Raw genomic sequence first — 72,089 nt, forward strand, 5'->3', positions numbered from 1 at the left:
ATCAACACTCACTAATGTTAAAAGCTTTTCACAGCTTGGAAATCTTCACCAGCAAATGTAATCAGCCTAAATGGTCAATAAGCTGCTTCCACAGAAACAGGAACAAAGTGTGTTGATTCCACTTGTTGTAGTGTTGTTTTGCTTTTTACCAAGTAATGCATACAAAATACACCAACTACCACACAGCCATCATGACTTATACATGTAAATACAAAAAAGTGATAATATGTTTTGATATAAGTGAATATGAATCTGAAGCCAATCAATTCAATATGACTTGATTCACTTGATTTTAGGGTATGTAACTTATTCTAATGAATAAAAATGACATGTGTAGATTGATGTGTACAGTTTGCTATGCATTTGATGTGCTCATAACATTTCCTCTAAAGCCACAAGCCTATTACTTAGATGTTCCTTGGTGACGTACCTTCAGAAACCACAAGTTTGACACCACTTAAGAGTCTTTTTAGAGACAATGTGGGAATACCCAAATATCACAGATTACAAGCACTGCAGATTCTTTACAGTTTGTGGAAATTCTTCTTCTGCATAAGGATTTTTATATTGTTATGTATTAAATGGTAGTTTCACTGTCAGAAAATATTTTGTATGAATATATAAACGGCTGGTCTGTCAGTTTTAGGTTGACTCAGAGTTTTTGTGTGTGCATGTGTGCATGTGCGTGTGTGTGTGTCCATGTGTGTGTGTTCTTGTAAATTCATACATTCTTGGTTTACAACATAACAAACTGATACATTTTGCAAAACAAGAAAATGAAGAGAAAACACTTTAAATTATCTGTAAATCTTGGATTTATAAAATACCCTTGTAACCCTTGTACAAATATCAGACATTTGTTGTACTTCATGCAACTCAATTATACTTTTTCACAGCCCATAAAACAAATTCAGTGTAATATGGTGGCTCAGTGGATAAGGCCATGAGTTGCTGCTCAGACATTTGGTGTTAAAGGTGCCCTTCCACACAAAACCGTTTTTACTTGTATATTTTGATATGTGTTAGGTCCATATGTGTTTGTGTTGTGTCGGGATTGTGAAAATGAACTGCTACCTCCCCTGTCAGTTCTAGCCACTTAAAAGAAATAAGCGGAGAAATCAGGTCAATTAGAAAAGCTGCTCAGAGTGACGTAGAAATAATCAAGCTCATTACTATTCATGAGCTCTCCCACTTGAGACCGCGCCCACAGAATTCGTGTACAGTAGCTCAGTGAGTTTCCTATACAGCAAGGATGGCTGAACGTCAATATACCTGAAGAAGCCATTCTGCCAAAATTCCAGGTGATTGTAAACAAAGTTCCTCTATCCTAGGCTGCTTATTGCGCTGGGTGAATGAATAGTCATGCTCTCATATCCGAGCAGTTAGCCAATCGGAGCCAAGCAGCATAGCTCATTGAATATTAAAGAGAACTGGTGCAAATCGAGCTGAGTCTTCCTGCAGGCTTTCTATACCACACTAGAATGGCTTGAAACAAGTTAACCAAGGCATTTTTTCCACAAAAATGCTAGAGAGTCCATGGTAAATGTCAGACATTACCACAAAAGTAATGAAATACGTTTGGCAGGGCATCTTTAAAACCCCAGTACAAGTTTCCACTGTGGGGCCTTTAGAAAAGGCCCTTAAAGTAACCCCTTCTGAGCCAAACTATGATACGTGCTTTTGTGAAATTTTATTTTACAAACAGGACCACAAATTTTAATTTGAATCATTTAAACAGGTAAACATGTTAACTTCAACCAACAAGACCAGGTGATCAGATCTGAATAGAATAAGGGTAATTTAGCGGTCATCACTGATGCTCAAATTTTTGAGTATCTGTATATTACCAGCACCAACCTTCAGGCCTTGAAAACCCGGTCCACTCATTGGAATAATCACTGGAAATATTTTGCGTCGTATTGTAGTATACACATGGCTTCATTGTCCATAAACCTGGAAGTGTTCCATGTGATCCAGAAACGCATTTATGGCATTTGGCAGATGCCCTTATCCAGTGCGATGTAAAGTGCTTTGAAGTCTCTGTCAATAAATACATTAAAACTGGAACATTAGTTTACAAACTTAGGATACCTAATCAGGATCAACCTAAAACTCTGTTCAGGGTTTTTTTTAAGTATAAGCACAAAGCGAATAGGCAAAATAAGTGCTAGTTTAAGTGTTTCAGGAAGATGTACACAGATGTTTGAACATAGCCAGTGACTAAACTGTTCAGACATCTACTGCACGTTCATTCCCGACTTCGGTGCCAGAACAGAGAAGAGTCTTTCTTTATCTCTACCACTTACCCTGAGAAATGGTGGGACCAGTTAAATATTGCTAATAGATCAAAGAGAGCATACAGTAGTGCAGCACAGAGAGTGACAGGAACTTTGTGGTAAGAGGGCAGCAGAGGGGTGGTATGTGAAAACTTAGGCAGTTTAAAAACAAGCCATGCAGCTGTAATTTGGATAATTTTCAAAAGAAGGATTGTGATCAATGGTAGACCTGCCAGCAGTGAGTTGCAGTAGTCCAGTCTTGAAATGACAAGAGACTGAACAAGTACCTGAGCAGCCTGTGTGGATAACAATGGCTGAATCCTTCTGATATTGTAGAGAAGAAGTCGAGATGAGCGTATCATATTAGCAACATACCATGAAAAACACTGTTGATTGTCCATGGTTACACGAAGGTTATGAGGTGCCGCTGAAAGGAAGATCAGATCCCTCTGGTGGCTCAAAGGGGAAATAGCAGATGAAGCTCAAATACCCATTTTGAAATAACAATTACATCTTAAAATGAGCATCCATTACACTTTTTGCTTAAAATTCTGCATTTCTGTCAGTAGTTTGTTTACATGGGCCCAGTAATCCCTTTCCATAATTTATAAAATTGTTTCCTAACAATCTTAAAAGTCATTGTTTCCTTTAACACCATAGAAAAAGTAACAGGGGCACGATGGCTTAGTGGTTGGCACGTTCGCCTCACACCTACAGGGTTGGAGGTTCGATTCCCGCCTCTGCCTTGTGTGTGTGGACTTTGCATGTTCTCCCCATGCCTCTGGGGTGTCCTCCAGGTATCCCACATGCATGGTAGGTTGATTGGCATCTCTGGAAAATTGTTCATAGTGTGTGAGTGAATGAGAGTGTGTGTGTGTGTGTGTGTGTGGCCTGCGATGGGTTTTCACTCCGTCCTGGGTGTATCCTGCCTTGATGACGCCTGAGATAGGCACAGGCTCCCCGTGACCCGAGAAGTTCGAATAAGCGGAAGAAAGTGAATGAATGAATGAATGCGCCTTTGAACACGATATTTGCGGTTTGCCACGTCACTGAGTTATTTAGATCCTCTACTGCAGAGAGATTTAATACAGTCTTCCAGAATTATCATCCATGATTGGATTGCCATTTGACCCAACAGTGACTGATTATTTAGAGACAGTGTTTTGCTACACCCTTGATATTATAGCTCCATTTAAAAGGAAAATAATTAGAGAGAAATAACTAGCACCCTGGTACAACGACAACAATCGAACTTTAAAACAATCTGCTAGGAAATTAGAACGTAAATGGCGTCAAACTAAATTAACAATATTTTGATAAGCATGGAAGTAAATCCTTCATAACTCCAAAAATTCTCTTAGTGCTGCTAGATTGGTGTATTTCTCCAGCCTTTTTGAAGATAAAAAAAATAATCCTAAATTTTTATTTAATACTGTAACAAAATTAACTAGGAATAAAAACACTGTCGAAAAGCACATACCATCTATTTGTATTGGTTAAAGGCCTCTGATCAGGGTTGTGTCTCTGTGCTAGATCTTAGGGCAGTTTTTGATGACATTGACCATGTTATTCTTCTTGATAGGCTAGAACATGTTGTTGATGTTAAAGGGACAGCCCTCTCCTGGATCGGGTCTTATTTGACAGATCGATATCAGTTCGTAGATCTAAATGGTGACCACTATAACAAACTAAGGTAATGTTCGGTGTTCTGCAAGGTTCTGTTTTAGGCCCATTGCTTTTCTTGCTATATATGCTACCCATTTGTTTAGTCTAGCTTTTTATGAATAGCTTTCATGGGCATAGAGTGTTTGGTGAACTGGGATGTCTGTATGCTGTTGTAGAAAGGACATTATTTACATTTACACTATTTACTGTACAGTGTCACTCAAATGAGGATGAGTTCCCTTCTGAGCCTGGTTCCTCTCAAGGTTCTTCCTCATATCATCTCAGGGAGTTTTTCCTTGCTGCTGTCGCCTCCGGTTTGCTCATTAGGAATGGGGGTAGATATATAGTATCATAAATTTTAAGTTAATCTTTTTAAAATTAACTTAATTGCATATATTCATTTATTTATTTTTATTCATATTTTTTCTTCTTATTATGATTATATATTTTTTCTTTTTCTCTCTCTTCTGTTTCCATACTTCTGTAAAGCTGCTTTGAGACAATGGGAAATTGTTAAAAGCGCTATACAAATAAATTTAATTGAATTGAAATTGAAAAATATAAACCTTGTCATAGGGGTGCTACAGCAGCACTTCAACATCAGCAACATAAAGGAAATGATTGTGGACATGCACAATGATTGAGTTGTCCTGCCATGAAAGAGTCACTCACTCAGTAGTGAAAAGCACAGCATAGACAGAAATGATTACTCAACTATGCTAAAAGCATACATTTTCAGGCCCACAGTTGAACCCCACTTGGTAGTAGCTAAGAACTGAGTGTTGTACAGAGCAATAACTCAAGCTATCACCCATGCAGTTCGACCATTAGATTATGAAATATTATACTCAGTACAACTGAAGAGACAGTAGGAGATGAAAGGAGTCCATGATCAGCTTTAAAAGACAGGGTACCCGTACCTCTGTCCATAGCGACAAGCTGTAAAACAGAAATGAGATTTATTAATTGATTTCTTAAATGCACCTGTGCACAAAGCAAAGCCAAAGTTGGTATAAAAGAATTTCCTTAACAGAACCTTGACCTCAACCACACTGAACCTTTAGGAACTGGAACACAGTGGACTTTACACCAGACCTCCCCACCTGACATAATTGCCTGATCTAACTAATGTTTATATGGCGGAATAAATTCATATCCCCATAGCCACACTCCAAAATCCAAAAAAGCCTTCCCAGAAGAGAGGAGGTTATTATAACAGAAAAAGGACTAAATGTTTCAATCTTGAAAGGGATGTTCAACAAGGACTTATGGGTGTAATTCAGACATCCACATACGTTTGGCCATTGAGAATTTAAAGCCTGAATGTGCATCTGGGAATATGGAGGAATGTACTGACTCACACCCAATCCCCAAATCATGTCCCTGTCTAGGGTCAATAGTACAGTTCAATACAATCCTACAGTAGATTGTTATGAGACACTGGCATGTACGGGATGTTGTGAGACACTGTCATGTACGGGATGGAGTTACAGGAATCTTCCTACACCCTGATACTGGTTCTCAGCAAATAAATAATAAAAAATTTAAAGGTACACCACAACCAATTATTAACTTATCCGTCAGTAGACAGACAGACATAGATAATACAAAGAAAAGGAAAATAGGGAAAGAAAAGAGAAACATAAGGTAAATAAACAAAGGAAAATTGATGTAAAAATACAAAAGATTAAAGAGTTGGTTGAAGAGTTGAAAGATTTGAATATGAATGTTTAGAAGAAGACAATGAGGGATCAGACGCTGTACCTAGACAGCTGGAAGAAGATTCCAAAAGAAAAGAAGATAATAATGCATTGTTTTATTTTCAGACGTTCAAGAGAACTCTGAATTGCTTTTCTTATATTCATGTATTCTCCTGTAATAGAATTGATAAGATTAATATTGCTTATTTTGACTGTAAACTTAGATGAAAAGCTGTTTCTTGTAGTGAAAGCTTATAAAGCCTACTGTGTATTCGCTGGGAGTATTCTGTACACGAAGTGTTTTAACGCTTGCTGTCGAATTCCATGGCGAGGGAAAGCTTCGGTCATATATAATCACAGGAAGTTATCTGCAACCATATAGCCATATATAGAAGTGTTAACCTTTAGAATAGAGAAAAAAGACATTAGTAGCCCACAGACTCACCAATGAGATACAGTATGTTTGGGAGATGAGAAATGGTTGGGGGACAAGGGGACCAAACCCAACAGCCAAATCCAACTGGCAACAGTAATGATACAGAATAAAAGCCCGCCTTAAATTACATTGTGTGTGCATTCTATTGTAGACAGCCTCAGTGCATGTTATACTCTGTTTGCATCATAGAACAAACGCAAGTTTACACTTGGAGAGTGTTTCTTGGTTTGTTATAATCTTTGCATCTTAATTACTTTTACTTATTCTAATACTGTTTGATTATTTGAAGGATTTTTTATTTGTAATTTTCTTTTTCTTTATATAGTACATACATCTGTATTACACTACTTTTAATTAAAAAAAGGCCTCCCATTGTGAGGATCCTGAAAAGACAAAAAGGTCTAAGTCTGCCTCCTTCATTTAAAGATTCAAACAATAGATTAGGTAGAAGAACTTGAAAAGGATCCTTTGTTAGAAGACCGAGAGACTTTGAAGGACACCTGAATTCAAGGCTAGACCAACTTTGATAGTTGATCTTGTGTTTTCAACACTAACCCGTGCAAACTAGGACACATCCTTTAGTGGGAGAGTGGAATGGTTTCCTACGCAATCCCAAAACATGTGTCACTAAGGAACATGTACGTCAGTATAATTACATCAAGATAAAAATGATAAATTGACATTTAGGGTTGTTTGACATTGAAAAAACCATGATAAAATACTCTAATGTTTTATGTGTAGTAGATGTCCTTATATATACAGTGCCGCTTGAAAATTTGTGAACCCTTATATTTCTATTTCCCATAAAATTTCTATATGTCTGCATAAATATGACCCAAAAGAAGACAAAGTAAACCCAATCAAACAGATCAAATATATTATACTTCTTCATTTTTTCATTCAGGAATGTGAACCTCTAGGTTAAGTACTTAATTTCAAGGTCAAATTTATAGTCTGATTTTAGTCAATGAGATGACAATCATGTCTCCATGAGTGTTCTATTTTATTTAAAGAACAGAGATACATCAAAGTCTGATGTTCATGATGTGTTTGTGGAAGGGGGTCATTACAAAAACAATGAGTTATTGTTGCTCATCAGGCTGGAAAAGGTTACAAAATCCTCTCTAAAGAGTTCTAAAAATTATAGTCAGATAGATTCTCTACGGGGGGCACGGTGGCTTAGTGGGTAGCACGTTCGCCTCACACCTCCAGGGTCGGGGTTCGATTCCCGCCTCCGCCTTGTGTGTGCGGAGTTTGCATGTTCTCCCCGTGCCTCGGGGGTTTCCTCCGGGTACTCCGGTTTCCTCCCCCGGTCCAAAGACATGCATGGTAGGTTGATTGGCATCTCTGGAAAAATTGTCCGTAGTGTGTGATTGCGTGAGTGAATGAGAGTGTGTGTGCCCTGCGATGGGTTGGCACTCCGTCCAGGGTGTATCCTGCCATGACGCCTGAGATAGGCACAGGCTCCCCGTGACCCGAGAAGTTCGGATAAAGCGGTAGAAAATGAATGAAAAATGAATAGATTCTCTACTAATTTTCTGGAGGAAATTTAAAACCATTGGTACATTCCCAACAATGATCACTCCAAAAGCAAGACATGTAATAGTCTGTTAGGTCAGAAAGGAAAATAGGGTACTTCTAAGCAACTAACTGTCTCTTTTACTTTGTCTTATGTTAATGTTATGAGTTGCTATTAGGAAAAAGCCATTACTCTCCAAAAATATTGCTGCCCATGAAGTTTGCTAAAGATCATGTGGACAAGCCAGAGGACTATTGGAAAAATAATTTGTGGAGGAATAAGACCAAAATAAATCTTTTTGTTTTTAAATGAGGAGCATTATTTTTGGAGAAAGGAAAGCACTGAATTCCAGAATAAAAATCTTATATCTTCTGTGAAACATGGTAGCTTGCCATCATTGATGGAACAATGAATTCAGAATTATCCCAGTGAACTGTAAAAGAAAATGGAAAGACATCTGTCCATAAACTAACTCACAAGAAAAATGGTTCATACACAAGATGTTCAATGGCAAACTTCAGATGGGCCTGTACATGTGCCTTCTTGAGCAGAGGAAAATTGGTGTCCCTTGAAAGTTTGTGAACCCTTTTTAAATGTCTATATTTCTGCATATCATCAGATTTTCACAAAAGAAATAACAAAGTGAACACAATCAAACAAATGAGCCAACAATATTATTCTTCATTTAATTATTAAGAAAAATGATTCAACATTACATATCTGTGACCTGCAAAAGTATCTGAACGTTAGTTCTCAGTATCTGTTGTGATTCCTTGTGCAGCAATAACTGCAAGTAAAGATTTCTGAAACTTTTGATCAGTCCTGAACAACAGCTTAAAATTTTTTTATTCCATTCCTCAGTACAGAAGAGCTTCAGCACTCAGATTTTAGTGGGTGTCCTCATATGAACTGCTTGCTTCAGATGCTTCCACATTTCTTTCCACTTTTCTTTTGGATTAAGGTCAGGAATTTAACTTGGGCATTCCAACACATTATCTTTGTTTCACTTTAATCATTTTTTTTGGTAGACAGACTTGGGTGCTTGTGATCATTGTCTTGGTGTATGACCCATTTTTTCTTGAGATGTCCAGCCATGTTCCATCAATGATGGCAAGCTGTCCTAGCCCAGATGCACAATACAACCACTACCATGATTCACAGATGATATAGGTTTCTTATGCTGGAATTCAGTATTTTATTTTCTCCAAATATAAAACATCTTTAGCAAACTCCATGGGCAGCAATGTTCTTTTTGAAGGCTTTAACCTTGCAAATCTGCCTTGCACACCAAGGTTGTTCAGTGTACACCTGATGGCAGACTCACAAATATTATCATTAGCCAAAGTAAAAGAGAGCTTTAGTTGCTTAGAAGCTACACCGTGTTCCTTTCTGTCCCAAACAGTCTATTACATGTCTTGCTTTTAGAGGTATTTTGTTGGATGACCACTTCTGGGGAGGAACGAATGGTCTTATATTTCCTCTAATTCTATAGAATCTGTCTGACTATATAGATTTATAGTTCAAATTCTTTAAAGAGGAGTTTGTAACCTTTTATGACCTGATGAGCAACAATAACTCTTTTTTCTGAAGTCCTCAGTATTCTTCCTTGTTTTTGCCATGATCAATTTACACAAATACACATTATGAACATCAGAATTTGATATAACACACAAACACTTGATTGTCATCCCATTGATTGAAAACAGATATACTCTAATTTGACATTGAAATGAAATACTAATCCTAATATCTAATCACAGATATCTGGAATATTGGAACATTTTGCTGAATAAAAAATTAATGAGTATAATGTATTTCTCTGATTTATTTGATTAGGTTCACTTTGTCTGCTTTGATGATGTATTGGGTCATATATATATATATATATATATATATATATATATATATATATATATATATATATATATATATATATATATATATATATATATATACTCTGTTATGTATTCAAAATAGTTAAATAGTTTTAGTATTAGAAATAGTACTTAAATAGTATTAGAAATGTTTTGAAATGTGGCAACGTAAATAAATAAATGATTACTTTAACAAAAGAGAATTTCTTCTACTAGAAAAAAAAAAATCAATGTCTTATATGTTGTGTCAATGTTGTATTGATTGATAGACCTTTCAAAACACTTCTCTGAGAATGGTGGAATGGAAAAGACATGTCTAAGGGCTATAATCTGTAGTTAACCTCAACCCACACCTTCTCACAGAGCAGTCTCACCCCCTCCACCCCGCTTCGTGATGTTTTTGCAGCTTCTTTGTTGCAGTAGATCAAACCACAAACAGTAAGAGATTGTGACTAGAAAGAACAATGTTTTGACATATGTACTCTCTCTTTCTCTCTCTTTCATAATTTCATTAGAGTGGGTGAATAACATGGTTTTAATCCCACCGAAGCTAGACTTTCAGTCAGTGGGGACATACCCCAATTCAGCTTATATTTTATGACTAGACAAATCTCCACATTTACTGTATATACCACACATTTAACATCACCGATTTCACACTAAGATTTGGTTAACGATTACATGAAATTTTAATATATGTATAAATCAATAGCTCAACATGATTTGTATAGAATTTAGGTATATGTCTGTATTGTTTTAAGCATATCCTGTATATTGATAAGTATAAGTATCAAAAATATATAGCTATGTTGATACATAAATATACATTAACATCACTAGCTTTGATAAAATAAAAGAAAAAAAAACTTTTTCCTAAAGCAACATTTCTGATACAATCATATTATGAGACTAATTCTTTGAAACAGCAGGAAACAAAATCATGAACAGGTCCAAAACAGCAGGAAACACTGACACAATTTTGGAGACTAAACTACAGGAAGTGCTGACTGTGCTTGATAATCACATGCTATGTGATGCTTTAATGTCAAATAACAAAACACTTTTCTTCGTGTCTTCTTGATGTTTTTGTGGTCTACTTTTGAATGAACTCTAATAACACTAGACAGAATAAAACTTCAGCGATTAATATCTATTAATACGGCTATTAACATTTCACTGCCATTAACTAGATATTCCCAATCATATTTTTTCTTACTGTGGTAATATAATCTGCCTGTTTCATATTAATGACTTTTTACCCTTTTTGATGCATACACTATTTTATAATCAATTATATATTATATATTAGGTACTGACACACTGTCCTCATATACAGTAGAGACGATTTGTTAAAGAAACAAAAGATGCACACAAGAAACAGCAAATGTCTGTTGAATGCACAGTTGGTGTACTATTAGTTTAATATTTTGTCCTTTGCTTATGCAGAAGCTTTCTATATTTCTGGAGTTGGCTACTGATTTATTGCCTCTTATGCCAGTAATTATAGTAAAATTGATATATTAGTATAATTCTTGCCAACTACATCAACATCCTCTCAAAGCCTACCTCTAATGATGTAAGGATTAAACATCTTAATTTGGACAAAATAATGGGTTCTTAAACATAAAAAGGGAAAATTACATTCAGCATTTTGCTTTGTACACTTTATCAGCTTCCGGGTTTGTTGAGGATTTGGCTTTGGTGATGTTGGCTGCTTCAATAGAAGACCAGAAGAAGAACAACCATTCATATCTGAACATTTAAATGAGACAGTATGTGTGGCTGGAAAAATTACGAGCACAAAACCCACGATTAACTACCTTTCTGTAGTTATGAAAGAGGGAAGTAATTAAAAGAAAAAAAATCTCACTGTAGGAGGGGATAATACCTGAATTAATAGAGCATTGAGCCTCCCACTGTTGCTTAGAACTCATATTTCTGCAGGGAAGTTGAGTTTGAAATATGTTTTTGCAGACATTGACTGATTTATAGAGATTCCTTTCAAGTTCTATGTTTCACAGGTCAAGTGGCTTTCTTAAGAAACCCACTTATTAAGGGTTATGAACTTTGTTATTAATGCAATATTTTCACAAACCTATAGCACTTTAGAACGAAGTCATTCAGACTTTTGTTTTATATTCATTTTTCACAAGATTCCTAAATTCACTGCAAACACATTTTACAGATACCTACAAACTGCTCAACAGCTCCCCTTTCTAAATTTATAATCCAAAATTGCATTTTAAATTGACTCATAATAGTTGCAGTAGGGAGAGTCTTAAGTTTGACTCTTAACAGCTAACAGCAAACCTTTGAGAGTTGCCTTTTTGAACATTCTTTAGACAGTAAAACAAAAACATATAGACAACATAAGGACAATGATTGCTTAGCACACACACACACACACACACACACACACACACACACACACACACACACACACACACACACACACACACACACACACACACACACACACACACACACACGCGTACATAATATGTAATACACAGGTCATGTTTTAATGGATTTTAATAAGAAATACTAAATAAACATATGATTCCGTTCTGTAGTTAAACTGTAAAACAATGTACATATGATGTCAAAGAAATGACAAGTAATATCATACAACATAATCCCATATGAAACCATACAACATATTTTGAACTGTGCAAATACTTGAATAACTGTCTCCAAATAACAAAAGAATGTTTTAAACCTATTTAAATTCTAAAACATTTCTTCATATCGACTATGCAATCCACTTTTACTAACATCCGCAAAACAAAACAGAATAGAATAGAATTAAATAGAATAGAATAGAAAAAAAGCATTCTCAGTTTGTCCTTAGCCCACTTGTTATCCAAGTTTGCTATCTCAGGAGTGTGTGAGTCATCACAAGGCACAGAAACAATTGTGTGGTAAAATAGCAGAGCATTCTGGAAACACCAGTAAAAGGTCATAGCTTCACAGTAACGTTTTCAGCAGCTACAGACTAGTTTCAGAGATGGTTCTAACAGACAACATATTCCTACACAACTTAATGTTCTATGCATTTCTAGTTCGATTTATACATAAACGTTATAAAAGAAACAAACTTTATAAAAGAAAAATAAACATTGTATACAAAATATATATGTATATATAAATCACTTAATTACTAATACGTAAATTGTAGTACTGTAAAAGTACAACATATAATCAGAATGTTTCAGCCTTACTGCTATGTTCAAGACAGACATTTAAATGATGTGGGGGAAAATCACCACCCTCCATGATAATTAAGTTTCTTTAAATGATGCATGTAATACATACCACTCAGTTTCAGTTACTAATATTCACTGTAGACTGAATGTACCAGAGCTATTGCAATGTAAAGTGCAGCTAAAACACTGTGGGTCTCAATGGTATATAATACCTACTGGCATTTTTCAGTCATAGCACTGTTAAAGTCTGGCATGTGAAGTGAAGGATTAGACAGCAGGAATAAATTTCTCCCCCGATTCCTCAATCGGCTTTCCACACTCGCTACCTGGTGATACACAGAGAGACCGTGGGGGACTGATACACACAAAATACATCCCATCTTCAGTCAAGCTCAGTGATTCCCTACCTTGTCGTACTATGTCAATCTTTTTCTTCGAACACCCGGTGAGCTTTAGTATGAGGATTAGAAGCAGAAAAGCTGCTGGAGACGCCAGCCCTGGAATTCAAAATTTGTTTTACCATCAAAAGTCACTATAAAAGATTTAGCATGTCAACACATACATATCTATCAAGGTTGTTAAGTAATGTTATAGCAGTTTAGATATCAGTGAAGGTTACAGATGGCATGCGCCCTCCTGTCATGGAGCCCAGGAATGGAGGTTGCGGGGGTAGAAGTAGTAGAGTAATTTCTGCTGGTGGTTGGAGCTGTGGTTGGTGTGCTGTTGTATGTCTGAGAAAAAGACAGCGTGGAGGAAGGAGCTGCTTCATTTACAGAACTGACGTCAGAAGTGGTAGTTCCTGGAATTATCAGAACGTGTCTAAAAAGAAACCGCAAAGTTATAAATGAACACGTACTTCATTTTTCATAATGAAAAACTGCACAATGCTAAAAATTTTTAGTCCTGTACATTTTGCTTTGTATAACATCAGTGATCTCTTAACAAGACTTACCGTGGCTGACACTTAGAGTTACTTGTATTAGTGAAGGTTTTAGGTGGACATTTCTCACAGATAGGAAACCCATTTTCTTTAAAACAAGCAAACAAACAAAAACTTCAGCAGAATGAAAACACAAAGTAAAAAAGTAAATATATATTACCGGATATTACAAGCATATTATTACCTGAAATTATTATCCCTGAACCAATTGGGCAATAGCATCTTTTCAGTGTTTTGTCATAAGGAATAAAACCACTACGGCAATGACATTTAGTATTACTTGTTGATGTGCAGGCCAAAATCTTATAACTGTGCAAGCCTTTAGAATAAAAAGGACAATAAAGAAAAGTAAATACAACAGAGATCCAAAGCATACAAACAATATTGTGCTATTATACAACTTATTATTATTATTATTATTATTATTATTATTATTATTATTATTATTATTATTATTATTATTCACAGAGTAGTGATTATAAACCGACAAGACATTTTCAGTGCACCTGATATGAGCAAACACTTGTAACAGAAACATACACCTGACTGTAAGTTATACATTAATGTAGATTTGTTAATTACAGGCGGTTGTAGTTATTTCATAAAAGCCATGTGACCCATCTGAGAAAAATAAAGGTGGCTCTCGCTTGATTGTAAATGAAATTACCTACCACAAGGTTCACAGTTTTGACACTCTATACTCGAACTTTTTTTAGGGTTGTATTGATTATCCGGACAGGGTTCACATTTGGTCTTCGAGTGTGTAGCCCTCTCACCTGTATCACACACATATACACATCACGCTCAGTCAGTTCAAAAACATGAGTAACATCAGAGGTAATAATATTTATCTAAAATCAGACCAAAGATTTACCTGGTTTACAAACGATTTCAGAGGCAACATGATCTTGATAAATTGTTACCAAAGACAGGAAGCTCCAGATGAAGAAAGAGCTTTGACAGTGCATGGCAGTGCTGATTAAGAGATGTGATGTGTGTAACTAAAGGTGTGCTGCTTTGTTCAGAAAGAAACAGTGAATCAGATGTTGAGGCAGGATGAAATATCCTGTCACTTGCTAGATCAAAGATTCCATCCCACCCACAGTGAATCTATATTTAATAATGAAACAATTACATTTCGTTCCTGTGTTTAGGAATTAAATAATGACATTCATTTTTTTAAAAAGTGAGTTTAATGTCACCCAATGAGATTCATTTTAAAACTGAAATATTGTTTCTAAAATTAGCTCCAAGATGAAATAGTGGAAAGCGTAGGCTAATGAACTTTTAGATATCATAGACAGAGACATAATAATCTTATTTCTTATATCTTATAATATCATATTTAGTCTCTGAGATTTAGAAAAAGTAATTTAACCCAATTCTTGTTTTATAATTCCATCTACTGCAAAGTCACGTTTCCTGATTATAATACTTTTATTCTAATTTTACAAGAAGCCGCACAGGTCTTGGTTGAATCCTTATTCATTTCAAACATTCATTTCTAGTGTCTAAAATCATACTTCTAAGAAAATGGTTGCAGTGACTGTTTGAATTGTTTGGACTCAAAGTAAATGTCGTTTCACAATTACAGTCCTTTCTCAGATATCACCGTTATTTCTCATTAGGGCTGTTTTAAAATCTGCACAAATGAAAAGACCCTCTAGCTAAAAACATAATAACCAGTTATTCATAGGCATATTTAAAAACTAACTACAAATACACACAGGTTGTTTTGATGAATCATGAACAACATCAGTATTCTGCTTTTTAACACATTTGTAAGATTTATACAACAAACTAATTTTATATCAATCTGCTTGTGCTAATGAAATGTAATGGCTAAATTTTTAGAATAGGTCTTGCATTTATACAGTATCTCTACTCTTTTTAACAAATAGGTGAAAAATAATTCACTCAATTCATTCAAAGATAGAAAATTTTCAGCACGCAAAAAAGAAAAAACACTAAATCAACATAATCACCACTTTTTTTTCCAAGATATTTTTAGGTAAACATTTTCCATTTTGATTTTTATCATTGATATTTACTATGAATATTTTTAGCTATTTCCACTGTATCCTCAATATTCAAAACAACTTTTAAAAGGTTCCCCATTTTCTTGTAACAAGTCACAAGCCCAGGTACTGGAAAAAAAAAGAAAAAAACATGCCTCTTTACTCAAAACAGCATGACATTTTGAAAGCTGCACTCTTGCAGAGCTTCCGTCCTGGGTTTGTTATGTTGGTTAGAAATGGCAGAAAAATTTAGGACAGGTTACAAATGTTTTGTAATGCTATACATTCCTTTAGTTCATATTCAATTATTATCACTAACATGTGTACAGTATGGCTGTTCATGGGTATGCTTTTCGTGGTGGAAGACAAAAGTCGGTTATCAGAAATGGAAAAAATGTTTATGTTTGAAGGGGAAAACCAGTAAGGTTTTGATGGATTAATATATCCTCATCAATGTAGATTTTATCTGAAGGATTATTTTCTGTTCCACTGCTAAATGTTGAGATGAAGCACATTTAAAAAAAAAAACAAAGATACATTTAAACAACAACAGCAACACAAAATATGGAACATAATAATTGAACTACTTTGAATACTGTAAGAATAAAAATAATGTTTTGTTAACAGTACATAATAAGTCTTAAATGCAAAGAGAAATTTAAGTTCACAGTTTGCTTACAGTTTGTTTCAGTCTTGATCCAGAAGTTGCTATAGCTTTCAATAGCAGTGTGTTTCTACAGTTTCTACACTATAAAAACAAGAAACTAGTCACATGCTTATAACTGGAGTTAAGAATCAGCTGCATTACTTGTTTTTTGGCAGTCAGTGCTTTTTTTATTAACCCATGGAGGTCTGGATTTGGAGTCACACTCAAAATTGAAGTGGAAAAACACACTACAGGCTGATCCAACTTTGATGTAATGTCCTTAAAACAAGTCAGAATGAGGCTCAGTAGTGTGTGTGGCCTCCACATGCCTGTATGACCTCCCTACAATGCCTGGGCATGCTCCTGATGAGGTGGTGGATGGTCTCCTGAGGGATCTCCTCCCATACCTGGACTAAAGCATCTGCCAACTCCTGGACAGTCTGTGGTGCAATGTGGCATTGGTGGATGGAGTGAGACACGTCCCAGATGTGCTCAATTGGATTCAGGTCTGGGGAATGGGCGGGCCAGTCCATAGCATCAATGCCTTCATCTTGCAGGAACTGCTGGCACACTCCAGCCACATGAGGGCTAGCCTTGTCTTGCATTATGAGGAACCTAGGGCCAACCGCACCGGCATATGGTCTCACAAGGGGTCTTAAGGATCTCATCTCGGTACCTAATGGCAGTCAGGCTACCTCTGGCGAGCACATGGAGGGCTGTGTGGCCCTCCAAAAAAATGCAACCCCACACCATTTCTGACCCACTGCCAAACTGGTCATGCTGGAGGATGACGCTGACAGACACAGCAAACCTTCTTGCCACAGCTCGCATTGATGTGCCATCCTGGATGAGCTGCACTACCTGAGCCACTTGTGTGGGTTGTAGACTCCGTTTCATGCTACCACTAGAGTGAAAGCACCGCCAGCATTCAGAAGTGACAAAAACTTCAACCAGAAAGCATAGGAACTGAGAAGTGGTCTGTGGTCACCACCTGCAGAACCACTCCTTTATTGGGGGTGTCTTGCTAATTGCCTATGTAGCATCTGGTACAGGTCATTTAGATTTCATGTACAAGGTACCCTAAACTTCAGCATCTACTCTTCAATCAACCGATGAGCAACACAGTTTTACGATTTTTATTGAGGGCTACATTCCACAGTGTCACACACAACTGGCTCCAGAATGCCTGGAGCATACACAAAGACCAGATAACCCCATGCCACTTCTCTGATTGAACTCATAGGGGCCAGAACAACCAGAACACACACACACACACACACACACACACACACACACACACACACACACACACACACACACACACACACACACACACACACACACACACAAAACACAATGGGACATTCCTTTTACTAATAAAACAAGTAGATAAGATACTCTAAGATTCTTATTCTTATAACCCTGTTGTAATGTGTTTCTTCTGTTAAGGCTTGCCTGACTTAAAATTATTTGCTCCTTACTTTCCTGACTAGGGTGTATTTTATTCATGTGTCAGAACACAACACTGTATTAACATCAGTTATACTCTAATTACTGATCCTGGCATGTTAATGTATACCTGTTCTAATGCTGTATGCCCCTTTAAGGTCTGATGTCAGAATGTATACGAAGTTATCGGTTTTTCACTTCCCTAATGAAAGTGCATTTTGTTTTGTGTTTCAGTTTTGTTTCTTTGCCTTTATCAGAACATAACACTGTATTAACATCAGTTACACTTTGATTACTGATCTGTGTATGTAATGTACTGCTGCCTTTATACTGTCATTCCCTTTCATGTTTAGTATCCAAATGACCACAGAATTATCATTTTTCAAACAATGGTGTATTTTATTTGAGCACGAAAGGCGCCATACCGTCTTAATACACCTTGGATAAAACTTAAAAGTCATCTAAAAGTTTTATAGCTAAAACACGCCCACAGACACCTGAAACAAAGGGAGTTTTTCCCTCCAAAATTCTGGCCGTAATATTGGCCATCTCCCCAAAGATGGGTGGAGTTCACGACCTTTAAATTGTCACAAACACCACCAATCCGTGGTCAGACTTTCGGAACAGCTTGGAGACGACTCTATCTTTCTTCAAAGAAGTTCCAGCAAGCTTCACTTCCAAGAACGACAACTGCTCTGATCTTCAGGAGAACTTGGAAGAATGTCTGACCCCACCCTACTGTAACTGACTCTTCAGAGATTTCTCTGTTGCATCTGGACTCTTGTGCAGTAAGCCAGTGCAAGTAACCGTTTCCTTTACCAACCAATTTAGATGCGTATTTTAAGTATGAACCTTGTATTGTGTCTTAAGGTGAATTTAAGTTTCTGGTGACGATTTCCCAGTTAGGATGTGATTAATTTTGAAGTTTAAGCTTGCCATTCCTTTCCTTCCTTTCTCTAATTTCTTCTTTCCATTCTCTTCCTCCCTTTCCCCAATTTTAATTTCTTTTGTGTTATTTCATTTTTGTTTGTTTGTGTAGTTAGTTTTATGTTGTGTTTGTCTCATTCATTAAATGCCATATTTTTGTGTCACAAGTGATTGTCTCTGAGTATCGCTCACAAACTTAAGGTACCTGCAACATCTGGTCTGAACTACATGCTCTATTAAGTTAATTTAATTTATATTACGGTATAAAGTAAAAGGGAAGTGAATCTTTCTTGGCCGGGAAGATACCGCCTTCATAGAATTAATAAAGGTTACACGGCCTGTTCGCCGGATGAACAGACCAAATAAGTGTAACGTTAATTCCATTACCGTTAATTTCAACTTAGGTTAAAATATTTAGGAGTCACTATAACACGTTATAATTACTTATAAATATTTACCTTGCTTCGTGAGCCAAAATCGCTACACCTATAATTTCCACCTGTTGTCTATTCCAACAGCTTGTGAATGGGCAGTTTGATTTCACAGAAGTGTGATTCACTTGGAGTTACATTGTGTTGTTTAAGTGTTCCCTTTATTTTTTTAACAGTGTATATATTCAGGATCCTTGATGATAAATTGGCACTCCTTCCACAAAGATAAAGTTTAGATACAATTTTGCACACTGGGACAGTCCTAAAGCCTATGTATAAGTGTCTAGGCATCCAGGTTCAGAAAAACTTCAGTACAGGTGAGGAGATCCTTAGCATATTGTATGCCTGGTTAGATATGGACTCTGGATAAAATTCAAATGAATGATTGTTAAAATGTTGGATAGTGTTGAATCCCATTTCATAGCTCTATTAGAAGGGGGTAGATCTAGTTGATAAAATTATATGAATGAAAATACTCTGCAAAGCAACCATAGCTTGCCCTTAAACATTAAAAGAGTAATTTCTTAAAAAGCATTATACAGTGAAGCATCAATATAGCCACACTTCTAAGTAAAATAGGTCTACTAATATAATAACAGTCACAAGGATACAGGGACATATAGCCATCACATACTGTGTTAACTGTAGCTCTAAAGCATTATAATATGATAATTAATATAACTATAAACTATAAACTAGGGGGGCACAGTGGCTTAGTGGTTATCACGTTCGCCTCACACCTCCAGGGTTGGGGGTTCGATTACCGTCTCCGCCTTGTGTGTGTGGAGTTTTCATGTTCTCCCCGTGCCTCAGAGGTTTCCTCCGGGTACTCCGGTTTCCTCCCCCGGTCCAAAGACATGCATGGTAGGTTGATTGGCATCTCTGGAAAATTGTCCGTAGTGTATGAGAGTGTATGTGTGTGCCATGTGATGGGTTGGCACTCCGTCCAGGTTGTATCCTGCCTCGATGCCTGTTGACGCCTCCGAGAAGTTCGGATAAGCGGTAGAAAATGAATGAATGAATGAATGAATGAATGAATGAATGAATGAATGAACTATATGAATGAAACTATAATATAAAAGTAAAATAAGAGCAACACACATGCTCCATAATATTCAGTCTGACATGATACCCCAGTACAAAGATGTCAGTTAGGTGAAGCATCTTTCCATGACCAGTTCCAGTTCTCACTGTCTGTCTCAGTGAGTTAGTGTTCAGTAAACTCAAATCCCATGTTCAGTTTACAAAAGGAATCAAGTCAAGTCAAGAAGCTTTTATTGTCATTTCAACCATATATAGCTGTTGCAGTACACAGTGAAATGAGACAAGGTTTCTCCAGGATCCTGGTGCTACGTAAAACAAAGACAGAGCTAAGGGCTGCAGATATACAAAAAGCAATCGTGTGATAAGACATTCATTTAAACCAGCAACCATTAGAGTACATTACTACTTTTATTGCCATTTCAAAACAGCTGGTGCAGTACACAATAAATTGAAATAACATTTGCATTGGTGTTACATAAAACAAGTTGCAAGAGACAACACAGAAATAAGTACACTACACAGTACTACATATATTAACATTCAAAATAAGCAACACTGCAAAACTATAATACTGTAGAATTGCTGATTAGCATCTGAAAATGACTTTTACACAGAAAAATAAATTATGTGCAATTAGACACTGGTTAGTTTTCTGGGCTCCTGATTCAGTGTACTGGCTTGTATTTGTAAGATCTTTTTTTTTTTTTTTTTTTGTAGAAGTGATGTAGATGGTGTTTTTCAAAAGACTGCTGCCTTTAAACACAACTAGATGCTGTATCCTGTAACATCCTCTGACAGTGGTGTGAACACTATGAGTGTGATACTATTTACTTAATTTTTGCTTTTTGCACATTCTGTATCACATTTCAGTCGATTGCTGTTTTGCACAATCCTTTACATTATCTCAGGTAACTGCTGCTATAATACTGTGTTCAATCCAGTATTTCTGCACACATACAGTAATATTGATTGAACATACAGTATTTACACTGGTCAGTGCTGTTTCTGTGTATTGTCTTTTGTGTACTGTCTTTTGTGTAATGACTTTTTGTCCTGCACTGTCTTTCTGTTTTTTTTGTCTTGTCCTGCACTGTCTTTCTGTCTTGTAATTTTTGTCCTGCAATGTCTTTCTGACTTTTGTCCTGCACTGTCTTGTTTGTCTTATCCTACACTGTCTTTTTGTCTTGTCCTGCACTTTCTGTCTTGTCCAGCACTGTCTTTCTGTCTTGTCCTGCACTTTCTGTCTTGTCCTACACTGTCTTTTTGTCTTGTCCTGCACTGTCTATCTGTTTTTCTGTCTTGTCCTGCACTGTCTATCTGTCATTCTGTCTTGCCCTGCTCTGTCTTTTTGTCTTGTCCTGCACTGTCTTTATGTCTTTTTGTCTTGTCCTGCACTGTTTGCACCAGGTTGCACAAATACACTGTATGTATATAGGACTAACTTACTAAGTCCTTATAGCTCCGTCTTTGTTCTATGTAGCACCAGGATCCTGGGGAAATGTTGTCTCATTTCACTGTGTACTGCAACAGCTATATATGGTTGTAATGACAATAAAAGCTTCTTGATTTGACTTGACTAATATATAACTTTGTCATTCTAAAATGAATGACCTAATAAATTAAATTATAATCCATTGTATTTATGTGTTGTAAATTCTGCTTTCATCGGATGACTTTAACACTCAGAACACTTAGTTTGTATAAAAATGAGTTAACTAGCCTTGCTGGCTATCACTAATCCTGAATTGAAATGGCGGATTATCCACAAACAGGTGCTGGTCATATAATTAGAATATCATCAAAAAGTTGATTTATTTCACTAATTCCATTGAAAAAGTGAAACTTGTATATTATATTCATTCATTACACCGATATATTTCAAATGTTTATTTCTTTTAATTTTGATGATTATAACTGACAACTAAGGAAAATCCCAAATTCAGTATCTCAGAAAATTAGAATATTACTTAAGACCAATAAAAAGAAAGGATTTTTAGAAATCTGGGCCAACTGAAAAGAATGAACATGAACATGAAGTATGAGCATGTACAGCACTCAATACTTAGTTGGGGCTCCTTTTGCCTGAATTACTGCAGCAATGCGGTGTGGCATGGAGTCGATCAGTCTGTGGCACTGCTCAGGTGTTATGAGAGCCCAGGTTGCTCTGATAGTGGACTTCAGCTCTTCTGCATTGTTGGGTCTGGCATATCACATTTTCCTCTTCACAATACCCCATAGATTTTCTATGGGTATAAGGTCAGGAGAGTTTGCTGGCCAATTAAGAACAGGGATCCCATGGTCCTTAAACCAGGTACTGGTAGCTTTGGCACTGTGTGCAGGTGCCAAGTCCTGTTGGAAAATGAAATCTGCATCTCCATAAAGTTGGTCAGCAGCAACCTGCACTGTCTTGTCTGTCTTGTCCTGCACTGTCTTTCTGTCTTTTTGTCTTATCCTGCACTGACTTTCTGTCCTTTTGTCTTGTCCTGCACTGTTTACCCTAGGTTGCACAGATGCACTGTATTTTAAATTGTAAATTTTGCTTTCATGATGACTTTAACACTCAATGACTTTAACACTCAGAACACTTAATTTGTATAAAAATGAGTTAACTAGCCTTGCTGGCTATCACTAAGCCTGAATAAAAAATGGCGGATTATCCAAATAAACAGTGCATCATACATCCCATTCATAAGGATTATAGGAAAGACTGTTTAACCCTTATAACAGATAGGAGGCGCTACAGCGTGACATCGTCTGTATTTTATGCTGCCCGAAGAAGATGACTTTTGTTTTGTTTACCTTCACTGTCTAACAGATGCTTTGAAAATGACTAAACGTCCATTTTCTGGTGTCTGTTTATTTTTTTAATAGTCGCACTTCATCTAAACTGAGCCTTGCCCAGGTTGTGTGTGAAACCAACAGGGTTTATTGAACTAGCATTTAGCTTTCCTGGCTAACATGGAGGAACCGTGGGATTTCGAGTTCCTCTCTCGAGTCGTGGACAGTTTAGTGTCATTTTTGGCCGAATTTGTGGACGACTGGCTGGCCAACGACATGAGAGTCGCCGTGTTCAAAATCCTTTTCAGCTGGCTCATCCTCAGTTTAATTGCCATACATTTCGCTTGGAAAGTTTACGGTAACAGAGTGAACGATATGTACTACAGGCAAGGTGAGAATCCGGCTAACTAAAATAAGTGCTATGTTTATTCACTGGGAAGCAAACATCTCGATTGACATATATGTTTTGGGATTGTAGTACAAAATAGACATTATATGGATATTATAGACAGGACCAGCTTTGTGTAAGTGATGAAAAAAATCCAGCTTCAATGCCCAGCTACCAAAACCCAGAGCTGCTCAAGCTGGTAGCCCATCTTTGCCAGCTGGTAAGTCATTTTCCAACCTTCTTTCTATCTGCCTTGTTGTTGATTGTGTAACTTTCTTTAAAACACTTTATATACTATGTTGTACAAAAACGGTTTAATTTCTACAATCTTGGTTTTGGTAGCTGGTCAGAACAAGCTGGATTGATCAGTATGGAGGGCTTTTCAAATATAAAAAGATATAAATAAAAGTTTTCATTTTTTACCTTTCAGATTAGATTCTGTGCCATCAACAAATGTTAAAAGCAGCTTGTTTGGCATTTTTGGTGAAACCTGTGTTTGTAAGAACAGTACACAGGATGGGATGAAGAAGTGACGTTGGGCTGATTTCTTTCTAGCCGAGACTGTAGATTCATGCAGCTTATCAGTGATTTATGTCATGCTGTTATACAGAGTGCAGCACACGCTAGGTATAGGTTTGATCATCATTTGGGCTGATATATGATCTTGCTGAAAAACCCTTAAAATGTTATTAGGCGTGATTAAGAAGGCGTGTGCCACACGTGTAAATGATGTGTATGATAATTACAATAACGAGTAACGATGAGGAAAATTAGGGGTCCCTTCACCGCAAGTACAGTTAAAAAAAGAGTAGACAGACTTAACAAAACTTGTCACACACAAAAGGATAGATGATAGTTCTCTATAGTTCAGAGATATACTGTTCTTCACCATGTGCATATTTGGAGGAAACATGAGATGAACTCAGTAGAGCATTACAGAACGGAAAAGCATAAAACATCAAAAATCACAAAGCCAGCTGTGTATACACCTTTGTGTGTGTAATTTTAGCTTTTATTATGCCATTGTCAGTTAAACCTCATGATCTAATTGACAACCTCATGACATTGCAAAAACTTGATAACCATCCCATCTCATATCATGAATATCTCTATTTGTAGACCTTTTAAATTAAAATTGCTGTTTTCTTCATCAGTGTAATTTACAGACATTAAAACCTTTCAAGCAAATTCTGGATTATACATATGAGGACTATTTTAGGATTATTTTGAAATCATTCCTTTTTGTTGATATAGGAACTGGGGGACAGAAAGGTGGCACCCCAGATACAGCAACTCACCTGAGTGGATGGTAGGTGTCCAGACTTCTTTGTAGTGCATGTACTCTCAGATGAAAAGTATGTATTCTTTATTTAGCTATCATGCTCTACATGGCAGACCAATGATTTGATTTCAGCTTTATTGATATAAGTAAATGTGAAGGTTTTTTCCAGAGCTATATGAAAAAAAAAGTAAACATTTTAACTATACCAAGCATTGGTTTAATTATATAGTACCCTAACATTTAGTTTAGTTATTACTACCGATCTTGTATTGTTTCCTAAATACTGTCTGACATAAAGTCATAAATTATTTTTTTTTGTTCAGGGAGAATGCTGCCAGAGAAATCCTAAAGTCACACCATGAGTGATCAAACATATTTTGGCTTGAGATGGGACCACGTTGACTAAGAATACCCAAGTCTCACTGTATCCACACTGCTGAAAAAAAAAACATTCCAGAGGTGAGCATATGAAGGCTTTGGAAGTCATGGTGATACTTATGGCACAAGAAAACAAAAAAAAATAAAAAGGAACCAGTTAGGTGGCTTGGCGAAAAGGATTTGAAGAACTGGCGTTTGAGACGTCTAGCGGCACATTGTTTGAAAGACTCTTTGTAATAAGTAAATTCTATGGATCCTGATATGTATTGAACTTCATGTCCATCCTCTCAGTTGCAAGCTTGTACATATAACAGTGAAGACAATATAGCTCTCCTAGTCTCAGCATGCTTGGGTTTTCAGCAAAACTAATACGTTACCATTTAATTTATTTAAAAATATTTCGCATTACTTAACCTTCCAGCTGAGTCTGAACACAAAAGGGACCGAATTGACTACAACAATACATCTCATAATAAAGTGAATTTGTTAACTATTTTACACTCAACAGATGACCCAGAAAAACAATGCAGTGCTGTCTTATAAGCCTTACCGAAAATACTTCATAGGTGTATGCAAATAACTAACGTATTTGTCTGCAGGCTAAATAAGCATTGGTTTTTGCAGAAAAACAGACTGTCTACCACGTCACACATTCCTATGCACTCTGGAGTGAAAAACAATAAAAGGTCATTCTTACTGATGAGTTCTATCATTATTTCCAACTTATTTCTATTGTATTTTTAAAAGTTTGTTTAAAATGTTTTGTTGTTTATTGGTCACTCTTAGAGCTGAATTTTATACAGTCATGTCCATGTTACACTGTATATACAGAATTACTTGTTAAAACAATCAACAATGTAACATGCTTTATTATGAAAATAACCTTATTTAGATGGCACTAGGAACGTTTGATCCTCTCAATCCTAATAGCCTATTTTTCATAAACTTCATGACAAATCTCAAAACGAGTGGAATTATTATTGTTATTGTGGTGATGGGAGTGGAGGCAGAATCAGCATATGAACATCCATTACATTGGTACCGGTAAGCCCTGGCAGAAGCAAATTTTGCCCTTTGGATAGAGACGAGAAAAATGTAAATGAATCGTTGTTCTGAAGAAATTCATCAATGTCCAGTCCTTGACTTCTGGCCTTTGATGCTATGTTCCCATCAGTAACTGCTCCAGCTGCTTCAGTTGGTCCATCCTGACCATCAGTTCCACCACTGAGGAACATGGTCATGCTATTTTCTGTTGCCCTGCTGAGTTCTAGCCCCACCCTCAGGGCTAGCTCTTGGTTCCTTCCACCTCTACCTTTCCCCAGTAGATGGACGGTGGGTTCACCTCCAGCCAGCAAGCATGTGGCCTGCCAGCTTTCCTGGCAGCCCATTTCCAATTTATTTAATGTGTGGCAAAGTTCCCAGCTTCTCACCCCAACCTCTGGCCCAAGTTTGAGAATCTGATCTCTCAGCTCTGTAGATTTCTTCCCTGCAGAACAGGCGAAGCAAGACAACAAACCATAGAATTGGGCCACAGATTGAACATTACCACACACCCCTGGTGATATAATTACTGGTCGAAGGCCTAACTCTTTTGCTTTAAGGCTGGCACACTCCAGAGCAATAGTGTTGGAACCAATCACAGTATTTAGAATGTTGACTTGCTGTGTTTGATCCTTCAGGCTGCTTTCCTGTTGGGAAGCAATTTGATTCAGAACCTCTTTCACAGATAAGGGGAGAGTGGCAGAGAGGTTGTAGCGGTTCAGTATGGTCCAAACTGTCTCCACTGATGTCTCACTCCATACTGTCGGTCCACTGGCTATAAGATCTACTGGATCCCCAATGATGTCAGACAGAATCAGACCCACCACCTAAGAAAAGGGCCAAAATGGAATTACATTAAAAAAAATCTAAGTATACCCTAATTTAATTGTTTGTTTTTACTTATCAGGATCTAAAGAACATCCGTGTGGACCTGACCATCTTTTGTTTAAAAAATAACAACAAAACCCACAACAGATTCCAATATGTAGTTATTTTTCCCTCTTCGTCATATCTCTAAGCATAACATGGTATGACCTTGAACTGAATTTGTTGTGATGTCCGCTCCGTGGAAAAGGTCTTGAAGGTTCTCCATTGTATACAATCCTTTTCACTTTAGAACTTTAAATTTTAAATTTAAATACAGAGTTTGATATATAGATACATTGTTTGCCATTATAGAGGTTATAGAAGCTAGATGCCCTTTCTTTTCATAGAGAAATAGAGAAAATGGATTTGCATATACATTTTATGTATATAAAATGACATAAAGTGTGTAAGAGAGAGAGTGAGAAATGGAGAAATACTTTATGCAGCAAAGCCAGATATTTGGTCCAAAAAACAAAACAAAACAAAAACCATGCAAGTGAACTCTAGGTTAACACTAGATGGGCTTCCTAAATGCAAAACAGTGACTCATATTTGTCAATATTATAAACAAACCTCTGCACAGAAGTGCATGTACACTTTTCTGAAATCAACAGTGGAAAATATATGACTCACTTGCATCATAAACAACAAGTTATAAGTCATATCAGTGAGACACTTCATCATTGTGGAAGTAACAGTAGTAAATGAATGAAAGGCAAGTTCATATGCCCTGGAAGTGTGAAAAAACAAAAAAAAAAAACCCAACAATTTCTTTACAGCTGCAGTGAAATGTATTGGATTTGAATCTGATCTGGGACCACATAAAAAAGAGGCTTAATTAAACATAAAAAAGTATCACAATCAAATCATTTTAGTATGTTATATGAATGAATCCTGTTTAATGGTTTTGTGGAAACAGTTACACAGTATAGACTTACCTGGGCAGGGTGTGCACAACGTGCTAGACCCCCACCTTTCAGCAGAGACAAGGCTCGTCTCACTGTGTTTAATTCCTGAATTGTAGCCCCTGAAGCCGCTAGATGACGTGTCACTTCCTGTTTTTCCTGCAGGGTTACTGGAGGGACTGGGGCAGGTAATAAAGCTGAACCACCACCTACAAAGATATGCCAAATAAGCAAACAAACACATAAATACCTACAATGTCTATTTCAAATTAGAGCACACATTTTAACTAAAATCCACTCAAGTGGCAAACATGTTATTAGTCACATTTATGTATACTTTTGTTTGAAGCTTGGATGCTGATTATAAAGTAAAAATGTAATTTACCTGATATGAGAACAAGCAGCAGATCTCGCTCAGTCAAGCTGCTTGCTAATTCCCGGATGCTCTCTGCTGATCTTTGGGCATCTGTGTCTGGCAGGTTGTGTTTAGCTCCTTCCATCACCTTGATTTTACTGCTGGAGTCTAGCAGCATATTCCTGAAATTATAGAAACGGTGTATCAAAGGTCGTATTAACACTGTGAAGTGCAATTAAATATCTGTCCTTAAGTGTAAATGTTTACTGTCTTCCACAGCAGCTCATAAAGGACTGTTGTCAGAAACAGTCCACTGGAAATCTTTTTGTACTATAAAGTTACACTCTTTACCACACGTATATTATTATTATTTTATACACGTCAAACAAATTGTAGGTTGATGCGCTATACTGGAAAAATAATCATTAAAAATGAATAATTGAAATGGGTGAAAAAATACAAACAGGAATAGTGTCAATAAAATAATATAATATATAAAATAATAAATGCAGAAGAAACTTTATATTTCAGTTAATTGGTTGTGAAGTCATTGTTTCATAATGAAATGAAGCTGTTTGTACCCCCTAATAAATATTGAGCTGTGTTCTAGATCCACCTTTTCAACTTAAAATAATAAATACAACTGATACCTACTGCTTCCTGTGATGTTGCAGTGTTTCCTGGATTCCATGAGGCACACTAACTATCCCTTGAACCAGGTGATCTCCCACAATCCTCTCTGCCTCTGCAGCCATCCCCAGCACAGCTTTCCCGAAACCCACCAGATGCAGGTTATGACGAAGCTCAAAACGGTGCTCAGCCACCACCAGCTCATCGCCCTGACGCTGTAGAGCTCTGCGCACTATGTTGTCCGGCTGCACTCCCTCTACAGCAGCAGCAAAGATGGCACGAGCCTGCTCTTCTACTGAACACATGCTTCTGACCCGTAGAGGGCTCCAATGAAGAACAGAGCGAGAGAGGGTTAGGACTCGGGCCATGGACTGAACGATTCATCCACGCTGGTGGGAAAAAGGAACAATTAAACAATAATAATTGTTTATTTGAACAATAAAGGTAAACTTCAGAAATGTTAAAAAAATGAGATGTATTGTACAGAGTGCAATAAATTAATCAAATAATAATTTTAACACTTGTAACAGTACGACACTATAATTACTTTTTGCACAACATTCACTGCCTCAAACAGATTTTTCCTACAGCACACATTGCATATATTGTACAGATCTCACTAAAAATACAAAGATGCACAAACCTGCATTCATCTGCTATATTTTTATATTTTCTATATAAATTTCCTTCCTCTATAGGTTAATTCTATATTTTCTGTATTCTGCCAGCTCACTTACATAAAAGTTCAATTGAATTCAGAACTACTAACAACAAAAATTGGCACGAAACCATGTAATCACATGTAGCAAAAGACCAGCTCAGAAATCAAGTGATAAAAAAGAAAGCTTTACTGTTAAGAAACTTTTTTTAATATCACTTTTTTTAATATCAATCCAGTAGTTTGAATCCTAAGGCAGTAGAGCTCCTACTGAGCAGCCGAGAAAATGACTAAGCTTCATGATGTTACAGACATATTGCTTAAAAGTGATTAATAAATGCAATCACCAACAAATAAACTGCATTGAACTAGATCACCTGATCGGCATTCATAAAACAGAAGCAAGTTCCTCATTCAAGCTCTTACCAGTACTACCGGGATTAAGGAAAAGCTCTTTTTTCTAAGTGACACATACAATCAAAACTCTGTGCTCAAACTGCAGATCACTAAACCTGTTTACTTTGTGAATAATGATTGACTAGTGCTGGCCATAAGCCATGGAGGACAAACAGTAGGGTTGAATCATTACCTCATTCTTCGAAGGCCTCTTCAACCGCACCAGACAGATTGACTGTTGGACACACACACACACACACACACACACACACACACACACACACACACACACACACACACACACACACACACACACACACACACACGAGGTCACTACAAAAGGTAAAGTGTTCTAAAGGTACAAGGACAGGACAATATTTTGAATTTATATTTGACCTATAACCATAGATTCTATAACCACATTTTGTAAGTCAATAAATTTGTTATTTTAAAGAAATAAGTCGTGATGATGTGATTTCTGATTGTGTAATCAGTCAGAAAAACTAGTTTTTTTGTCACAAAAAATGAAGTGCTTTAAAACACATATTTCTGCATGGGGTCAGAGCGCATGGTCAACCACTGGAGCAGAGTGGGTAAAGGTCCATGCAATCCAAATATAGAAAATAAGGCCAATAGAAACATTCTTCACACTTGTAGCTGTCCTGTAAGTTTTACATCATCCTTTGCTATTTGTACCTTGTAGCATCACACTGACATTTTAATAAAAATAATCTGACACTGCCAGAACTTTGTCATCAACTGTCTTTGATTGCAATGCCATTAAATTTTAAAACTGGCATTTTTCTGGCAGTTATCTGTACAGATGTCTAGTTTAGACGGTCAAATATATTTCATAGAAACTGAGTGTTGTGAGTTTGAAGACATTATGATGAGTAAGCTGTTGTTGCATTGAAGAACAGTTTTCCACACAGTGCATTGGCTGTTTCAGTCTTTCAGTGGATTCTCAGTAAACCCAGGCTGTTATGATTGGTTGTGCTATGTAAAATTTACCAACCAACTAATAAAAGGCATTTTAATTGATAGTAACTGCAACCTTTTACTGAAATGACATTGTTTGATATCATAGCTACATTTGTAGTCAACTTGTATACAGATAAGGATCAGTCAAAATAAATGCTTTCCCACTTACATTGTTCATGTCATCTAAACTTTCTGTCACATTTACTGAGAGTATAAATTAAACGACAGTGCGTTTGCTCTCATGAACAGTTTTGATGGAAATGAGAATATTTATAAGTTATATTTAATACATGTCTGATGTGTAATTTATTATATTACTGTTTTATTACTAGGAAAAATTCAAAATGAAGAGTACGAAATATTGTGTTCTTATTTTTAATGTATGCTTTTATATACTGAAATATTTTCTCTAGTTTCCCTACTGTATCATTATTAAGGCAAACACATAATCTGTAGGAATAACAACGAAAGCACTGTAGCTGTGTGTAGTTGTAATGTTAGCTGCATAAACTGGTTTCAGTGACTGTTAAATGTAACAGAAACCATTTTATCATCACACACAAAATGTGTGTGTGTGTGTGTGTGTGCAGGCAGGGTCTACACAAAAAAAGAGTATAGGACACTACACTTATAGAAAGCATTTTATCATCACACAAAATGTGTATGTGTGTGTAAGGCAGGGTGTACACAAAAATGAGTATAGGACACTACACTTATAGAACCCTTTATTCGTCACACACAAAATTTGTGTGTGTGTGTGTGTGTGTGTGTGTGTGTGTGATTGAATACGAGGTCTACACAAAAAAAAGAGTACAGGACACTACACTTAGATACCTTATCATCACACACAAAATGTGTGTGGGTGTTTATGTGTATATGTGTGTAGGTATGTATGTGTGTATATATGTATGTACGTATGTATGTGAGTTTGTGTGTATGTGTGTGTGTGTGCGTGTGTGTGTGTGTGTGAAGGCGGGGCCACAGGACAGAGGTCTACACAAAACAGAGTATAGGAGACATTACACTTATATTAGTTAATACTATATTGTGTGTTTCGGCTTTGTGTTGCAGCTTTAAGCAGAAAACTAAAGGCTATAAACTGAACTCTAAACTGACCTGAAGGATTTCAGCCGCTCTTCTGTTTGCACTATAGCGGTTTGTAAGCATACACATCACTTCCGGAACAAAACAATCACTGTTAAAATAAAAGTTTAGAGGATTGGGTAAAGTATAGAGGATTGGGACGGGTTTTGTATATGATTTTGTGATTATAATTACGATAAAAAAAAGTTTAAACAATAAAAAGCTCTAAACATATACGATATAACACTGTTAAGGAACGTGTTATTCACATTTTAAGTAGCTATACGTATTGACCACAGGGCGGCGCTGTTATACCTTCCCAGGTAGCACACTGACGTTGGTTCTCCATAAGAATGACAGCTGTCTCCCTTCTAGTGGTTTGACACTTTAACAGCTAGAATAATTGCTTACAGAGTGTTCAGTTTTGTGCAGAATTACATAAACCAATATTTCCCAGCAGTAAACAGTAATAAACTAAGCAAAGTCTTTATTTGGTAGGTCAAACCAAATAAAAATCTAAAGTAGCCTTAGTTTTAGGAATCATTTGTACAGTTTTTGGCTGGTAGGTTTTAAGTACTGACTTTTACACAGTACTGTACCTATTCTGTATGGCTACTAAAGGACAAGTGCACACCGAAAAATCTGTTTTTACTGACCCCCACCTTACTCCTCTCTTAGATTGCTTCACCCGAGAATGTGCTGAGGATTGCTTCACATGGATAGCCTAAAGACTGCTGAGAGCTTGCTATGGATGGTCTCATCTGAATAACCTAAAAGCTGCACTTACTGAAAACAGTTTAAGATCAAGTCTAATACATCATTCTGAGTCTACAGTCTATTTCAACATTTCTGTAAAGAAATGTCCATTGTTAAAAGTCCTATATAAAGAAAACAAATTTTAATTGAATCAATGACAACATTCATTATGCACATACAATAACATGAGGCAAGGTAGTGGGTAAGAGCTCATCTACAATTTCACATATTTTGAATTCCATGGAAGAAATAAAAAACAAATAAATAAAATAATTTTGATAAAGGTAATATGCAATTGATGGGTTGGTACCCTGTTCAGGATGTCCTCTGCTTTGTGCCCTGAGTCCCCTGGGATTGACTATAGTCCCATCACGTCCCTGTGCAGGATAAGGCGTGCAGCCAATGAATGGATCCAGGGATAGATGCTACAATACTTAGACAAAGCAGCAGCATTTAGCAGGTAGCATTGCTTCCTGACAGCCCATCCTATTCCCGCCTCACACATAGTGTTCCTGTGACAGGCTGTGAATCAACCACAACCCTGACCAAGGATAAAGCAGTTACGGAAGATAATGTAAATGTTAAACAAATAAAGAATGAAGATAATATAAAATAAATGTATTTAAATAATTTCTGCGACAATCAATCCAAATACGTTAAGCTAGTACATTTTGGGCAACATTTTTTTAACAATCTTATGTGAGCTACAGCCATAACCTTAATAAACCTAATATAATTTGGGAAGAATTAGGCCTGCAAATGTTCATGCTTGGATTGACACTGTATCTGAGTCTGGGTTTGAAGCCAAGTTGCTTGCTTTGCAATGTTTCTTACTCATGGATAAATAATGCACATTGATCTATTCTTATTTTGCTTTAATACTCAGATGAGGGGATATTACATGGCTAGAGTCTCACATTCTCACAACTTGTTCTTGAATGTTATACATCTAGCAGCAAGGACCACAGCCAAGATAAACACACTGCTTGTTTTTTATGTTTTAAGGTGAGTTGAGTCTGTGATTACTTTTCTGCCTGTAAACTGAGCAATGCATTAATTTTAAAGTGATTGTGGTATGCAGATATGGATATGACAAGGAGACAACTGATTTTAGCTGGAGTTGACAGAGAGTGAGCTATGAGCCATGAAGACTTAAAAAAGAAAAAAAAAAGAACAAAGGTGGTCTCAAATTGGTATGGGGCTATATTTGGCTCTCCTCTAGGAGCTTAGTTCTTATTCTCCATAAATGACAAAGATGTATCGCTTCTCTACATTCAATTAGATCTCCTCTCTTTTTCATTATAATGGCTATGGAGAATAATGGTAACTGGAAAGGATGGAAACAGAATTAGCCACTGCTACCACTTTGTCATGCTCAGGTTAAGATTCATCTTCATGGGGCTTTTCCTCTATAGTACCAGTTTGCTCTTATTATTCCATTAGCCTACAGCAGAAATTGTGCAAGCTCATAATACTCTCCACTGGTGACCTTATTGGCTGTGTTCAGACTATTCTAAAGCTTCTAGGTGTGATTTATTTTAATAAACACATTGCACATTATGTATACAGATTTTTTTTGGCTTTTGATTGTTTGCTGTTTCAATTTAATATACGCAATATATTAGGAAACAAAAAATGAGGATGGATCAAAACTGAGACAATTATGAAAGGATTTCCTTCCTATGTCTGGAAACCAATTAATTAACTGAAATGAATACACTTCAGCGTGCCATTCTGATTGAATTTTTTTGTAAATTCTTGTTCTGGCAACTAATAAAACAAATTTGTTTATGGTCATGGTGGCTAGCTCATTAAAGCAGTTCAGGACCAGCAGAACCAGCTTTGACCAGCATTCAGTCTAATCTAAGCTTTTTATGTACTGTACAAATACACCTACTAACTATCTAGTGAATCTAAAAAAAAAAAACTTTATGTTCAAACTTATTCACAGGAAGCCAGTTCCATGCAGAGATAGTTCCTAATTTGGCTTGTTACAGAGCCCAGGACAGCTACAGAGACATCATCTACTATCTACTTTACTGATGGCTATTTATCAGTCACAAGGAAAGAGGGAATTTACATAATGATGCTGTCATGGTCGGCGTACTTGCTCCGCCTCCCAGCCGGCAACACAGAGAAGCCTCGCCGGAATATTAGCAGCTGAGCTGAATATTAGCATTACCTCGCCAAGCAGCTGTGTACAGTACGCCCCCCGAGCTGAAGCCACACGTGCATCCCGTACAGCAGATCCTGAACCGATGCAGCTGGATTACACACGCTTCACGCCTGAGGAACGAGCGCGCTGCTTCCGTCTCCAACTCTGCCTGTACTGCGGGGAGGCCGGACACAGACTGGCGGCCTGCCCGACCAGACCTCCCAGCAGGCGGAACACCTCGGTTCTGACTCTTTCACTCCTCGACCCCCTAGCTGCGCCCAAGTTCAAGTGCAAATCCGTATACAGGGGAAGTGGATTAGTCTACCTGCTCTCATTGATTCCGGAGCCACGGGGAATTTTATGTCAAAAGAATTCATTCACGAAGGGCCAGTAACTTCATGTGTTTTCCCTTTGGCAGTGGAGGTGATAGACGGCCGACCTCTCAGTGAAGGCTGCATCACCCACATCACAGAGGATGTGGCCTCACCTGGTACCCTGAAGCCACGACAGCGTTCAGCCGCCTGAAAGAAAGTTTTACCTCGGCTCCCATCCTCCACCATCCAGATCCGAACCGTCCGCTGATAGTGGAGGTGGACGCCTCCAGCACCGGAATTGGAGCTGTATTGTCCCAATGCCAGGGGGCAGCCAACAAAATGTTCCCGTGTGCGTGCTACTCATGCAAGTTGTCCCCGGCAGAACGTAACTACAATGTGGGGGATCGGGACCTGCTCGCCATGAAAGCTGCGTTTGAAGAATGGCTGCACTGGGTAGAGGGCGCTCTGTACCCGTTCACGGTTCTCACCGATCACTGTAACCTGGAATATCTCGGCGCCACCAAACGCATGAACCCACGCCAGGCCAGGTGGGCCATGTTCTTCACCCGCTTCCGATTCTCTGTGACGTACTGACCCGTAACTAAGAACGCCAAAGCCGATACACTGTCCCGAATGTTCCAGGAACCCGGCTCGGACATGCCCCCCGAGCTCATCATTCCTGAAACCCACATCCTCGCACCCATCCAGTGGGACATGACCGAGATCACCCAGACCAACGCACAAACACCACCTCCAGCCGAGTGTCCGTCCTCAAAAATCTACGTGCCCGAGAACCTACAAGCCAGCCTCCAGGAGCTCTTGCACTCCACACCTAGCTCCGGTCACCCCGGCATTGCAGGAACTACGCACCTTGCACAAAACTAGTTCCGGTGGCCGTCTGTGTCTGCGGACGCACGAGCATTCGTCCGCGCCTGCGCCGTCTGCAGCACCTCCAAGCCCTCTCACCAGCTCCTCGCGGGCCTCCTGATGCCACTACCCACACCACAACGGCCCTGGTCGCACATTATGCTGGACTTCGTCACCGATCTTCCCCGCTCAGATAACTGCACGGTCATCCTCACAGTAACAGACCGATTTTTCAAGGCCAGCCGTCTAATTACCCTGCCCAAGCTCCCCACGGCTTTTGAAACCACCAAGGCTTTGTGTAATCACGTCTTCCGGTACTACGGGCTGCCCGAAGACATCGTTTCCGAGCGCGGTCCCCAGTTCACCCGACGCGTCTGGTCGGCGTTCTTCAAAAAGCTCGGCGTCAACGTCAACCTCACCTCGGGGTACCGTCCGCAGGCCAACTGGCAGATGGAACGGCTAAATCAAGAACTCATCCGCATATTGTCACAGCAATCAGGCCGACTGGAGCAAGTACTTGTTATGGGCCGAATACACGCAAAATTCCCTCATCAAAGCCGCCACCGGTCTGACTCCGTTTCAGTGCGTCCTGGGCTTCCAACCTCCGCTGTTCCCATGGTCCAACACGCCCTCCGAGCTGCCGGCTGTCAACGACTGGTTTCGCCGGAGTGAGGAGATGTGGAGTGCAGCACACCGGCAGCTGCAGTGAGCCGTGCGCAAACAGAAGACACAAGCTGACAGGCATCGCCGAGAGCATCCCGACTACCGACCTGGTCAGTGGGTCTGGCTATCTACCCGTGACCTCCGCCTCCGGCTGCCCTGCCGTAAGCTCAACCCTAGATATGTGGGGCCGTTCCGGATCGCCAAACAGATCTTATCGCCTGGCACTCCCTCCGACATACCGCATCTCCCTGACCTTCCACACCTCTCTGCTGAAGCCCGCCGATGGACCTGCAAGTCACCTAGGGGGCCCCACCGATCCACCGGCACTTCTCCTAGTTGGCAACAAGGAGGCGTACCAGGTCCGCGAGCTACTAGATTCCAGACGGAGAGGTGGTCACCTGGAGTACCAGGCCAACTGGGAGGGGTATGGACCGGAAGAACGTTCCTGGGTGAAGGCAGGGGACATCTTGGACCCCTCAATGACAGCCGACTTTCATTGGCAGCATCCGGACAAACCAGATCCCCGGCCTCGTGGTCGATCCCGGCGCCGCACGCAACCTCGCGTCGGGAGCTGCTCGCAGGGGGGGCTCTGTCACGGTCAGCGCACCTGCCCTGCCTCCTAGCTGGCAACACAATAGGCACTTCCGGAATGCGATTCCCATAAAGCCCTGTGCGGACTAATTACGCCACCAGCTGTTTCCCATTTCCTATGCTATAAAGACTGAACTTGAACTTTCCCCCAGTGTAAACTAAACTGTTGAGCTTCTTCTTTTGAAGCCATTCATTTCTAACATTCAACCCTACATGTTGAGATTGCTATTTGTAGCTATCTGTGATTCCCAAAAAACAGCCTCATAGCATGATGCCACCACCACCACCACCACCACCAAGTTTCTGGGCATCATGTATCATTTTGTTGTGTACCTTGTATTTTACGTCCAAAAAAAAATCTATTAATTATGGACAATTTTGCAAAACAGCTTTGCAGAAATATATAAAATCAGAATATAAATTCTAATATTTTACATTTATCCCTAATGAGTTAGTCAGAGGTGGCTGTGGAAAAAACTCCCTGAGTAGATAAGAGGAAGAAACCTTAAGAGGAATCAGACTCAAAAGGGAACCAATCCTCTATATAATCTCATGAACATGAGTTTGGATGTGATTGTTTAATTCTGAGTGCAATTACATGGTCCATTGTAAAAGACTGCTCACACTTATTTAACCAGTGGTTTGTGAGATTTTGATTTTACTTTTTTCAAAGGGATGTTCTTGGTTGTTGAATCACAATCGTGGTGGAAAAAGATTTACAAGGTTAACATGACTTTTTTTACATCCCAAAATATGCAATTTTAACAACTTTGTGTCAACTTTTACATCTAGATTTTATAAATTACCTTTCTATTCTGCTGAAATGAAAGACAAAAATATGTACAAAATATAAATTAAATATTAAATGAGGATGAATGCTCTAATCTCTATGGACAGATAGCAAAGTCTGGTAGCATCCAGATTCCAGGATTACTTCCCATGTTGATTGACTCAAACCACAAATTACCACTAGCACTCTGTCTATAAAAGTCACTAAAAACAAAAACCTTTATGGTCTGTGACCTTAAAGCTTTTAGAGAACAAACATGTTTTCAAAGCCTTCTCTGTCAGTACTCATAAGCTTAAGAGTCTGATTTCATTCGTCATCCCTTTGCCAATTATTCTTGCTTTTCTTAGTAGCCTCATGTGGAGCCTCTACGTCAAGTATTTTATACAACCTGGATCCTATGCTGGTAATCCACAGGGAGTATCAACTCAGAATCTCTCTTGAAAGAGAAAGTTTTATTAAAATTTTAAATTTTATTAAAATGTCACTGAATGACATGCTAGTGCATAAATAAAATTGTTCTTTACATTTAATATTAACAAAATAAGCAAAGAGAAAGTCTAATACAGAAAGTGCTGATCAAGGCTAGAAGGCACCATGATTCCACTTGCTTTATTCCTTAAGCATGTGTAAGAAGAGTCGGGTCTATTATTGAGGTTTTCTTAAAAACGAGTGTAGCAAACAAGGGTAGATTAGAAGAAAGAACACAAGGTTAGAAAACACTGAAACAAGTGAAGGAATTAGGAAAGAAAAATTACTGTTAAATAATATAGACAGCAAGGAAGGTATGTATGTAGGTAGTTGAGTACAGAGAGCAAGTACATCAAAATAAATAGTTTTGGAATAGAAATAAACATAACACATTATAAACTGCTTCACTGTTATAGAAGTGCCAACAGGGGACACCTGAGGCTGATGATCTGCTTGGGTAGTTGCTGCGGGTGATCTGCTGCTAAGCAACTAATGCATCATTTCTCACATGAATTGAGTGTGAGAGCGTGCAACTGGGACAAGTCGTAGAACATTCTCTGTTGTTTTTCCGGAAAAAGCTCCATGAACTTTGCCGTTTCTTAGAAATGAGATGGTTAGAAAAGTGAATTAGAGAACATAATGTTGTTAAAGGTTTGCTGAAGATATATGGAGTAGCTGCCTGATGAATGGTAACGATGTGCTATAAAGGCTGCTGCTGTACTACTTTGTCTTATACTCACTTGAACATAGAGTAATTAAATAAGCATAATTACTGGAATAACTTTAAATTAGGGAGTTTTTTTTAGTTTAACAAGGGAAAAGCACAGAAAGTATCATGAGAGCATTTTCTCCAGTGTCTATCATGACACTATCATGCTAATTTGAGAGACAGTCCCTCCAGGATTCAGAATAATTTAAGATTCCTGCACTCACAGACAGTAACACAAAATCACTCAAGCTCTAGTATATTCACAGCAACATACAATTTATCAAAATGGCAGAATATTTCCTTAGTTTTCATTGTGTGACAGACAAACATGAGTGCATCAAACCTCATCACATAAAATAAAAATAATTGCATATGTGTCATTACTAATAGCAGTTTTAAAAGAAGAATCTTCTGCTTGCAATTTTAACAATTTCTAATATATATATATATATATATATATATATATATATATATATATATATATATATATATATATATATATATTTGTTTTTTTTTCTCAGTTAAAAGATTTCTGAACTTTTCCTGGCCACTTGCCTGAATGGTTAATATGCCTGGTACTGCTAGGAAGTTAAGTGTAAAGGCGGTAAAACTCATTTTATTAAACCAGAAGAAAAACAGATACTTCTTCTGCACATTGCAGTGCAATGGTCTGTCGAAGAGGGTAGCGTTTTAAAATTATTTCTAAAGTGCAAACAAACCACAATATTTTACTGCTTCCTGAGAGCCCCACGCGGAAATTCCACTCTGTCTGGTCCTACAGTATATGCTTTTCTGCTGCTTGTGCTAGAACTTTCTAACATAAACATTGTGTGAGTTATTTACTTTGCTGAGAAGACGCTGCTTGTCAATCAGGATGTGATGCATGCTCGCACCCACACAGTCCTGATCAGGCAGAAAAGAGGGACTTTTGTGGCTTTTAGCTGTAATTAAATTGTTTTTATATATATATATATATATATATATATATATATATATATATATATATATATATATATATATATATATATATATATATACATATATATATATATATATATATATATATAGAGAGCGAGAGAGAGAGAGAGAGAGAGAGAGAGAGATCTCACACTGAAAACCAGTACACTAGACATTAATGTCAGCTACAGATTATTCTTCATAGTGGGAATTGCCCTGCCCTCATGTGCAGTCAAATGAAACCAAATAGGTATTTACTGTTAATTCTCCATATATCGATACACATTCAACAGAAATGTTTTATCTTCAGGAACATGGTGTAATGGAGACTGTGTACTGGTCGGCATTGCACTGTAAACTCTATCGTATTTTATTGTATTGTATTGTGTGTCTCGCACTATTTTCTGACTTGCATTTTCTGCACACATTTGCACACATGCACTTTATGTAGTACACTTAGCTCTGCAATTTTTGTAGCACCATGTTCCTGGAAAAACATTATTTCATTTCACTGTGTTCTGCACATGCATTTAAAATAAGTTTTTCTGACTCTTGAAGACAGAACAGAAGTAAAGTACACAACCTAAAGTGCAAATACACAAGTGCACTCGCAGTGCAAGGCAATAAATTCACAGAAGAAAATATGCAGAACAAGATTAAAGATTTTATTTATCACATATACAGTGATATTCAAAATGGCTTGCAGTTAAATGAAAACTCTGCCTCCTCCTTCATAGACTGTGCATATACAAAACTAAATTAAAAACAAGTCCGAACAGAAAAAAGAAGAAAAAGAAATAATATAAAAGAAATAGAATATTGATGTACAGTTATGTTACATGCAATACAGTGAGAGACGGTGCAGTGACAACAGAACAGAAGTGTTGTGAAAAGCTGTGACAATGATGGACTAAACTACTGGGGACTGTAGCAGTTCTTATCATTCTTATAAATAGAAAGTATCTAATGCAAGTTTGTTTAGTCTGGTGTGCAGTTGTATTGTCATACTTGGTTAGGGTTTTGATTAGAACAGAAAAGCTTTTTGGGAGGCAGCAGGGTGTTGAGTAACGTGAATACCTCAGGTGTTTTGTTAAGTTTTGCCTGTCATCTGCTGTGCTGGTGGTGTTGCAGATGCAGAGGTTGTTGTATTAGGTGTTGATGGTGGGTAGAGGGACCAGAATGATCTTTTCAGCAGTTTTTACATTCAACTGTAGGGTCTTGTATGCAGTTCCCCTTCCAAAGTGTGAGATAACTGGTTAATATACTATCACTTGTACTTTCTAGAAGGTGTTGGGAATGTGATCTTCAGCATCCATAAGAGCTGGCAGGCATGTGGTGTTGAGAGTCCAAGAAATGTCCTCATCGATGAGCACACCAAGTCATCAAAATTAAGTGAAGGAATGTTATGTCTACATAATTCTGTGATCTGGTTCACCTCTTCTTTGTATGCCGACTGATCATTGTTGCTTATAAGGCACACAACTGAAGATTTTTGATAGTGGTCATTATGGAGATGTTGAGGATGCAAGCTGATCAGCATGTTCCCTGAGCACATGACCATGTATGTTGTCAGAACCAGCAGCTTTCTAAGTCAAAGTCAAAATCAAATCAGCAGAATGAAATTGTGTTTAAATGAATGTGAATAATTGCTCATGACTAGTCTGGTTATTGCACAAAACAAGACTGAAGGTGTGTGCAAGGTGGGTGGAATCTTTGACTATCCTGCACAGGCAACAATTCTTGTACAGTTCCTGTTTAGTTATGGAGTGAGACTCATGATTTTTGCAGCCATTCTTACCACTCTCTGAAGGGTCTTCTTAAGGGCTTTCATTGCTGTTTTATTGTTTTCCTCAAATCTGCTGAAGTAGTTGTAGAGTACGATAAGGAAGTCTGTGTTATCATTGCAGGGTGGCAGGGTAAACTTATGATAACTGTAGTCAGTAATTTGGTATGCTTTTCTGTATATTTACACTTTTGCTTTATCATAACCCAGGCCAGACTGGCCCTTGCTGCGTGAAAGCTGAATGCTGCATTGTCATCAACTCAATGCAGTGTCTTGGCTTATCACTATCGAATGCACTTCAGCAGGCATCTATGGTTTCTGGTTTGCTTTTGTGGTGATGGCAGAAGGATGGAAGGAAGGATTTCACATCACCTATGCAATTACTCCAAGATTGAATATATTCCAGTCTATTCAATGAAAAAACCCATGTGATTTCTCCCTCAGAGCTGGTTGTCGCTGTTACAGTACATTACAGTTTGGCAAGTTTCAGAAGTGGCCTGAATGCGATAGTGAGTCCTACAGTATTATCAGGCATGGGCTAAACAGAGCCACAGCCACCAGAACTATTTATATGACTTAACTTGCATCCAAAGAAATAGAAAATAAAATAAAATATTGTAAGGATTAATCTAAATAAAGAGAATAGATTAAAAAGGAAACTATTAACCACCCACGGAATTTGCCCATGCACAGGTTAACCACCAAAGGCAGAACAGAACATGGAGACAAGTGTTTTGGTTCCTACTGTAAATACAAAACTATTGTATTATTATAGGACAACCACACAACACAATAAAAACTGCTGGAGTCACAAGTGAGTGAAATTTACACCAAACTATGACAGCACAAAATTCTACTTACAGAGCTGGAGCCTACACTAAAGTTTGAAAGTTTAAAAAATTATGCTGATAGATGTAGGAAATTACACCCATTGATGACATCACAGATGTAGAGCACTATTATGTAGTTTGCACTATTATGAGAAACCAAAGAAAAAAATAAGAGAAAAGAAATTATGTATTTTTAAAAAATTTAACAATTACATTTAACATACAAAAGAAGGTTAGAAGTAACAGTCTCTAACTGTCCACTGTTAAGTAAATGGTGTCTCTACTATAGTCTTTTAACAGGACACGGTAAACTGAAACTAACACAGTGGCTAATAAGAACATTTAAGAGTAATAATAGGAGTATTTAATAATTCCAACATTGTGTCTCTTGCTGATACATTAGTATAGCAGCACAATACACACTACCATATCAGAGTCCTTACAATATTTGGCCAGCAGGGGTCCTATGATGATTCCTTTCCATTTGCCCTTCCCATAGGTAGGGCACATGGGTTACAGCCATTAATTACATGTGTATACCTATAGAGACCTAAATGGCAGGTTTTCCTGACATTGTTACATTGTAAACTCACATCAAGTGATGCATCAGTGAAAAATGCTGAGTATCTAGAAACAGTATGTATACAAAGAAATGTAGTAAACACATGTATTCAAAGAATGTTTAGGGTCCATGAATATGAATGATCTTTAATTAATTAAACATAATGTACTAGGAAAAGGTGTTGCCCCACATTCTTTCACAAGATAGAACACCTACAGTATAGTTATTTCTATGGTGATTTTAGCTTCCAAGAATTTCCATAACACAAAGCATGTTGCATGTCCATGTTGTGCAAATTTTAAATTTGCACGTCACATGAAAATTTAAAATTTGCACGTGACGTGACCAGAATACCCATGGGGCAGTTCCCCTCATTGTGCTGTGTGTTTTGATATGTCACATGTCCATGTTGTGCAAACATGCAAAAATTGTAATTTTCACGTGATGTCACGTGACGTCACCAGAATACCCGTGGGGCAGTTCCCCTCATTGTGCTGAGTGTTTTGATATGTCACATGTCCATGTTGTGCAAATTTTTTATTTTGCTTCTTTTGGGGGCGGGGCTACACGTGACGTCACGTGGTGTCGAGTGATGTCACCAGAATACCCGGTGGGGTGCCAATACTTTTGGCAAAAAGTGGCTACTGAGGGTTTCGACATTTCATGTCACTACTGCAGTCATTATGGGATTCTACTTATTATTATAGAACAGTACATGCAGTTCTTAATGTTGAATATATTGCATGTGTGAGAGCTTAGAGGACTTTTCGGAATTCCCCATTCAAGTCTATGGGATGTTCGATCGTCGACTACCGGAAAACCGAAAATTTCATCCGGAGTAAGGTCCTAAAGAACCTGTCCGAGTTCGGTGTAAATTGCTCGAAAACATGCCGAGTTATAAACCTCAAAAGTTTGTAATGGAAGTCTATGGGAAAAAAGGCCACTTTGAGCTTCCGTACCGGGAATGCTGGAATTCCGATCGCTGAGAAATATATGTCTACAACATATCCGAATTTGGTTCATGTGGCTCGTATGCCCTAGGAGGAGTTACTCTTGATAAATTGTTGGCTTATAATAATAATAATAATAATAATAATAATAATAATAATAATAATAATAATAATAAGCTTATAACGGAAATCAGAATGTTGGCTTCTACAAAGCCAACATAATAATCCAAATCACAGGCATAAACAACACTGTGGAGCAGTCAGAGAAGATAACAGGAAACTGGCAGGGTCAATCCAAGCAGGCAGTGGGAGGACAGGCAGGGTGAAATCAGGCAGGCAGGAGTAGAGGAGACAAGATAATCAAAGGAAGAATAGGGAGTCAAACCATGCAAGCAAGAACAGAAATTAAAGCAAGATGACTAGTCAGGAGCGTAATTAACAGACTTGCAAGCTTCAACGGGCCAAAAGACTCTGTGAAACTTGAGCCAAACTGCACAGGTTTGAGTACCTTGCAGATGTGGAATAGGCCGATGAAGTGTGGGGCAAGCTGCAGGTAGAGGTAGCCAAATGGATAACTCTTGGGGCTTTCCTGTTGAGACAGATGAGGAAATCGGCCACGCAATTGCGGAAGGGAGGGGCACCACAATCGTTGCTGGAGGACTTAAAGAGTGTAAAGGGAACTGGGATAGCAGAATAGGTGAGAGCAATGGCACCATTGGAGGACCTGAGACCACAGGTAGTCAGGAATAAAGACTCATCCCTCTATGCAGCTGTCTGAAGTTGGTAGGTTGGATGTGGGTCATTAAACCATCTTTTTGATGTCTTGGCGGAGCGCTCAGACAGTGACAGAGGATAGGAGGATGTGGATTGTGGTGCACTTCTCAGAAGTGATTAATTAGGGAGCAATTAAAATAATTTCCAGTTATGCAAACATGAAGCGGTTGAGCAACAGACAAGTACAAGTAGCCGCAGTTTCGGCGTGGTGCCAGGTGAGAGGCCAGTGGAGATCATATGTGCGGTGTGGAGGCAGGGAGGAGGCTCAGGCCTTGCTGAACACCTGGTTCAGGTCATGGTAGATGGCAGGAATGGAACTGCGGTGGTCTGTAACTGATGAAGGCCTGGGGTAGCAGGATTGAGACAATGGCTATAGCAGTGGGCTCCCCATTTTAGGACTCAGCAACTGGACCAGTCGATGTGAGGTTTGTGCTTAACTCTTTCCACCCTGTCCACGTCAGAAATTATAAATCCTTTTCTTAAGCATACAAAGCCCAAATGTATCTATGCATGAAGCATAACAGAAGTACCGGAAGAATCTCCGCTACAAGACTACAAAGACGATTTCTGCCTAAAAAAACACAATTCCAACACCAAGCAGATTAATGAACAAAGAGAAAAAAATGCATAAACATTGAGCATGCAACAAAAAAAGTAATCAGCCATTACACATTACAAACACAATTAGATTCTGCAGAATCCAACAGTATAAGGATTAGCGCTCAGGAATGAAAGCCACTCCTGATGTTGCTCTGCCATGGAAACTAGTATTGGCTTGGTTCAACAGAATGCCAGAACCTGTGAAGCAAACAGAGCAAAACAGTTTAGGCAGGAATTCTCCAAGTTTTGAAAACAGTTAAGTAATAAAAATCTCAAGCAAGAGGATCAATGCAAACTGGCAGAATCAGCAACATGCAAACAGGCATGGTTAAACCAGTCAGGAACAGGACTGAAGGCAGGATGACTAGTCTAGACTATAAAGCAAACTGAAAAGACCATCTGGTGAAAAGCAATGTGTCAGTGGCATGCTTAAATAGTGTTTAAATAGTGTTGCATGGTACAAAATGGTGGCGTCCCCAGAAGTGCTTTCTCAAGATGGCTGCTGACCCAGAGGTGTTAAAGTTTTTTTAGCTGCTAAAATTTACACAGATATTCATCACATTCTTGAGAACTAATTTTAAGAAATGTTACAGTTGTTATGCTGCGCATCACCTGGTTTGTGGGATTACAATTGGATGAAAGAAGAGCCTCATATGCTTATCTTTTGGCTTACAACTGAGAATTCTTACATTCTTACAGATGATCTGATGATTGAGGGCAACACAATACTTACATGTGTGTAGTGTATAAATGATGGATACCCTGGACAAAGAAATGATTAACATTCTGGATGGGACCACACAAGATTTCCTCATGTTACTCAGGATGGTGCACAATTGAAAAAATTGAATGACATGCTACTGTAGATGGATTTCTGGAATTTTCTGTTTAATTTTTCTATAGCATGGTCATCAGTAGTAAAGTAAAACCATAGTAACTGAAAGAGGAGACAGAGATTTTTAATGTAATGATATGGAAATGTATTGCTCCCAATCAACAGACTGGCATGTTTTTTCTTTTTTTTTTGGGGACGGTTGGGTGGGAGGGAAGTTGAGAGGAAAACAAAGCCTAAATGCAACCCCTACAGACTCAGTATTTTGGGTAAAATTATTACATGGAGCTTTTATGTAGCATATATGGTAGTATATTTTGGTGTCCTGCTGACACTAAGTACTGAAAGTTATTTTGCTGAAGCAAGTGTGAATTCCCTATGGTTAGTGTGTAAATTATCATGACGATGTCAGCAAAAGCAGCAAGACACAGCTGTGGGGTTTGAGGGCATTGTAAGCCTGCTTTCCATTGTTCTCTATTATTCTGGTTAGCACAGAATATACTTTGAGTTATGGTTATTGTGGTTAATGTGGCATCATTTAATGTAAAGGTCATAATACTGTGAAAATTCTAAATACTTTTTCAACCTAATATCTCTATCTGACATTTGTATAGTATAGGCTGTGGGCTCTAGGGTTGTGTCATCGTCGCAAGACTCTTTCAACGGCCACCTCACATTCAGGCTGGGGAGCAGCCTTGGACGGCTACCCAGGTCAGGATCTGTCGGAAGGCCGTTATCTCTCATGGCACATAAATTGCCTGAGATCAGGGCCGTGTTCTAGAATAGAAAAACTTCCACACGTGTCAGGGGCTACCATGTGTCTACATCCATCCTCAGGGTGGTCTGCATACCAGGTTTCTTTCACTGAGAAGAATTTTCATCTCACGGCATGTAAATTGGGACGCAAAATTTCTGTTGTGGCAGGTGCTAAGGCCTGGAGCTCATTTGCCAGATTTTTGGCAGGGCGGAAGTGGATATGTTGGCCTCCAAGGAGTCGACCCACTGTCTGCTAAGGTATTCTCTCTCTCTCGTCTGGCCCCTCTGGTACAGACGTGTCTGAGGCTCCACCTGTATACCTGTATATGTTGGCTTGCTCAAGTGTGGTTTGCAGACCAAGTCTCCCTCCTAGATCGCACTCCATGGGAGATCCCTATCAGAAAAGATCTCCTTTGTCAGGTGCAGGGGGCAATCCTACAACCAAGCTCTGGGTCTGGCCCCTAAGGGGGACCAGTTTCTAGTGAGCAGGCTCTTGTATGTGGTGGTACAGACTCTACTGATTGCTAGGGATCCCTCAACTAGGAAGGTGTATGATCTGAAGTGGAGGCTTTTAGGCCTCTGGTGTGACAAATGCTGTCAGGGCCTAGTTCACTGCCCGATCAGTACGGTGCTGTGGTTTTTGCAGTCTCACCATTCTCAGGGCCTGGCCCCCTCTTTAAAGATGTAGTGCCATTGCTGCAAACCACGAATCAGTCCTCTGGGCCTCTTTGAGTAGGCACCCCATGGTCTCTCATTTTCTGCCAGGCAGCAGACACCTTCCTGCAGACTATGTCTTCCTTTCTGGGTCCTCTCAGTGGTCCTGGAGGGGCATCTTTGAGCCCATGGGGACAGCCTCTGAGAGGTTTCTGAACCTGAAGATGTCTCGGCCCTTAGCCTTGGCCTCTCTTAAAGGAGTGGGAGATCTGCAGGCCATGTCCACCACTCAAGCTCATTGCGTAACCACTTCTCCCCATTTGTCTGCTTCAGCAGCCATAACATACAGTTTGGATTAATTAATTAATTACATTTTTTTGGTGATATTGTCAGGAATCAGACCGGACTTTTGGCCATGTGCTATTGTTATTGTTGTCACGTGTCTGCCCTGCCTTCGTTCACTCCTCCATATATCCATACCTGTTCCTAATTGTCAGTTATTGTCATAGGTATTTAAGTGAGCTGCGTTGCCAATGGCAGCGCGGAATCATTAGTTAAATGTTCAATGTTGTCGTTTGTATTGTTTTAGTTAGCGTCTTTTACTGTGTTGTCTTTATCATTTATTAAACCCCTTTCATTTGAAGCTATCCTGCGTACGGGTCTGTCTCCCTCCTATCCTGGGTGTGACACATATATTATGATGTATTATTAGGATTTTTTTTACAAGTCTCCTGGTTTTAATATTTGGCTTTTTTGTAAAGGCATGCAGCTTGGTTATGCTGAGGCAGTACTGAAGGTGGTTTTAAACTCATCGCTCACCCTAATGTTAATCAAGATGTAAGCATTTTTAAGGCTGAGCTTAGTAAATATACAGTTTGATTTCTGTTCTAGGGCAAAGGACATGGACATAAGTTATACAGTAGTTATTTGATTTGGATGCCAGTAATCTTAACATCAGGGTCAAACCCCTATTTATTCTGGAGCAAGGGGAATCCTTGAATAAGATGATTACCAGGAAGGAAATTATTATATTGCACTTAATTCCTGAATGCAATAAAACGATTACTTAATTTCCTATAAACCAACAATCAAGGGTTTGAATTTTTCCAGTGTAGCTCAAGACAAAATTGTTATAATATGTAATTAATTATATAGTAATTGTTATAATTGAGTTATGTCTTAATTTACAAATGATGCAATATCAATTTTAGCAGGGGAAGACTAAAATTGACTCATTACATTAACAGGTTGTTTGATCTTTAAACACTGTCTACACTGATTAACTTCTTAAACTATAGGATATGTAAGACACTGCAAGGTTTTATAGATTGCCTTTCTACAGTAAAAGCAGTGGCTCTTCTCTGGGCATTGTAGTTGCTCAAATGGAATAGGTACAGTGTGACCAATGTTCACAGACATTCTGAGTCTGATTCTTTTCTAGGGGGTTGAATGAGCTTTGAGAAAATAGCTTTTTGACTTCTCTCCATTAACACTGAATTGAGACAAATGGCTAGATCAATGAGAGAGTACTGTGAGAAATGGCTTAACAAGTTTACTCAGCAATGACATCTTTCTAAACCTGCTTTGTTACATATATATCTCTGCGGGTTTGGAACTCAAGGGTGTGACCTGCTAATGTACCTTTATGTTGTTTTATATGTTAATATTTGATTTGATTTATTAGATTAGGTTAGATGATCAAACCCAAAAACCACTCTGCCTGTGCATATTGTAATATTTTGGAGAATCTTGATATCAGACATGAGATCTTGCTGTTTCACTTGGAGTTTTCGCATGATTATCTGGCTTGGGGAGGTTGATATGATCGACATGGGGTTAATTGTGGCAGACAACTGGCTTTGTCTAGTGTGGTATGGCTATTGTTTGCTATTGCTGCTCTACCTTTCTTCATTCTTGTTTTGACCTTTATTTACTGTAACCAATTCCATCCACATTTTTGGTATCATCATCAGTCAGAAAGCTTTCACACTTGGATTTCATACTTGCAATGCAAATGCGTTCAGTTCAGTTTATAAAACAAGTCTCACCTTGATCTCTTTTAAAGCCACATCCTGACTTGTATGTGTGCATTTAACCCTTTTTACCAGTATACTGATGTTGTCATGACTCAGCCCGGACTTTGGCCATGTGCAGTTGTTTGTTTGTTCCTCGTCACGTGTCTGCCCCGCCTTCGTCTGTTCCTCCCTGTCTACACACCTGTTTCCTATTGTGATCACTGTGTCTATTTAACTGTGCCGCGTTGCCTTGTGCATCGAGGAATCTACTGTTGTCCTGTCCTGTCTGCAGTCCGTGTCCTGTTTCATGTTCCCTTTGTTATTAAACCCCGTTTGTTTTGTTATCCTGCATTTGGGCCCGCTTCCTTACCCCGTGTCATGAGAAGATGTTCTATTCCACTGACATAATGGAATATCACCATATCAGACATTTTCAATCAGGACAAACAAACAAATGTAGCGATTTTGGCTTGCGAAGCAAGGTAAATATTTATAAGTAATTGTAATGTGTTATAGTGACTCTAAATATTTTAACCTAAGTTGAAATTAACGGTAATGGAATTAACGTGACACTTATTTGGTCTGTTCGTCCACCGAACAGGCCGTGTAACTTTATTAATTCTATGAAGGAGGTATCTTCCCGGCCAAGGAAAGGTTCACTCCCTTTTTACTCTACATCGTAATTTAAATTGAATTAACTTAATAGAGCATGTAGTTCAGACCTGATGTTGCAGGTACCTTAATTTGTGAGCGATACTCAGAGACAATCACTTATTTGGCACAAAAATATGGCATTTAATGAATGAGACAAACACAACATAAACTAACTACACAAACAAACAAAAGAAATAGGGAAAATGAAGATGAAAATAAAATAAAACAAAAGAAATTAAAATTGGGGAAAGGGAGGAAGAGACTGGAAAGAAGAAACTAGAGAAAGGAAGGAAAGGAATGGCAAGCTTAGACTCAAAAATTAATCACACCCTAACTGGGAAATCGTCACAGAAACTTAAATTCACCTTAAGATTCAATGAAAGATTCCTACTTAAAATTACGCATCTAAATTGGTTGGTAAAGGAAACGGTTACTTGCATTGGCTTACTGCACAAGAGTCCGGATGCAACAGAGAAATCTCTGGAAAGTCAGTTAGGGTGGGGTCAGACGTTCTTCCAATTTCTCCTGAAGATCAGAATAGTTGTCGTTCTTGGAAGTGAAGCTTGCCAGAACTTCTTTGAAGGAAGATGGAGTCGTATTGAAGCTGTTTCGAAAGTCTGACCACGGATTAGTGGTGTTTGTGACAATTTAAAGGTCGTGAACTCCACCCATCTTTGGGGAGATGACCAATACTTCGGTCAAGGTTTTGGAGGGAAAAACTCCCTTTGTTTCAGGAGTCTGTGGGCATGGTTTAGCTATCAAACTTTTAGATGACTTTAAAGTTTGATCCAGTGTGTATTAAGACGGTATGGCACCTTTCGTGCTCAAATAAAATACACCATTGTTTGAAAAAAGAGTAACCGATAATTTTGTGGTCATTTGGATACTAAACATGCTAAACATACTAAACATGAAGGGTAATGACGGTATGAAGGCAGCGGTACATTACATACATAGATCCATAATCGAAGGGTAACTGATGTTAATACGCTATTGTGTTCTTATAAAGGCAAAGAAACAAAAATGAAACATAGAACAAGATGCACTTTCATTAGGAAAGTAAAAAGAAAATGATAGCTTCGTATACATTCTGACATGAGACCTGACATGACATGACATGAGGGGCATACAGCATTAGAACAGGTATACATTAACATGCCATGATCAGTAATTGGAGTATAACTGATTTTAAAATACAATGTTGTTTTCTGACACATGAATAAAATACACCCTTGTCAGGAAATTAAGGAGCAAATAATTTTAAGTCAGGCAAGCCTTAAAAGAAGAACACATTACAAAAAGGGTTATAAGAATGAGAACCTTAGAGTACCTTATCTTTGGGTTTTATTAGTAAAAGGAATGTTTCATTGTGTTGTGTTTGTGTGTGTGTGTGTGTGTGTGTGTGTGTGTGTGTGTGTGTGTGTGTGTGTGTGTGTGTGTGTGTGTGTGTGTGTTGAGGGCCCCTAATCAGAGAAGCCGCATGGGGTTATCTGGTCTTTGTGTAGGCTCCAGTCATTCTGGAGCCAGGTGTGTGTGTAAAACTGTTTTGCTCATTGGTTAATTGAGGAGTAGATGTTGAAATTTAGGGTGCCTGGGACATGAAATCTAAAATGACCGGTACCAGACGCTACACAAATAATTGAATTCCCAGACATCTGGTATAAAATTATACCAGGACACTGCTGGCTTTCAGGGTGACCTTTACACAGTATTTTATTTGTTGCATAAGACACCTTCGGTTTTTAGGTGCTTAAAAACAAGCACTAGGGGCATCCCACAGAGCAAAAATGGGATTGATATATCTATTTTCTTTGAATAGGGAAACATCTATGGAAAAATAACTAAGCATTGTTGTTTTTATGGAACATTTCTATGAATATATTGCCCAACTAAACTAATAGAAATAATTATTTAAAAAAAATCCCTGAATTTCCACTTTTATAGAAGCCATTAATCACCACTTGGATTGTGACATGACACAAACATTCATGCTGAACATTGGCACCGCAAAACAGATGCAAGTTCCATTTTATAGCCTCTGTAAAAAGAGTTAAGGCACAAAGATACTGCATAAACAATGATTGAAAACACAAACCTTCAGTAACCAAGAAAAGATTATTAGAGTTAATAGAGAAAATAAAGAAGACACATCTCACCACCTCATTTATAAGTTACATTAAATGTTCCCTGTATTCCCTCTGAAATTGATGAATCAAAAATGTAATGGAGTGGAGCCAACTGACATTCAGCCTTGTAGGTCATAAATACTACAGTAAGAGATACAGGTCTGATTGACAGTTTCACAGGAAGCTGGAGATTGAGTCTCACCAGCATTTACATTTCTGGCATTTAGCAGACACTCTTATCCAGAGGGACTTTCATTTTTATTTGAATTTAAACAACTGAGAAATTAAGGGTTAAGGGCCTTGCTCAGGGGCTGAGCAGTGGCAACATGGTAGACCTGGGATTCAAACTCATGACCTTTCCAATATATAATCCTTGATTGGAAAACACCTTAACCACTAGGCTACCACATCCCCCCACATCCCATCTATTTTGGCAATTTAGCATCAAGGAAAAGCCTGTAAAATTTTGGATAGTTTTCTTACTCTGAGGTTGTATCATTAATCCACATCCATAAATGTAGCAGCGGTGAATATTCCATTTTAAACGTACAATTAACATGCAACCATCTATTTTAATGTATAAGCATATTGTTCAGCACTAAATGAAAATAATTGTATGTCTAGTAAAATGATTTGGTATGAATTAAAGATCATATAAGGCAAGTATCCTTGTTATGATCTTGTTCATTGAATTTTCTTTTAAACATGTAGCCTACCTTAGACAAATTCAGTTTAATTTTTTATTCATTCATGCTAGCGACATTCAAAATTATCGTCAGGGTATTTGTATCTATATAATGAGCGTACTCGGGCAGTTTATATTATCAGCTTGATCTGACAGGCAACAGTAAGAATTTCACTATCTTATCCACTATCCAGTATCCTGTGAAGTGTGAATGAATGAAATGATCATGTCATAAAATTCTAAATCTTTTATGTTGCAGTTTTTCACACTGGAATAAATCAGGCTGTCTTACCACAGCCTGGGTATGAATGCTTGATTAATCTAAGAGTACTGGTAGGGAGAGAAAAAACATACAGCTGCTTTAATTAGACCCCTGGAGAGATTACTTTAAAAGCATAATCACAATAATGGTTCCTTAAACATTTTTAAGGATTTATTTTGTCATCAACATAGGCACCAAAAAAACATGTAAATATGAAATAACATGTAGTATAAGAAATATTTTAAAGCTCACTAAATGCATTCACTATACTGTATGAAATAAAGTTGTTGTATCACTATACACCATTCTAATCTCTCTAATAAAGATGAGCAGTTTAAAATAACAGCTCATAGCAAGCCTGATTTTTAATTAGAGTTGATTACAGGTTATATTACTGAATGTGGATCAGTTTTACAATAGAAATACAGCATATTTGATAAGTGGCATTCATTTAATATCATATGTTTGTCAAGACTACATAACCTACATAAGACTACATAATACAACCAATCCCTGCACCCCATTAAGTCATGCATCTTGTTTATGTCTAATGAGCATAGATATTTATGTACTGTCTCCAGTAGCACTTTTCATCTTGCATTTGTTGAGCTCACTCCATGTTTCTGTATTCATGTGCATACATAGTGCTTGTTCGTGTACCTTGTGTCAGTTTTGTATGGTACCAGTTAAATCATATCTACACTTGCATCTGCCCCCAAATTCAATCCCTAACAATGTTTATAGTAATTTGTTTGAAGCCAAATCTTTATGTATGTATTTATGTAACCATATGTATTGCTTGTTTCTAGGACAAAATATATATCTAGGTTAACTGTGTTTCGACAACTATGTGTAAACATCTATACTGTATATATAATATGTATTCATCATTTTTGAAGATAAGAATTGCACAAAGTTCTGATACTTTTATTTATGTGGTGCAGAGACTGATAGGTTATGTAGTCTTGACAAAGGAAAATGTATGAACTATGCCTATGTTTGCAAGTACAGCCACTTACTTTTTTCCAGTGACCTAAACTTACTTTAGAAACAGCTGTTTTTTGATCTTCCAGCTAGCAGTCACTTCTACTTAACAGTTAGGGGCCATGCTGTACTCAGGGCTGGCCTGGACAAAGCTGATATGTTTATTAACATGCTGTGTTACCAGAAGAGCTTAGCTATAGTGTGACATGATTGAACTCTGGTCTTCAACACAGGCAGTGTGTGCTGATAGATAAGGCAGGCTATACACAGACTTATCTGGCTATAATGATAACCAGTAAGAAATCTTTCTTAAAACTCTAGACCCTACAGCGACCTCTGTTGATCTCTCTGTGTTTCACTCAGCCAAGGCAATATTTCAAGGTCATTTCTCACAAAAAACAGACGTGGTTACACACTATATTTTAGACAATTAGACATTATGTTTTACAAAATATTACATAATATTTAAGTTTCATACTCGTTTATCATATTTTAATGCAATGAAAGCACCAGCCTTCAGGATGTTCTGTTCTTCTGACACTTTGTGGTAACATGTACAATTATAGGCTAAGCTACTGTACATCATGTTGAACATTGCATTTCTTTGTCACTTCATACTATACAATGGTGAATAATGGCTCATATGAAACTGCACTGCACTGCCAATATATGGTAATGGGTCTAAATATCAGCTTTTATTATACAATGATTTAGTTAATGCAATGAATATTAACCTTTTGTTAAACCAATGAAAATTACATTTCATGAGTACAAGTTTAAGTTTGCTCATTGCATATAATAAGAATACCATTTGTAAAATAAATAAATAAATAAATTTTTAAAAAAATCAAGTTTAGAAATACCTCTGTGTGAGTGACCAGCATGATAAAAGAATGTTTCTATCACATGTGGAGAGTAATAGTGGTTTTATTATTAATTACGGTTATTATTTATTTTACATTAAGTTCATAAACCTTAAAAATAATCACCAGAGGCATTTAAAGTATTTGTCCTAGTGGCATTTACTTATGGTTTCACAGTCATATGCTTTCATTTATTCTCTCTGTGTTGGAATTTTCCTGAATGTTCAGATATACTTACTGTATATTCCACTGCATCTGTCATTATATGAATTTCTGCACATAGCAAATTAGGCTCCAAAATGAAACATGACTAGAGTTGAACATAAACAGACAGTATGCGTCTTGATTATGCATTAATGGATTTGCACTATGTGTTTATAAAAATATGTATAGATTTTTATATACATATTTTTATATACACATATCTATAAATTGTGTATTTGGGTGTATTCTCTGTGTTTAATGTCCTGTGTTGTTTATGTACTGCAGTGCCCCAGGCCTTAAGGATAATTAAAGTCTACCTTTACAGCACTGATCTCTCTCTCTCTCTCTCTCTCTCTCTCTCTCTCTCTCTCTCTCTCTCTCTCTCTCTCTCTCTCTCTCTGTTCATAAGTACACTGACCTATGGATTGCTGGATGTGGATTGCAGTCTTGTCTCTTCCTGGCCAATCCGCCCCTCCTAGCTCCCCTGATCCCACCGCACACAGTGGAGAGAGATTAAATTTTGATTAATTTCTGACATCTTGAGCCAGTGGCTCCAGCCTACTTTCAGGAACGGTGATAGCACTGCTTTAATCCAGAGAGAAGCCAGAAGGTCAACTTAACCCTGCTTTCTATGAAAGTCTATACTACAGATATATGCAATTTAAGGAAACTGAGACATTTGAATATATGCTTATGCCTAATACAATAATTCATTATAAATTATAGTCCACATAAATATTGGAGTCTTCTCAATGATGTCAAATATTTCTGGATTATATATATTCATTAATGTTCATTTATGGTATAGAGAGTGCCTTTTTCTGACTATCCCATTGAATCCCATTCACTGTTCACAGGGCTATGACATGCTTTACAATGTCTAATTAGCCTTTTGGTGTTGCCATTCAGGCTCTCTCTTTTGTGGATGTGGGGTTTTTTCACAGTTTTGAATGGATGCATGGTGATTTTCACGGCTTCTTACCTGGCTCCAGTTGACCTTGTCAGTGATATTTCTGTCTGTGCACCTGGGGGCATCTTGCAGATATTGCTACCAGTTCTGGCAAGTGCATACATGAAGGGTTGCCTTGGAAACAGGGCCTCTAGAAAAGGGAGATGCAGAAGATTCTTGGAATCACAAAACACCTTCCATCATGTCCAAAGGTAAACAAAAACTACTGTGGGAATCATAGTACCATGTGTTTATTGAATGACTTTCAGTATGCATATGTCCAGCTCAGAATACTGATGTTTGCATAGGAATATCCACTAAAGACAGAGTACCAAAAATGAAAGGACGAAATAGAGGAGTTTGCCCTCAGTGCTGCCTGGAAATACATGCAGTGTTTTTAAAATGAATTTGGAATATACAACACATATACAACAGTATATTCTCTTGTCTCGTTAGATATGTTGTTTTACAACACTGTATTCACAGCAGCATAAAAAATCTATAATAACTAAAAAAAAAGCTTTTATATCATTTAACTAAAATTCAAGTCTTTTTTATCATGACAAACCACATAAATATGATTTTAAATTATTTATAAATAAGAATGCTTATTTTATTTTCAAACATCCATTGTTTTATTCAGGTGTCCTTATGTAGCTGAATCTTTGCTAAGTATTTGCTAAGACACTTCGTATGCATTGACGTTATCAGTGTCATCAACATAGCTGAAAGTATACCAGACAGACACATAACATTTTCCCGTTTCTTCAACCTGTACTTCCATGTGTCATGATAAACCTGCAGAGGCAAATGCAAGTGCAGGTGGGTAAGCTTTAATGTCACTAAAGGCAAACAATCCCACAACATCGGTAAACAAGCACTGGCCAGGCGATCAGCAAACAGCACAATATGGATCAGACAAAACACAGGAGCATAAATAGATAGTAAGGCTGCATGAATAAAAGCCCTTTAAAATGTACAGTGTGTGAGTGATGCTAATTAAGCAGGTGTGTTCAACTTTTTTTACTTTACGAATTGAAATCACACACACACACACACACACACACACACACACACACACACACACACACACACACACACACACACACGCACGCACGCACGCACGCACACACACACACACATATGCACGCACACACACACACACACACACACACACACACACACACACACACACACACACACACACACACACACACAGTGTATACAGCTCGCTTTTAGTGAATCTGTGGTCAAGCCTCTGATTCTTGTTCTTGGCTGATATAAGTGGAACTCAATGTTGCCTTCTGCTGTTGTAGTTCTTCCACAAAAATGTTTTGAGCCTGCTGATATGCATTTCTGCTCACCATGGTTTTCGAGTGCTTATTTGTGTCACCCATTTTCTTCAATCTGTAGTTTAAAATGAACATTAACTGGATCTCTCAAACTGTTTTTGCAATATTTTGCATTGTACTGCATCACATGATTTAATGTTTAGATAACTGCATGTCTAAGTGTTCCTAAAGAAATGAGTTCTAATAAACAATAATAAAGTGTGTGAGATATATAGTAAGATAACTTGTCTAATCACTTGCTACACATCGCAACATAAGATGTACGATTTTTCACTCCTGCCTAAGCTTCACACTTCCTGCTAGTAAAGTAGTTCATCATGCAAAAATAGATGTTCGATAATGTGCTATTTAATGAGCTGTTGAAAAATAAGCTGCAGTGAGTTTATTCCTATTCTATATTGTTAATATCTCTTTAATATTACCTGAATGCTTAACAGTAAAAGGGGAAAAAAGTGATAAAATTCTTCAGTCCACATTTTCCATCCCCATGTCTAGTGGTGTAGATGCTCTTTGCATGATCTGCATGCAGGTATTTTTAATAATTAAGTTGGCAAGAAAATCAACATTAGCACATGAAAAATGAGGTCTGAATCCAAAAAACTTTTTTTTTAAATGAAGGTACAGGAAAATGTACAACATACCCATATTTATGAACCTGTGGTTTGCCAGACAGCAAATAAAACTCAATTTCAATGTGTAGAGTCGCTTAATTTATAATAAAAATGACAGCCATCCAAACCTGGTAGAAAATGAGTGAGTGAGTGAGTGAGTGAGAATCAGTACCTTTAATAATTCACTTTTTCCATTTATACAGAATTACATTCATTGATGACTTCAACCATCCTAATAGTTAATACACTTTAATAAATTCTTCTTATTAATGATCTTCAGTCAACAAACCAAGAGTAATAAACATTCTCCACTTTTACAATGCTTTATCTTACGTACATCTTCTCTGCCCCACACCTCTCTGACAACTCCTGTAGTAACGCTAACACATCACTGACAAATCCATAGATACGTTAGACGATAATTAGCATTATCATTGCAGGCAAAAGAACATTATCATTTGCTGTTGTATGTCAGTGTTAGTATATTGCTGCATTTTGAGGTAATTCGAAAGTTATGTCACAGTCATACAGATTTTCAAAGGAAATGCATATTTTGTGTCAATGAAGAGACAAAAGTGTGCTCATTTCTGTACTATATCACAATAAGGAAGTAAATATGAGCTGCAGTGCCACACTAATATCAACATGCATAATATGATCAAATAAAGTGGTAATCAAATAGCACAGCTGCCTTCTCTGGTGTAAAATGGGCCTTGAAAACATTTTCTTAGTGGTTGGTCCATGTGCTGGTGATTTCCTAACGGTCATACTGAATCGTTTTCATGAGTCTCTGTTGGACTCTTATTGAAAGCCAATGTCCTTTTATAAGAATTATAATTAAGAGTATGAATAGAATAATATGAACAAATAAAACAGTAAAAATGTAAGAATTAAAAAACATTAAGGCTGTGTAATGTGTAATTATGATATTGATTTTATCTTGTGATAGAATCTACTAGAGGCTTAAACCTATAAAGTTTGGTCACTTTCTAAAAACCTCCAAACACCATGATGGACTAAGGTAAGCCGTGTATTCACAGTACATGGAGACAGTTGTCCTTATTCAGCTGTTCTTTTTTCCCAGCTGGATTTGTGTTATTTTCTGACATTTAAAAATATCATGGTGTCTGGAGGATATCCACAGGAACACTAAAATAAACAAAATACATAGCAATAATTAAAATGTTGAAATCCTAAACTACATTGTCAGGTTTTTTCCTACATCGAATGTTCTCTTAATCCATCAAGACACATCAGGCAATAAGAACATTTTAAGCTGCATATTTGTTTTTAATGAAATACACAGTCTCAGTGACATCAGATAAGAGGCTTTAATGAATTGTTCCCTACTAATACAAACATCATGTCTTTTTATGTGCACAAATGAGCTATTTCTTTCCAAAAGAATTCTGGTTTTGGAAAGCATAAAAGGTCATGTTTAATGCTTATAACAATGAACATTGTTGCAAAGCAGCTTTACAGGAATATGCAAATTCAGAATGAAAATTCAAAATTATCTATCGATATTACATATTTATCCATATTATTATTACAATATAATTACCATGAGAACTGATTATTGTTTGTGTGTGTGTGTGTGTGTGTGTGTGTGTGTGTGTGTGTGTGTGTGTGTGTGTGTGTGTCCATTTTATTTAAGTTGTTCTTCAAAATCTGAACATTTATTTATGAAAGTAAGGTATACTAGGCATACAGAACATTTTTTGATCTGGTGTTTCAGAACATTGACATCAGCACAACTGTGAGGCTGAGACAAATCAGCAAATATCCCCGAGGTCACGTCCAACACATCCAGCTGTATTAAGAACTCTTTTTCCTTTTCTTTTTGGCAGCACTACAAAACAAACAGCCTGGATAACCTGTCAATTAGTGTATCACTCAGACCCAGCCAGGTGTTAGTTCAAATGTTAACAAAGCCCTTGGGAAAACGTAGCATTTCAAACCTTTCGCTAGTTTGACACTCAACTGTGAGTGGAAAAAGCCAGAAAATAAGCAGCAGTGCAGAAGCAGTACCATTGCCTTGCTACTGAGACAAAATTTGGAAAGTGTTTCATAAGTCCTTGTTATGACAGTTATGATAGCTTTATCAATACTTGCAATATATTGGCTGCAGTTTGTACAATTTTTTCTTGGTCTGGTTTTGAATTATTTACCTCAGCAAGTCCCAATGTCACTACTGATCCTCTGGTACATTAAGCAGGTTATCAGTAATTGTATTCTTGAAATTATTCAGTGCTCAATTATGCGTTCTCTAAAGCATTCAGGTTTCAGAGAGCATGAAGAGAGCTCCATGTTCCTGCCAAGTATTTCCCTAATGATTTGCCTTTCTTCAAATAGATGTGCTGCATTGCAGCTATCTGAAGACATCAATTGAAAGCACTCTTGTTCTTGGCTAGATAGAAAAATAAATGTCATTGTTTCTATCTAATAGGTCTTTTACAACAGCTTAAAGAAATGTGATTAGAGTCAGTTCTAGCAAAGATCTTGATTGATTCCTCTGGGAAAAATCTTTATGTATGGTCACTGATGATTGCATACATAAAGATGTAATATATTATTTCTCAAGCTTACTCAAGCTCCATTTTACAAACATAATGAAACTCTATAACAATGTGGGCAGGGCAATTCATTTAAAATTCATTTTTATTGTTGAGATTTAACATTTTTGGCTTGATGTTTTCCTTCGTGGTACACAGGAAATTTGCTATATTAGGTAAAACATTAAAGGGTGCCAATACTGTTGTGCTATCTTCTTTGATTTTGGTTCATTGTGTGTTTCAAGGATGTTTTCCACTTCAGCAAACAGTCGTGAAAGAACATTTAAAAAAATCCTGTGGAATATTATGTAGATGTTACTTTGAACAAATTCATTTCTGTTTAAGATATGCCAACAAAATTTGTGCCCATTGTTGACATTAATCTAAAGGTGATTTAAGGTTAGGCTTAATGACATTTTTTAATCATACCTTCACAGCAGGTATGTTACTGACATAACATAAGTTCATCAAGCAGCAGCTTCTTTTTGAGAGGTCTGGTGAATGTGACACTATTTTCCAGAGCACTGAATGACAATCATCCCACTGATTTATATGATGTAAAACAAAAGAAAAATGATACTTCCTTTGAACATTTTTGTATGAAAATATTGAAATAACACAAAATAACATATTTTATTTTTGTTTGCACCTTAATATGCAAGCATGTAAAAATCACAGCAAATAAAGGGCCCAATAACTAACAAATAAAAAAGCATTAAAAAAGCAGAACTTTCACCAAATTGTTAAACAGTCAGTTTTCTATTGCTGTTTTACAATTTATTCCTGCAATCATAAGCAAATAGATACATTTCTTTCTTGTAATACTTCTGCAATCTTTTCACAAACTCTGTGTTGAAATATGGTGCAATTTGTGATTGTATGCAGTTATTTAAATGAATAAATTGACAAAAACTTTACCAAATTATCTATTTTATTTAACAGTTATGCAAAACTATAATAAGTACTATGCAGTGGCAGAAATGCCAACATTGCTAACAAGAAAATCTTAGCAGGCAAATAGAAAAAATTTACCACAACAAGCTCAACGCATGTTGGTGGAAATGATGGCTCCATGCTTACAGCATAAATCATAAACATAAGTTATTTAAACTAATATTTATTATGCTTGGATCTATAAGCAATCAGCTAAGTGTATAAGCTGACTTTGTACAATTGTTACAAAATTAACAGAAGCACATGTCTGGTCTGCAGTCCAGTCCATGTTAGATATTACACACGATAATAAACTGTCTACAACTGTAGTGAAAGATTTTTACTGTTAATAAACTCATTTTTTTTGTAGACATTTGTACATCTGAGCATCAGATACATTATAAAAATTGGTATTTACACTTTTATTACTTGCATGAAAGGAAAATATCACACTTGGGTGCCCAAAAATAAGAAAATTATGATGCTGTTTGTATTAAATGAAAATATTATATGGGTGACACACAACACATCTTACCCTGCACTTTTATTATGAATGACCTGTCTGATTCATTGATACAGAAATAAAGTGTCGGGGTGATTATATCTATGTCTTTTTCCTAGATGTGTGGAGTACAACAATAACAGCACATGTCCATGAGCATCTTCACTGGATGCTATTCATTATACAATGGAGAGTTCTGTCAATTTGTTTTTAACATGATGGTTACATTGCAGAAATTCCTGGCTGACTGTATAAGCAAATGTAGCTAGTGTACTGCACTGAGTTAAGCAAAATTGGCAAGGGCTGCATGAAAGATAACCCATTTATTTGACCAAATATTATAGAAATGACATCTAGCAGGGAAATATGCGTGTCAAGCATTTGGCCATAAATGTTCTGGATACCCAGAAAATAACAAGCCAAACATTTGGTATGGCCGTTAGTTAATAATTAGTGAAGCCTCAATTTATTAACAACTGGATAGAAGACATGAAGACAAATGAAAAAATAAGTTAGCAAAATGTTAATCTAGAAAAAAATTAAGACCATATAATGATAGTCAATAATAACAGAAACAGCTTTGTCCTGTATTCATTTCACTTCAGATAACTGCCTTTTCTTGAATATCTGAACAAATAAATAAAAAAACACAAACAAATAAAAACATAGCAATACGGAAAGCATAGTTTTTAGGTATCTCTATTTCCATAATTTTTAGGCAACAACTATAGGCATTGATACCTCTATAGTGACTATGGCAAAGTTTATGAAATGCCAGCATAACCTATACTGTAAAACTTTGCATAAAAATTCCTTGAAAAAATGAATTGCTTCTTTGCTTTGCTACAATCTAAACTCATGATTACTTTAGAGTGGGACTAGGATAAAAAGCAAAATCTAACCATGGCTTCTATATGCAGTAGACCACCAGGTGGCTTCCTTCCAGAACTGTTTTTATTTTTGTTTGTTTCCTCTCTGAGTTCTAACAGCATCATGAAAAAATATGATGGTACATCACATCCTCCCTATGACTGGCCTCACATGTGCAGCCTATGAAAGACCCCTGCTACATCATACAAATCCTCTGGCCGTTCTTATTAACCTGATTCACTCAGCTGGCTGGACTGCCCTCCACTTATACACATGTAACCTACTGTATAATTGCTTATGTACCAGAACATTTTATATCTGGAATTTGTTTAGGCAACATATCAAAGTGATCTGTAAAACTTCCTAAAGCATTAATTGGAAAATGTATTCCATGGACAGTGTTTAATATGAGTGCTGATACCTTTTTAATGGTAAATGATGGCTGCTCAAAGCGTTGCTATTCATCCCTGTAGAGAATAATAGATATTGAAGTGTGATGTTGGTCCTTATTCAATTACTCTATTGCTATTATACATTATTGGGGATGATAATTTATTAATCTATTAATACTGTACTCTACTGAGGTTATATCACTCAAGGTAATATAAGATATTTTTAGTGGGTACAGGATCAAGCTCTAGTTGCCCCATTGAAGCCTTGATGTGCCGTGTTCTCTGGTCACCTTTCTCCAGAATCCATCTTCTACAAGGTGGCCTTCAAGTGTAGAGATTGAGATGCAGCCATTGCAATAGTAAGTACATCAGGGTCTCTCTCCACATGTAAGGCAGCTGTACTAAGCTCCACGGTGCTTTGCAAGCCACATGACAGAGTCAGTGATGAATATAATTTAATGAAGACTAAATTTACCATGATGTGGCTGTACTTCACCACAGGCATTCTTAGACTACATCTGTGGACAGATTTACTTCTTGTATTCTAGGAAATTGGCATCTATAACCTATAACTAGTTCTGGAAAGAATGTACAGTACTCTGGTGGCAGTGGAACTAGACCACTCTGACAATAAGACTCCATGCAGAGAAGCAGAAAATGCTACTGATTCCTTAATTTTATCTATAGTATGTAAAAAAAAATATATAAATAAAAAAATGTAAAAATGTAGGACTATTTGTTTAAGTTCTAAATTAAAATGTAGCATTTATATAAAAAAAGAATAAAAATAAAATAAAATTATAGTTGATACAACATTACAGAACAATTGCTAACATCATTTAATAGACAGTATCTCAAGTCTAAATCATTTTGTCAGCTTACACTGTAGTCCATGGACAAAATTCTTAATATATTTTAGTGCACAACAGATAAACTGTTTTTTTTTTCTTACAAAAGAGAGAAAGGAACTTTACATTCTACATGAATACTGCCAAAGACATTTGTACAGTGTTTGATCAAACTTCTACAGCATCAACTGACCCAAAAATAATCTTTGACAATATCTGTGCTGTGCTATTAAAATATACTGAACATGAAAAAGCACAGCTACTAACATGTCTCAGGAACTAAACAAAGCTGCAACATTGAGCTAAGAGAAAAAAGTAATATGCTCTACTAAAATATATGAATCATTAGGCCATTTACACTGCCAATCAAAAGTTTTTGTATCCCCGATTAAACTTTTGCTTAAATTTGAAATGAAAATGAATTCATCTAAATTCTTTAGAATTAGAAAATCTAATAAATAGGTATAAATGAGCTGAGAAACATTAATAACATTTTGTTATACTGGGAAAAACTAAATCAAACAGGGAGAAAAGCCTGGATAAATCTAATTAGGCACTTGTAGTAGAGATGTTTGCATGATTGTTTTTTTTTTCTCCTGTCCACTCCTAAAGAAATTCTTACAATCCTACAGAAACCTTTTTATTTATTTTATTTTTTTTTGCGTAGACAATATTTCCATGAACTTAGATGTTTCTAAAATATATAAACAGTCATTTAAACCACAATTAAACTTCTTGCTTTCTCCTGAGAGCTTCATAACTCATTGCCTGCTCCCACCCACATAAAAATAAAAACCACCTGTTCCCACAGCTTATTTGGCTTCTTTCTGCAGGATCCTCATCTCAATGCTCACTTCAAATTGTAGCACAAGTTATAAAGGTTTACAGTTTTGCAGTATCTGGTTCACCAAACAAGTGCACATGCCTTTAAAAAAAGCATTATAATGAGGCAAAATGAAAATTTGTAATTTTGTAAAACTGGAATAAGACATCCCAAAAAAACTCTGCATGTTCAAAAACTTTTGACTGGCAGTGTGGTCGTTACCAATAAGCAAAGCGGAGAATAAACCCACTTTTGCACAAGTAAGTAAAACGTGTCTTTGTGCTCCAAAACAACAGTTTGATGGACTTCACCACATGTAGTAGCTTCTAGTTGTGTCAACCTGGCTTGTCTTTGGCTCCAAGGAGCCATCTTTGTCCTTTTCAGTGTCTACATCCCACAGATTGATGAGAGGAGGGTAGAGCTCATTAAGAGGAATGGAAGAGGTTTTCTGCATGTACTTTTTGAGGGAGTGGTGGTAATTTTTCCTTTTCCATCTCTTGGCAATATAGACAGAGATAAACCCCAGGCTGATGATAGCCAGAATTGTACCCATGACAGCAGCAAGAGCTGTGTTGGTGCCTTGGTCAGATATTTCCACAGCAAAAGTGGAATGTTTAGTTGTGACATTTACACAAGACTTTTGAGTCTGTTGGTGAATATTGGAAACTGAGAGACAGACCTCATATTCAGTAGCTGGTTGAAGGTGTGTCAGATTATACTCATGGACATCTACAGGGACTCTGGCTGTGTAGGTGATATGGGGGTTGTCAATCTTCATGGTGGCTGATGACCACTTCAGGTTAGAAGTCATTACATTGGAGTTTACCTTCCAGGACACCAGTACTGAGTGAGACTCTGTCTGTTTCACATAAATTTTCATAAGCTGAGTGCTGTCCAGGAGAGTGCCATTGACCCGGATTGCTGTTACCCGAGTGTCCGCGCCCTCTGTATTCTGTGCAACACAGGTGTAACGACCAGAATCATCCGCCTGAATGTTTGATATATGTAGTGTTCCAGCACTATTCAGATGGTACTTATCAGACACAGTATCCATCATGACCTTGTTACCTAATGGTGTCACCCAGTATATCTCTGGTTCAGGCTCCGCCATTGCACGACAGTCAAGGTCTATGGCCATGCCAATATCCAGGTTAAGATGGTTAGGGAAGGTGTCGTGGGATATCATTGGCAAGCACTGCTCAGCAGATTCATGTGAAAGTGCCTCTCTCATGCGCTGACCTCTGACCTCTGGTGGCATTGCACAGAACATTGAAAGAGGTTCCATAAATCGTACGGTTGTCTTATTTGAACTCATCCACTGGATAACACAGTCACACCGCAGTGGGTTGCTGTGAATGCTGATCTCCCGCAGGTTAGGTAAGGATTCTACTGTTGCCAGATAAACAGAGTTTAGAGCATTGTTGTTAAGCATGAGACTCTCAAGAGATGGAACATCACGGAACGCTAATCGGCTAATGTATGAGAGCTTAGGGTTATTGGTGGCCTCAAGTTTGGTCAATTCTGGGAGATTATCCAGAGCAAAATGATCAATAGAGACAAGCTCTCCCATGTTATTAATACCAAGTTCTTTAAGCCTTAACATATTTTTGAAATCCCCTTCCTGGATTTTGTGTATAGGGTTTTTGTTCAAATCCAAAAATTTCAGGTTTGGTAGTTTCTGTAGAGCATTTTGAGGAACATCCACAAGTTTATTATCATAGAAAGAGAGGCTCTCAAGATTGTCCAGTCCAACAAATGCATTGCCTGGTATATCAGTAAGTTCCATCCCTGCTAATACCAGACTTCTAAGGTTAACCAGAGGTTTAAAATTTAAATCTATTATACCAACCACAGGATTTTCTCCAATCATAAGGATCTCAAGGTTGGGGGTTGATTCAAACCAACGACTATCAATAGCTTTTAGTTTGTTGGAATTCAGGTGTAGCCTTAGCAAGTTGCGCAAACCAGCAAATGCATTAGAAGCAATGGAACTAATTTGATTGTGGTTTATATAAAGCTCTTGTAGGTTTGTAAGATCCTGAAGGCTAAAGTCAGGCATCTCAACAATCTGGTTCTCCTCCAGATGGAGCGTGGTGAGCTGGGACATGTTGGTTAGGCCTATATCTCGAATATTGGTAAAGTTGTTCTGGGAAAGATCCAGTTCAGTCAGGTTTAGCAACTGCTCCAGTTCCTCACTGGTCCTGGCAATGTAGTTACTCTGCAACAACAAAACTTGTGTGTCACTTGACAAATTTCCAGGGATGCGTGTAAGACGAAGGTCATTGCAGTCTACAGTTATAGCTTCCCTGTAGGTAGACTGAGGTGTGAACCACGGCCGGATTTCACATACACATAATTGAGGACACTCTGTAGCTTCAGCAGATGAAAATGTAAATAATGCCAGCAAAAAAATTAAGCAAGGCTGAGAAAGACAGTATGCAGTCACTATAGCCATTTTTAGCCACTCTGATCAAAAGTGGGCATGCATCAATCCTTTATCCTGTAAAAACGTCAGTGGCACAGAAATTCCAAGCAGTAGTTTCCCAGTTGGTTGTGTAGTCTCCAACACAGTCTAATATCAGGGCAGTGTAATTGGGTCTGGAAGCAAAAGAAAAAGGTTCTGTCAGGATACAACAATATGACATGGCAGGTTACATAAAATTAAAAGTTTCTATATATCGAAGAAAAACATTGACATGTGTGTGTGTGGGGGGGTGTGTGTGTGGGTGTGTGTGTGTGTGTGTGTGTGTGTAATATATTAATGTATGATACAGCCAAACGTATGAATCTGTTAATCGGACGGCACGAATTCTCTCGTGGTTTAATGAGCACGAATCCCCATAGACAAGTACCTAGATCTGAGAATAGTTAAGACACTTGTTTTTCTAGTAGGTTGACGGTTCATTCTATTTATCCAAATATCACATGCAGGTGGTTTTAAATGCCATGATCAAGCATCACCTGGTTAAATATGATGAATATTCATTATTACATAACTAAAGTTCAAATTCAGAATATACTGTTAAAGTGTGCATCAAGATTACAGCAAAAGCTCTAGCACTTTGGGACAGTGTTTAGTGAAATACAGTTGTGTTATTCATATCACAAAATAGCATTCAGCATTCTACAATATTCCCTGGATTCCTGCTGTAATATTCTTGCTGCAATGATTGACTCAGCATCAGCACCATATGGATCAGCAAATGTCCATGCTCACCATCCAGGTGCTTGGTCTGTGTAACACATGATAACACATGCAGGCCGTTTTTAGCTTACAAATTTAAACATAGGCTTGCATACAGTATTTTCTCCACTGACGCTTCAATATAGCCCTAGAGAGTTTATTTAAAATCACCTACTGGGTGGATCAGATTTTACCTAGAGAATTTTTTTCAAGCCTAGTGGAGCAAGGATTTATTTTATTACAGATGCATATTAAACAGAGAAACAATAATATAGGGAAAATGCAGAAATCTATTGGTTACAAATGGTTTAAAGATTGGCTTCTGGTATAAAGAGTTCAATAACCAAGAAATTAATGCTCAATTTGAAAGCAGTGCAACTAGCACATGTGCATGTCACTGGTGTAAAAATCCTGATTTGGTACCTAATGGGTGGACAAGACAAATGCATTCTCTTGTCACATCAGGCTACATGCTCCTGCCCAATGAATCATGTTTTATTATGTTATTTCATAAATTTCATCAAACTCTCTTTCAGTAGTTTCCAGCAAGCATTTGGCTACCGTATTCTACTGTGCTTTAGAGTGTCCCTTGAAAAAAAAAGCCCAAACTTGACCGAAATGCTTTTACAGTACACAGTGATTTACAATCAAAACTATATGGTTTAAAAATTAACTGATTTGCTCCTGCTTTCCTATCATTTACTCTTATGTAGCACAAGTACAGCACACATCAGAATACACAAAAATAATAGCTCACATGATGGATATGAAACTTGCTGCAAGAAGTGATCTTCATCCAAATGAAATGCTCTGTATAGTAAGTGTTTGTAGAAACCAAGGGGTATTCCTACAGTAGGAACCCTCTGTGATCTCTTTGGAGGGAAACCTATCAAAGTGTGTCTTTAAAGAGCAAAGGTCTACTGCATATGCCTTCTGTCATGTCGTCAAAATCTGTTTGCATCACTGAGCGGAAAACATCATGAAATAATCATAGCCAGGTCATGCATAGAATCTGTAAGATTGATGCTCTCTGGCCTGTTGCCAGTATTGCCAGGTCTTTTTTTCCTGTGAAGCTAGACTTCTTTTACACTAGACCTCTGCCTAGTGGCTTTGTTGTTGTTAATTATATGTTTTATTGTTTTTTGGGTTTTTTTTTTTTGCATGATGAGGATTGGATACGGTGTGTATAATACATCACTGAACATTTCACATTGCAACTGGAGGCATTTACAGAAATTCCTGTTTTTAAATAATACATGAACATAGAGTAAACATTATTTGTCAGTATTCTTGATGTACTTTAAAAGCAGTTTACTGTATAAATATTTAGGAGTGATTAGTCATTAGTTAATACTTGATGTGTGATAATGAAGAGTCTCTTTCTTTAGACAGGGTGCTTAATTTTTATGTCGGAACACACTTTGTAATATTTGGTTCTCACATGAAATGTTTAGCCAGAGAAAAAAAATTAACAAAAGCTCTATAAACAACAAATGACAACATGCAATCAAGCAAGACAAGGAGGCTGCCTCCACATACCCATTACTCATGATATCTATTAATTCAGAAAGCTTTCCTTTTTCATTAAAATTAGACGTTGTAGTCTACTTCTGTATGCAGTTTGGGTATGTGTGATTCAAAGAGGGTATCAGGCACTAAAATTGAGAATGTATTTTTTTTTTTGAGTGGTAAAACAGATACCTAATAGCTACTAACTGGCAAAAACAGCTGTCTGCACACTTGAACTCTTAACTGAGTTTCATGTTCCTTCATGAACTGAGTTTCATGTGCAGTCATGTTCACTATCTATAGACAGTCTTTTAAGTATCTATCTGGATTGTATCAAACAACAAATCACTGTCTGTTATTCTCACAATTTATCACGATATCTTCATAGTAGAGTTAATCTCAGATTTAGACCGTTACTTATCACAAAAGTGGTTAAAATTTTCACAGTCAGGCAAATGAAGAATAGTGATGTATTCTACTTCATCATACAGTTTTGGCATCAAATTTAACAATACAGAATATTTAAATATTTTGAACAAAAATATGGCAAAGAAACTACATATTGAACAACAACAATCATTTACAAATACCTTTAGTTTACCTATAGTTTTTAATAAGACACTATTTAGTATTTAATATTCCTCTTCTTCAGCAGTCATTGCTAATTCTGTTAAACTACAACAGTCTGGATCTCTAATACATACATTTCAAAAAACATAATAAAAAAACATGTTTTTATGGAATGGCAAAAGATAATAGACAATATTTATTTTATGCAATTGGCCTAGTGTGTATTGAAGTTTGGCCAAGATTTTGTAAGCATGGAGGTTGGATTTGCCTGGAAACGGGGGAAAAAAGCATTTTGTGTTCTGTTTGAACTTCAATCCAAACCTGTTAGCAGACACCGCAAGCATAAATTATGGTGACATAAAGTGGTTAAATCGCTGTTATATCTCTGCAACTCTAAATTATACTGTAAGTACTCTATAATATATTGCTGTCACTGGTCACCACATAAAAAAGGATATCTAAAACACCACTGTAAATATCTGTTCATATCATGCAGTCAATAGCAGAAGTGCAGAAACTGTCATTTTCACGTTTAGGGGCAAATGATTGTTTAAACCTTTTAAGCTTCATTAAGGCTGGTCTTAATGGATGGAGGCTGCTTGTGTAAAGTCCATTATCCTTTGTATCTTTCTAACTTAAATCATAATTGACAGCCATAAAAATCTGCTGGCGCCATCTGCCATTTGACTGTGAGACAAAATTCTGTCCCCCCTCAGGGGCGTGATGAGGGGGCATCACCTTGTTTCTGTCACACTGGCAAACTAAAAACAGACTGATAGTCTGAGAATTCACACTTTCTACATCACCCCCGCCCCTTTAATACTTAATGGCAATTGAAACAATGCAGCTAATTTAAGCTAGACAATTATAGCCGATCTCAACATACCTTTCATATATAAAGTGTTTCTTTTTGGTAAGATCTAGCCCCCATGAATGTATTCTGGCTGTGATCTGAGCTGTGGCATCAACACAATCCCAATTATATGTTCTTGGTTCTTGAATCCTACATGCCTGTGACTGATTTATTCAGAATTCTTTGACTGATAAACTCATGAATACTTTAATTGGCAATGGATTTTTTTTTCCAACAGCAGCATCAGGCTCTAAATGCATCCAAAATAAACTGTAAAACTATATTGTGAGCAATTGTCTATAGCGCTCCTAAAAATGAAGGCTATACATTTGGGCCTGTAATTCTTGTGATTTGGGTCAGAGCTCAGCACAGATGTATATTTTAAGATGTACATTCAAATTAAAATGAAGAGACTGTATTTTAACCTCATATTAATTCCAATATCCAATGTGTTGTAATTC

At 37.4% G+C, this 72,089-nt stretch overlaps 4 protein-coding genes across 6 annotated transcripts in view; 1 reads left to right on the forward strand and 3 right to left on the reverse strand.

The window, feature by feature from the left end:
* Positions 1-11,984: 11,984 nt before the first annotated feature.
* si:ch73-361p23.3 (tumor necrosis factor receptor superfamily member 1B) lies at positions 11,985-16,452 on the reverse strand. 3 transcript variants are annotated; one of them, XM_027146282.2, is made up of 8 exons: positions 16,314-16,452; positions 14,491-14,628; positions 14,288-14,392; positions 13,801-13,935; positions 13,629-13,704; positions 13,296-13,495; positions 13,084-13,173; positions 11,985-13,002 (listed from the first exon to the last, which is right to left on the reverse strand). In XM_027146282.2, exons 2-8 carry the CDS (start codon positions 14,582-14,584, stop codon positions 12,944-12,946), a joined length of 759 nt encoding a protein of 252 aa, XP_027002083.2. In that variant the 5' UTR covers positions 14,585-14,628; positions 16,314-16,452; the 3' UTR covers positions 11,985-12,943. The 3 variants fall into 3 exon arrangements, with proteins under 3 accessions (XP_027002083.2, XP_027002084.2, XP_027002082.2); XM_027146283.2 differs by having other exon boundaries at positions 14,491-14,631; positions 16,314-16,430; XM_027146281.2 differs by lacking the exon at positions 16,314-16,452 and having other exon boundaries at positions 14,491-16,277.
* A 6,415-nt stretch (positions 16,453-22,867) lies between these two features.
* Positions 22,868-25,653, forward strand: tcta (T cell leukemia translocation altered). The gene is made up of 3 exons (XM_027147129.2): positions 22,868-23,300; positions 24,552-24,606; positions 24,903-25,653. Exons 1-3 carry the CDS (start codon positions 23,090-23,092, stop codon positions 24,943-24,945), a joined length of 309 nt encoding a protein of 102 aa, XP_027002930.1. The 5' UTR covers positions 22,868-23,089; the 3' UTR covers positions 24,946-25,653.
* A 155-nt stretch (positions 25,654-25,808) lies between these two features.
* On the reverse strand, positions 25,809-29,123 carry glyctk (glycerate kinase). The gene is made up of 4 exons (XM_027147127.2): positions 28,780-29,123; positions 28,156-28,307; positions 27,804-27,979; positions 25,809-26,825 (listed from the first exon to the last, which is right to left on the reverse strand). The coding sequence occupies exons 1-4, from the start codon at positions 29,121-29,123 to the stop codon at positions 25,941-25,943; spliced, it is 1,557 nt and encodes a 518-aa protein (XP_027002928.2). The 3' UTR covers positions 25,809-25,940.
* Positions 29,124-65,258: 36,135 nt separating this feature from the next.
* lrrn1 (leucine rich repeat neuronal 1) overlaps positions 65,259-72,089 on the reverse strand; it is an 11,002-nt gene continuing 4,171 nt past the window's right edge. Inside the window, exon 2 of the mRNA XM_027146328.2 lies at positions 65,259-68,110. Coding sequence (XP_027002129.1) covers positions 65,820-67,967 — 2,148 coding nt within the window. The 5' untranslated portion in view covers positions 67,968-68,110 and the 3' untranslated portion in view covers positions 65,259-65,819. The remainder of the gene's footprint in view (positions 68,111-72,089) is intronic.

The sequence above is a fragment of the Tachysurus fulvidraco genome, chromosome 5 (genome assembly GCF_022655615.1).
Source record: "Tachysurus fulvidraco isolate hzauxx_2018 chromosome 5, HZAU_PFXX_2.0, whole genome shotgun sequence".
Classification (NCBI taxonomy): domain Eukaryota; kingdom Metazoa; phylum Chordata; class Actinopteri; order Siluriformes; family Bagridae; genus Tachysurus; species Tachysurus fulvidraco.

Coding starts and splice junctions, on each gene's coding strand:
- si:ch73-361p23.3 (XM_027146282.2), bottom strand. CDS start 14,584: ATGCACTGTCAAAGCTCTTTCTTCATCTGGAGCTTCCTGTCTTTGGTA. Junction 13,705..13,800: donor TTCAGGGATAATAATTTCAG/GTAATAATATGC, acceptor CTTGTTTTAAAG/AAAATGGGTTTCCTATCTGT. Junction 13,174..13,295: donor CAGGAGGGCGCATGCCATCT/GTAACCTTCACT, acceptor TTTGAATTCCAG/GGCTGGCGTCTCCAGCAGCT.
- tcta (XM_027147129.2), top strand. CDS start 23,090: ATGGAGGAACCGTGGGATTTCGAGTTCCTCTCTCGAGTCGTGGACAGT. Junction 23,301..24,551: donor CGATATGTACTACAGGCAAG/GTGAGAATCCGG, acceptor TTGTTGATATAG/GAACTGGGGGACAGAAAGGT. Junction 24,607..24,902: donor GCAACTCACCTGAGTGGATG/GTAGGTGTCCAG, acceptor TTTTTTGTTCAG/GGAGAATGCTGCCAGAGAAA.
- glyctk (XM_027147127.2), bottom strand. CDS start 29,123: ATGGCCCGAGTCCTAACCCTCTCTCGCTCTGTTCTTCATTGGAGCCCT. Junction 27,980..28,155: donor GCTGCTTGTTCTCATATCAG/GTAAATTACATT, acceptor ATATCTTTGTAG/GTGGTGGTTCAGCTTTATTA. Junction 26,826..27,803: donor GTTGTGCACACCCTGCCCAG/GTAAGTCTATAC, acceptor CCCTTTTCTTAG/GTGGTGGGTCTGATTCTGTC.